The sequence below is a fragment of the Salminus brasiliensis genome, chromosome 1 (assembly GCF_030463535.1).
Source record: "Salminus brasiliensis chromosome 1, fSalBra1.hap2, whole genome shotgun sequence".
NCBI lineage: Eukaryota > Metazoa > Chordata > Actinopteri > Characiformes > Bryconidae > Salminus > Salminus brasiliensis.
Window position 1 is genome coordinate 61,574,346 of NC_132878.1, and position 72,089 is coordinate 61,646,434.

Consider the following 72,089-nt stretch of genomic DNA (forward strand, 5'->3'; position numbering starts at 1 on the left):
GGTATCAATTCAATTCACACAATTTTCCTCTTACCTCAAATGTACTTTATCAGCTAAGACATGTTTAATGTCCAGAATTTGTTTCTTAAGTTTTACATTGAACCTCTGTTAACAACTTGGACTTGGGCACATTTTTATTTGGATTTTGGACATCACTTCAGGGGAAAAAATGTACTTAGACTTCTCCACTAATGCTTTGAGACTTAAAATGACTTGTTGATGTACAGTGCCCTACATAATTATTGGCACCCCTGGTTAAGATGTGTTCTTTTGAACATTTGATTAGTTCACAATTCACAACTTCCTGTTTCCCTGGGGTATAAATATGACGTGACACAGAGGCCATTTCTCTTTAACATGGGAAAGACAAAGGAACATACCATTCAAGTAAGGCAGATGTGTGTTGACCTCCACAAGTCAGGCAATGGCTACAAGAAAATAGCCACTCACCTACACCTGTCCATATCTACTGTCAGAGGAATTATTAAGAAGTTTAAAACAACTGGAACAGTGGTAAACAAGCCTGGACGAGGACGCAAGTTTATTTTGCCACCACGCACAGTGAGGAGGATTATAAGAGAAATAAAAAGGTCTCCAAAGCTCACTGTTACAGAATTGCAACAAATGGTAGCTTCCAAAACAAGTCTCCAAAACAAGCATCAGGTGCTATCTGCATGCCAACAAGCTGTTTGGGAGGCATGCATGGAAAAAAAACTTTTCTCACTCACAATCATAAACGCAAACGTTTGGAGTTTGCTAAGCAGTACTGGAACTTCCACTGGGACCGTGTGCTTTGGTCAGATGAAACTAAGATAGAGCTTTTTGGCAACAAATGCTCTAAGTGGGTCTGGCGTAACACAAGAGCTGAGTATGCAGAAAAGCACCTCATGCCCACTGTGAAATATGGGGGAGGATCAGTGATGCTGTGGGCCTGTTTCTCTTTCAAAGGCCCTGGAAACCTTGTTAGGGTGCATGGCATCATGAATGCTTTGATATACCAGGACATTTTAAAACAAAATCTGGTGGCTTCTGCCCAAAAGCTGAAGATGGGTCGTCACTGGGTCTTTCAGCAAGATAATGACCCAAAACATATGGCCAAATCTACACAGAGATGGTTCACCACACACAGAATTAAGCTCCTCCCATGGCCATCTCAGTCCCCAGACCTCAACCCCATTGAAAACCTGTGGGGTGAGCTGAAGAGGAGAGTGCAGAGGAGAGGACCCAGGTCGCTGGATGATTTAGAGAGATTGTGCAAAGAGAAATGGTCAAAGATCCCTCTATCTGTATTCTACCATCTTGTGAAACATTATAAGAGAAGATTAGGTGCTGTTTTGTTGGCAAAAGGGGGTTGTACAAAGTATTAACATCAGGGGTGCCAATAATTGTGGCACACATGATTTGATGTTAAACAATTATTTCTTAATGTGGGATTTTTTTCCTACTGAATAAATTCACTTGAGTTAAAGGTTGGATTTTACCCTTTTTTCCATCATGGTCCTATATTGTTTAGAAAAAAACTCTTAGATTGGAAAAAAACTTATTAGAGGCTAAAGAACACATCTTAACCAGGGGTGCCAATAATTATGGAGGACACTGGATGTCTTGGGGGCTATTATCCTTACCACAGAGAGGAATACTGTGTTGTAAAAAAAGAAGGAAAACTGCTATAGGCTACCTTCTGTTTATTTCGGGCTAATCTCAGCTCTTATGCTGGCTTTTCTGCCGGCCGAGGAAACATTGAAATCCTCTGTGAGCTCGCAAAGCCAGCCATTTATAGCTACTATTGTTACAGGTTATCATATGTAGTAAGGTTCCAAATAGGGCTACATGATAAACTGTATTTTTATCATTACAATAGCAGTATAAGTAGCATTTACTCCATGTTTCTTCATAATCATTACTTTTCTTGGTATTCTTTTGAAGTATTGCCAGTATTCTTATCTCTGTATTACTGTTCGGTAACTTCTTATAACTTATAGCTGCTAGTTTTTGTAACAGTCTTACAGAGCAGTAAAATGAGCTTGCAGTTGTAAATAGCTATTGGTTTGCACAATTGTGAATAGTGTTTTTGTCAATTTTGTACTGAATTGTTTATTATTGTAGTAAGTCTACATACAGTTTTGCTTCTTAATTTAAGTGAATTTGTGAATGTTTGTCCTGATCAGTGAAGGGTTTGCTTCTACTGTGCATTAAAAATGTATTCTCTTCCATTTTTGTTTTTTTATTTGTTAAATGGGAATGTATTTTTCCTGTAAGTGCAATACCATAATGGTCTATGGACTTACATTTGATAAATTGTATTTGGGATCTTACTATCTATACTATTGTTGTTTCACTCACAAGCATACACACACACATATACATATACATGTACATAAATGTAACACAAAGGAAAAGGTCAACAATGTAATACAGAGAATAGCATTTGAGCAGTTATGTAATGTAGCTACTTTAGCATTAGAATATCTGGCTTCAAAATGAGTCAGTCTAAATAATAGTAATACCGATGGGAATGACTGAATTTGACTGAACACTGAGTAATCGCCTAATAAAAGTAGTCAATCAAAGAAATCAGACAGTACTTTTTTAATTTAATTCCAGAATGGCATAATAAAAGACTTTGCAAGAAATGTCAACACAGTTACCAACATTGATAGTCTTAATTGTATGTAATACATTTTGTTATCGTTGGACAGTTTCATCAAGTAACTATGGCATAGTGTTATACAAACGCTATGAGCTAATTTGAAGTTAATTAATTATTATGACTTCCTTATTTCTTCTTACTGTTTTTACTGCAACAAAGATTTGATAGTAAATGAATCCACATTTCCTTCTGTTTGGTATCCATAATAATAATGATAATAATAATAACCCATATATCCATACAGAGTCTGGCTCCAAACAAGGACAATTTGGCATCTGAAGCTGCTTCCAGGTCTACCCAGACAACCACCGCTTCTTCCGTCTCATCAGCAGGTCGTAGGCATACCAGCCAGCTACAGCCAATATCTACTCCTGCATCTCAAGGCAGCTCAGCAGCCTCCTTCTTCCTCAGGTAAGCTCAGCTTTGCTTTAGCTTTGTCTTTGAGGTGCGGGCGCATGTGTTTGGAGAGCACATATCCAGAAGGCAGTCACTGATTCTGCTTGGACCATGCGGTATGGCTCCTGACGCCATGTCAGGGTCCCTTAGCCTCTTCCCTAGCCTCTCTCTCTCCCAGGAAACCTGGCGTGGCGTTCTCGCCAGCCTCTGGCGATCCTGTCAGCACATAGCGTTCTCACTGCCCATTGAGTTTGCAGAGGCGTGTATAGCAGCACAGCATAATGTGGTGAAATGTCATCGATCAATGCCCGGGGTTAACTGTCTTACGGTGTGCAAAATCCAAATGGGTGAAGACTGTGCTCAGCTGGGGCATTGTGGATGCAGCAAATAGATGCCCTCAAGGAGAACACTTCGTAGTAACACATCATATAGTATATGACTAAGGCGAGGTATCAGATGGCTATAATCTGCTTTGGAGAAAATGAGGATTTGCTTTGATGTATAAATGTTAATCCTTATGTTTAAGCTGTTTGCCTAAAAAACATTAAATAGGAAGCCAAGGTATTAAAATTATTATTTTCATGGTTTTTCTGTTGCAGTTGCTTAATGATCAAAATCTATTCTGAGTTTTAGCTACGTGGCTCTGATCATCTTAATAAGAGATAGGAGATAACACAGCCATGGTTTAGTATTCTTTTAGATCCAATATAGTATTCTTTAATTCTTTAATCATCAGATAGCATCATCAGAGAGTTTTGAAGTATTCAGGAGAAAATGCATGGTGCTAAGAGGCTTTGTTCATTTCAGTTTTAAAAGCTTTGTTCCATCAAGTTTTTGATGGATAGTGTTTTACCCACTATACACTAAATTCAGAGAAAACATCAATACGCTTAGAGCAGCTTCCAGTGAAAAATGTGCTTAGCATTTGAAAAAACCTCTAGTATGTGATTAAAAGTTGGAAAAGTGCTGTAGCCAGAACTGAAATTCAAATTCACTGGTTGATGGATTAGTAGAGAGACATGTTGTGCTCGTTGTTTTAATATGGATGTTCAGTTTCCTTGGGATTCTGCTTCTTCAGCCAACAAAATGCCCAGTAAACTGTATTTTCTTCATGATCACAATTAGCATTTTAGCATTAAATGCACAACTGTAAGATGCAATAAAAGTGTGCGCCTGCACAGAGCACTAGCGATTGCACTGCATCCCATAAATGTAAAGTAGAGTGAAATTGTTCATGCTTAGCACTGAAATAATGGCACTTTCAATGTGTATAATGCACATGTAGCAAGCAGCTGCAAATTAATAACATGTGTAAATTCAATTTTGTCAAAACTTATAAATGTGAAATTGTGTTGATATTAAATACTTTATTCATGGTTGGCTGTTAAGTAACAATTGAAACTTTGTTTTTTCTGAGGATCTGTACACCTTCACATTTGTTTAATTATCTAATGTTCCAAATATGTGGCAGCAGTGCAATACATAAATCCATGCAAATATGAGCCAGCAGCTTCATCAACCATCAGAATAGTGGGGAAAATGTGATCCCAGTGATTTTGATTGGCCTGATTATTGGTGTCTGATGGGCCAGATCTCCTCAGATCTTTTGAGTGTATTCAGAATGGTGCAGGGTCCAGATTAGTTTGAGCTGACAGAAAGGCTGCAGTGACTTCCGTCAGCCAAGAACAGAAAGCTGAGGCTGCAGTGACACAGATGGTAGTGTGGGAATAAAGTGCTAAACTAACTTGCTAAACTAAACTAACTACATACATTAAAAGTGTATGATAAACAGTATGTAGGCTATACATTTTTATCTATCTATTTTTACTATTTGCCTGTTTCCCATCAGAATTTTTGCTATACACTGTTGTCCATTTTCTGACTTTAAGTATCTCCATATGATCTGTCAAAAATCTGTTTCCTAAAATAACAGTCCTGTCAAACTAGATCTGTTTGTACATTTTCTGATGTAGTTCTCACCCCAAAAAAGTGCAGTTTTACAAGCAAGAGTGATTAGCATTAAACCAACATGATATGTCAGTTTGCCAGTGTCCTCATTTGTGACCAAAGCAGTTAAAGAACTGAACAATTGCACATACAAACACAGATTGGAATTTGTGTGTGTAGAAGGATGAGCCTGTGTGGCCATGAATAGAATGAGTTGCTTAGCGGTGTTAGACTCTAATTGCTGTGTGACCATGCATACAATTAGCCTATTGATGACAGGTGCCTTTCCCACCAGCATACGGGGGTTCACCATCTTCACTGCCACAGCCCGCTGTAAATCACCGTAGCCATAAAGATGGCAGGAAGTGCAATGGGTGAATGCAGGCATCTGTTAGCTAGACTGCAAATAGTGAGCAAACCTGCAAGCAAACCTGTTGTATTTTGGTTGTATCTTGCTTGAATAATAAATGTCATATATTGTCATATTAGATGTCATGTTAATATATATATATATATATATATATATATATATATATATATATATATATATATATATATATATAGACACACAAAGTACAGGTGGAGTTTTTAACAATATAAACAATTTCGATTTCTGTTGTTAAATCGGGAATAACTACTAGTTTTTGCCGTCTTGAAAACCCTGGACTAAGAGTGAATATTAATATGTATCATAACACCCATAGTTAATTTGTATCTGTATAAAAAACACTATTTTGGGGTTGACAGACATGTTAGGGCATGTCCTGTGGTCCGTTCTCATTTGTTACTTCCTGAAACGGATATTTCTTTGTACATGCACTCATTCAGTAATCCTTTGAAGTAAAGCGTGCGCCATTATGCAAATGAGACGCAGGCGACAAACACGCTCAGCTTTAAATATTGCTCAACAGATCGCCCGTGGCCAGTATACATATTCACTGAGAAATGTTTTTCAGACCGCTCAGACAGGGCGGGGAACGGGAGCAGCTCTATTGTCTGATAATGCCTATGCCCTCACTTTGGCCTTGACTTCCAGCAAGCTCATGCGCACCTTGTCCAAGGTCTCCAAAAGCAAGTTGCCATGGTTGCACAGTTGTGAGTATGAGACACAAATGGGGGAGAATTGGAGAAAGGTGGCAGGGAGAGAGAGTCAACAATAGAATGCCATTTTGGACATGCTGCCTTGCTTTTTGAGGAGCAAGCTTTCCATCCCACATAAAGCAGTTATTCAGCTAAACATCAAATTCACACCCTCTTCCTCCAGATGTAGTCAGTCAACTCCAACATGTTTAATGTTTGAATTATTTTTTCTTTAGTTTTGCACTGAAGCTAAAAATAAATAAATTCCTTAAGAGCCTTTCAGTGGATGGTGCTTAAAGAACAGACTTTGGAAATTAGATGTGCAAGTATTAAGAACCGATAATGCCTTATAAATGGTAAAATGTTTGTTAATGATTGTTGATGTTAATGATAAATCATGTTAATAAACCAACTACTTCGCAATATACAACTAAATAAATGCCCTTAACATGTTTTATATAAGTAATATGATATAATATTACATATAGTGTTTGGTATGTGATATAGAATTAGGTAGTATAGTATAGTATTAAGTACATATAGGTACATATGTTTATTGGTACATTGTAAAGTCACTTTATAACAGGATCTAAGTTATGAATAATAGAGTAAAATAGAGAAAATAGTGTAAACAAAGCAAAAAAGTGTTTATATTAATGCCAAAGTATATAATGTATTAATTGAAAACATTATCAAATAACCAAATCATAATTGAACTATAAATAATTATTTACTATTTTAAAATAATTAATGTCACAAAATAAATGGCTATTAACTCATTTTAATGGTAACTTGTTTAAGGCACATTTAACAATCAATCATTAAAGAATTAAAGTCTAAAGATTAAAGAACCTCCATTTAATGGTTCATATACGACTATATACCAATTAACCTGCATGTAAGGGTCTGCCAATTAAAGTTTACCTTACAGAACCATCCTAGAACCATGCATCCCAATATTAATTTATCAGTTCATTATAGTACTCATTAATCCATTCCGTAAGACCTCCTGCCCTGTGGATGGTGGCACTGCCATCCTGAAAGAGACCACCACCATCAGTGAAACAATACTTCTACATGGGATGATCAGTTGGTTTGCTGTCAGCCTTTCTAGTAAGTAGATCCAAACTATTTCAGCAAAATGTACTGTCACATAACATAACATAACAGAGCCCCTAGATCTCTTCACTATATGGATCAAACTCTCAGGCCTTTAATGTTCTCATGGTGGCTTACATTTAAAGTAGGGGGGGATTGTGTAAATTGACTTGTCCCCCAGATTATCACTTTAAAATAAGTGAAATTCATTCTTTGGCATTCATAAAGAGAGAGAAGGGGTCATGTCTTGTTATATCCAAGATTAAAAAAAAAAAAAATCCAGCCACACTGCTTATCTCTGCTGTTTGCTTCATGTCTCCTATGCCTAATGCCCTCTCACTGGGCTGCCAGAGCCTGTCAGGGCGAATCATGGTGCCATTAGCATACATGCTGCCTCCTCAAGTGGCATACTGCAGCTTCACTGACCTTTGATCCTAATGTTTGACCAAACAGTGTTTGGGTATGGACGGGCTGTTGTGACAGTTTCCCTTTCACTCTCTTAAGGCTTGACAGTCTAGTAAACAAACCCGAGGGAATGAGAAGATGCACACAAAACAAACAAACACACACATCAACACACACACTGCCGACACACAAACAGTGACACGCACACCATGGTGTATTTGTTTTAGAGATTTTTTTTTACTACTACTGCTACTACTATTACAATTACTACTGCTACCAGCACCTCTATCATCACTACTACTACTACTACCACCACTACTACTACTATTACTGCTACTACTTTCATTACTACTACTACTACTGCTACTGCTATTACAATTACTACTGTTACCACCACCTCTATCATCACTACTACCACCACCACCAATACTACTACTGCTAATACAGCAAAACACATACTTCTACTAGTAAATCAGTTCAATTCAAATGTATTTGTATAGTGCTTTTCGCAATGAATGTTGTCACAAAGCAGCTTTACAGAGATCCAGGTCCAAGCCTCTTTTAAGCAGGTTTGTGGCAACAGTGGATCGAGAACAAGAAACCTTCAGAGGAACCAAGACTCAAAAGGGGAACCCATCCTACTCTGGATAATAACGATAATGACTATTACTATCACTACTATTACAACAACTACTACCACCACCACCACAACCACAATCGCTACTGCTGCTACTATAACTACCTCTACTACTTCCACTACTGTCATTAATACTACTACCCCCACCACTACTACTACTACTGTTACTACTATTATAATCACTACTACTGCTATTATCACTACTACTACTACAACCACCAACGGCACTAGTACTGATACTCCTACTACTATTACTATCACTGCTAATACCACCACTACTACTCCTGTCACTACTATCGTTACTGCTGCTGGTACTTATTAGACATGGGACAAGTCCAGCCTATATGTGGGAAACACTGATGTAATCCCTTTAGAACTAATGTGTGCTGTAAATGGCATGCTTGACATCCTCTATATAGTCAGTGCAGTGTAAAATGCCAGTCATAAAGACCTGCTGTGGGTCCAGTCAGTGGTTCCTACGTGCCACTCCATATAATCAGTTGTTCAACATGGGATGAAGCTCAACCTCTGCTTTATTACCAATCTAAATCAACTTCTTATCGTCAGGAGATATCTATAGAAGCCCCACCCCTTACCACCTCCACCATGACCACCATCATGACCATAGAGGTCATGACCAGAGCACTGCAGTAGTGAGGTATATAGCATGCGGTTATACATGCTTCATATCTGGCATTTATATGTGAGATACAGCACATAACACGCCTTGTAGTGCATTCCCTGGTGTGGCCCAAAAATCTGCGGGTGTGTGCAGAAATCAGGTGCTGGGAGCAAGTGGGTTTTTACGACGGAGGGTCGGCCATAATCTCTCCTTCAAAGATTTACAGATAAAAGCAGAGTGGCTTCTCTCTGTCTGCAGATAGGGCCCGGCTGCAGGGGCTTTGATGTTATTCTCTGGCTGAAGAGCCTCTCATGTGCTTGGTACTTTCTCTCTACACGTTCAGTTCTGTTGTCTGTATGTACAGGAATGATTGTGGTGTTTGAACGGTTCTCCCTCACAGTGAGCTGCAATGAATTATTCATATGGATGCAGAGTCACTCTACCTGTTGTTTTACAGCGAAATGACATGTAATTGCAGTTGATGCGAGAAAGGATGTAGAGCTGTACGTCTTTTGTATAATGAATGTCACTGACCATCCAGTTTGGCTATATGCTTTTAGCAAGTGCTTGTGAGGTTTGCTTAGCTTAGCTGGATATATAAAGACTGGACAGTCCTGCACATAAAGACAGGTAATTATGCACTGCCTTTACATTTCGTGAAGGCATAGATAAGGAGAATGTTGTGTGTTGTGTGTTGAGAGAGTGTTGTCTCTGCCATTGTGCAAATGGCACTGCATTGCATTCTTTTCAAAAATATGAATCTGTGAAGGTTAGGGTTCACCTCTAATGAAGGCCGAACAGCATACTGTGTTGCTCTGACCTTTCTGGACTGATAGATCTGACTTTTTGCACACACTCAACTGACACTTTAACTTCTGCTTTAATTTAATCCTCACGATTGCTCTTCTGTTGTTCAGAAAATAGTTCTAATGGGAGCTCCGTGTTGCAGTATTATATAACGTATTATCTATGCTAGGGTGCCCTGCTAAAGAGCCGTACTTGCTGAATTCCTTTCGGAATTGCAGTGTTTACGTAAAGAGCCGCTACAGAACACAGTTCCCCTGTAGTAGTAAGCCAATTAAGTCTTCTCTACAAGAAGCACAAGACAGTTAAAGCCTCAAGAAGTTTTTATAACCATGAATTGAGCGTTTCCAGCCTTTTTTTTTTACAAACCAAAGTAATCTGAGAAAGTACCAGTTCTACTGTTTTAAAGTATTTTTAACCCAGAAGTCATTTATTTTGGCAACATGGGCATCATCACTGTTATGTAAAAAGTTGGAGTACTGATTGTATATGCCAGTTATTATGATTATGATCTGCATAATATGCTACTGGCTCTCTGCGTGCCACCAAAACAGCCCCAATCCGCCATGGACATGGAGGCATGGACTCTACAAGACCTGTGAAAATGTCCTGTAGTATCTGGCACCGAGATGTTAGCAGCAGCAGTCATGTAAGTTGCGAGGTAGAGCCCTCTTCTTACCACTATCAGTAGATGCTGCTTACCAGGACTTGCCATTTTGGAGATGCTGTGACCTAGTTTTCTGACCATAACAATTGGCTCTTGTCAAAGTCGCTCAGGCCTCCACACTGGCCATTTCTTTCACATCCAATGTGCTGGCTTCAGTTTAATATATCTCACTATAGTTGTGAGATAACCAATGTTATTTTCTCTGATTATGAGTGCCCATAATGTTTTGGCTCGTTAGTGCATATAATCTGTGTTCATTATGTGTTTTCTATCTTGCTTTAATGATTTATTAGACTACTTGAGACTTGATGTAACACGTTTGAACCCGATTAAATAATATAAATGTTTAGTAGGTCATGTGACTGCATCTCCCTTTTCACCTGTTAAAACAAAGGCTCTCTTTCTTTGATATGTTTTAGTTATATTTAGTATGTCGTAGTACCACCTGTGTCATCTCTATAGAGAGCACAGCTTTTACTGTGGCACCATACTGTCTGTTCAGTGGCCTTTGGGATTAAGCAATGTTGTAATGGTCTACTGTCTACACAGTAGACACACACCCACGCACACACACACATTTAGCTTTGTATGCAACAGATCTCGTATATGCATTTTGGCACTCATAACATTTAAACAAAACATATCACTTATTTACATTATTATTTAATGAAACAAGTTATGCAATGGATTTAAGTTACAATCGATTTGCATTCTGTATTGACAGGCCTGAGCCTGCATTTCTGACATTTGCTGTTTGTTTTATTATTGCAAAATGACCATGTAAAATATATATTTTTTAATTTTCACAAACAGGACTGTAAACACTTTTCTTCTGATTAATATCATAAAAATAATGTCAATCCTATTCAGAGTCAGTGATGTTTTGGGTCTTCGCTACAAGCCAGGAAGACCCTTATAATTCCCCGTAGTTATTGTGATGATAGTGTTCTTGTGTGTTGTTGTGATGATTATTTTGAGTTATTGCAAATATACATGCATGTGTTATAACCTAAATGTAAATTGAGAGTTTAGAATCTGTGTGTCTGACAGCATTTCTCGACTTGTTTCATTGCAGGAGAAATAATCAGGTTTTTTTTCAGTGGCTCTAAGCTACTGTGACTCGTAAGGGTTAACTCAGAGTGGCACTGTGTGCAGGGCATCAGACTAGCCTTTGTTCCTCACACTGTGTAAGTGTTGCTGGCTGATAAAAAGCCATTTCCCAGCCGAAGCTTAATCTCCATTTCTCCCTTAGAAGCGGTGCAATCTGCTCTCTTAGTGATACTCTCTGCAAGGGCTGGCTGTGTTCGTCCTGCAGCATGTGCAGCAGTCACGGAAACAGGCACTGAAGAAATACATAACCACAGACTGACCTTATGCATTGTCCTTTCACATGTTCTATCTGTCTGCACACTCTCATACCCCTTCACCTCTGTCTCTATACCACTCTCAAATTTTCTCTTATTGTCTCTCTAAAAAGTGTCTATTTGATGATCTTGTTCAGTCTCACTTTCCCCCTCACCCTCTCTCCCTTTCTCTCTCTGTCTCTTTTTCTGTCCCTTACTCTTTCACTTCGGGCTGTGAAGTAGCTCATGATGGAAAGTGTGTTGAACAAGCTGTCCAGTAAAATAGAGCATACCCAGGTGTATGTGTGTGTGTGTGTATTAGCTCTGGCCACCTCCCACAGCAATTACATGTCAGCGTCACTTTCTCTATTCTGTGTGTGTTCAACGTATGTGTGTGTTTATTTATACACCTCTGTGACTTGATGAAGCCTGAACCATAATTGCATCCCAATCCATCTTCTGAAATAAAGAGAGAGAGAGAGAGAGAGAGAGAGAGAGAGAGAGAGAGAGAGAGAGAGAGAGAGAAAATGACTCTCTTCCTCATTTATTTTGAGTGAAATAGCAATAAAGACAGAGGGGTACTTATCTATTTTCTTGGGAAGGATAAAGAGAGAGAGAGTGAAGGCAAAAGGAGACAGAGTGAAAAAGCAAGAGTGGGAAATAGGAAGAGAAAGAGAGGAAGAGGAAGAGGAAGAATCATTGAAAGTGAGACCTGTAGAGAAAGCAAGAGAGAGAGCGAGAGATCTCTTTTTTTTCTTTTTTTTTTTGAGGGAGAGGGTGAAGGCACAGTGTGAGATGAAAAGAGTGAGAGAGTGAGAGTAAGACATTTTCAGAGAGAGAAAGGGTAAATTCACAGAAAGAAAAAAGCCATAGAGAAAGCAGGGCGGGTTAGAGAGAGAGGGAGAGAGCGGGAAAATGAGGGAACTGAAGAAATCTAGTGAGAGATAGCAAGAGAGAGGGAGATTCACAGAAATTGAGAGCTGTAGAGAGAGACAGAGAGGGAGGAACCATGGGAGAATGAGAGAAAGAAAGAGTAAGTGAGATACAGTGAGAAAGCAAAAGAGAGCATAAGATTCATAGTAAGTGAGATCTGTTGATAGAGCAAGGCAGCGAGTGTGAGAGAGAGAGAGACAGACAGAGGGAACAATGAAAGAAACTGAAGGACAGAGAGAGCGAGAAAGAGTGAAACAGCAAAAAAGAGAGTGAGGAGAAGCACAGAGAGAGAAATGAAGAACTGGGGAGAGAGAGAAATAGACAGTGTGAGAGAACAAGAGGGAGACATGGTGAGAGAGAGAGAGAGAGAGAGAGAGAGAGAGAGAGAGAGAGAGAGAGAGAGATACGCATCATCAGGTGAAGGATGCAGTGGCAGCACTTGAGCTTATCAGTGGCAGGGAGATGTGAGTCACAGAGACACACGGCAGAATGAAGAGAGTAAAGGATGTAAGCAGTTTCTACCTAGTCACCTGTCAAAAAGCATCAGAGATGGGTTAGGAGAGGTGTGAGACTACGTCATTATTTTTAGCCTCTCTGCATACAGCCCTGTTCTCATCAGCATGAATATGACAGTCACGTTCCAGGAGAGACAGTTCTGAACCCAGAAGAATCAGAATTAAACCAGTGCAGGAAATGATTTCCAATTTATGCGTGTGTTTATCTTTATTATTGCTGTATTTTTGCCACTACACTGGAAACAACAGGTGCTTTGAATTTACACGAATACATCAGCAGCATTCTTGCAGATCTAAACAGACAACAATTCACCATTTGGTCTAAGTGCTTTTTATCTCAGGTCGTTTTCCAGTATAGTGCCTAACCCAGGTGAGCGATAGTGGTGTTTACTATTGTTCCAATAACCCTTTTAGCCAATGTCACCATCAATGAGCAAGGTTTCACAAGGCTGATGATTCCGGGTCACTGTTTATTTACATAAGGATTGATTTTGAAGCTGCTCCTCAGGCTTTTGGAGTGACTTTCATCAAGTGGTGATGCATGGCTGCCTAATGGCTCGGTTGTAGCTCTTTAGTGTCTCAGCCTCCCTTTGTGCACGTTTATGCTTCAGACTGTTATTATCATTCAAATGTGAATACTTCTCATTTAGTGTTTAACAGTTTCATTTATTTTACGCCAACAGAGAGTCCTCACCCGGGGAATTGAAGGCTTCCCGAAACAAGTCCAGTGTGGCTTCTGCAATCATTTCACTCTGAAATTTATTCACTGTAATTTATCGGGTTTCAAGCTGGCTATCTGCCAGAAATATTCTGTGTACACCCTCCATTCATCTCCCTCTAGCCCCCTCCTCTCGCCGCACCACACACTCTCTCCCTCCTTTCAATGATACCCTACATCCCTCCCCCAGCCTCTCCTCTCATGAGGTACTTGCCTAATCCTGCCTCTCTCATTTCACACCCCGCGCTGTCACAGATGAATGCTAATAAGATCACTGGAGATTACCTGCTTTTCATTTTTAAAAAGCCCCCCTCCCTCTTCACCCACCCTTGCATTTTAACCTTTTATTGGGCAGGCTAGCCACATGAAAAAAACATGGGTACAGTAGATTCTCCTTCTGGAAAGGGTAGGGAGAAAAAGAGATGAAGAACAATAAAGGAACACTTCTCATCCAGATATTGACAGAGTCGATGGGTGGCAGCCCCGGAGACTCTGAGCTGGAGTGTTTGATGTTTTCAAGTCTGGCATTATTCCTATGAAAATGATTTGGAGGTTGGGCCACTAAGGGGTCTGATGGGGGTCTGACAATCCACCCCTCAATGGTGTGGCTGAAGAGAAAGATGAAAAAATGGAGGTTAGCTTAATAATAGAAGCGCCTTGCTCTTCTACCAGCTGAGCCCCTGCAGCTCACCACCATCAACAACTGCTCAACCTGTGGGCGGCCACATTAGTGTTTGATTAGCGCTAGCTCAATGGTTGGCCTCTAGCTGAAGTCCCTCAAGACCAGCTCGATCTGTAGCACCACGGGGTGGCTTTGCTCAAATAAAGCGAGGAAGCCCGAGTACTGCCAAGGTGCACCACAATGAGGTCAGACAGACCTACTGAGTGTTGATTGTCACTTGCAAAACCAGACATGTTAGCATGCTGGGAGAAGCTGTGCACAGACATGGTGCTGCTGCCCCCTGACATCGCACAACAAAGGTGCTCCGTGTCCCTCCGGGCAGGGCCTCACACATGAAGCGGCATCCAATAAGTCATGCAGCAGTGGCCCTATAATGTGACCCACGAGCAGCTGTCGGCAAGAATAAAGACAAAGACCTTAGAAGTACAGAAAATGGCCACCCAGCAGGTTACAGGCATTTAGACAGGTGAGGCAAGGAGGTGCTGTTTAGGGCATGTCACTAGGAATTAAGTCACAGTTATCTAGACCCCATGCTGTTTGTTTGAGTATTTTGAGCCTAAGGCTCCTTTGCCTACGGCTGCTCTGCTAACTCATAGATGCGTTATCTGGTTCGTTAGTAAAAGGAGACACTCAGGGCAAATAAAGATCATGGATTGATCGACTGAGCAAGAAAATTCATAATTTAAACGCCTTCATAATTTAAGACCCCTGCGATAACATGGATCTTTACAAAAGGTTTGATAGCAGGAGGAAGCAAGAAAGACAATCCAACAAGTACAGATTTTTTGTGTGTACAGCTTGATCCTTGTTAGACCAATATTGTCTAAAAAGTGCTTAGCATGACATCTGATAAACTCTGAAACATAGTCTACAAAAACTCTCATGTTGTCCTGTTCTGAAAGAGAGCTCTGTTCTCGGCTATACCATACCATAATACTATATGGGCAAAAGTATTAGCACACTTGTTCATTCAATGTTTTTTCCAAATATATGGGTATTAAAAGTAGTTAATCCTGCTTTGTCGGAGTTTCTACTGTTTCTGCTGTCCATTGAAGTCTTTCTACCAGATTTTGGAGCATTGCTGTGAGGATTTGATTGCATTGAATGACAAGAGTGTTAGTGAGGTCAGGATGTTGGATGATCACCATCTAACCTCATCCCGAACTCCCTGAATCATCCTAAAAGTATTGGATGGAGCGTCATCAATGCAGAGAACACAGATCAGCTCTGTGCTGGGGGCCTTCAGCCATTGTATAGTCCTATTCTATTGGGAGTGCGTCTGTACAGAAACTAGACAAGCTGCGTGTGTGCATTTGCACATCTGTGTTAGCAATGGGTGGAACTTAAAGTTGCTGAATGCATTCATTGGTAGGACTGTCCACAAACATTTAGCCATATAGTGTATGTGTCAAAGGGATTGATGGAAAATAAGAAGCTTCTCATGTCATGTTGCACTACAGCTGAAGCTTTTCTATTCAAACCTTCCACCCTATATCCCAAACATCATCAGGATTCTTCTCGATCATCGTCCATCTTTTTTCCTATGTTGATTGAGAGATTTTACCCATCTTCCATAAAGCTGGAAACCCATGCCTTATATATTCTACACGGCCTTGTCCTCTATCTTGTTATCCCGCTCACTTAACCAACATTCTCCTTCTCAAGAAATGCAATCATACCCCCTCCCCTACAGCTCTACCGAAACACCCTCGTAAACCAGTGCTGAAATGGACGCAGATATCCCCATACTTCATATGATAGGTAAACAGAGGGGCTTAGAACACACAAGAAAGAGAATATCCAAAGCCTTAATCAAAGAGCAGGACTTAACCGTCGTTCCATTCTCTTGCCGTCAAGTCCACCATCTCTCACAATGACAGATATTATTGCACCTGAACACTTCATCTCACTCTCATTCACGGACCCGGATTGGATCCATTTTCTATTTAGGTCTCCCTTTTAGAAAGCTGATGTATGACCTCTTATCTGACAGTCAGTCCTCCTGTTGCTTTCAGCGTCTGTTTTAAACCACAGTTCCCTGATTAAATTCTGCTTTTGAAATAGCTCCCTCCGTCCAGTTAAGGACTTAAAGCTGCATTAAGCCCCTTCTGCTGCTGGCCTTTCTGGGGGAGTAGCTGGAGGGTGAGCCCTGTGTAGTTAGTTATGTTTCTGGGTATGTCCTTCCACTCAGATAAATCACAATCGCTGAATGATTCTTTGGAGCAATACCATAGATCCACCTTTGGTTCCCTAAAGAACCTGTCAATTGATGTTTTTTTAAGGGTGTGCATCAAATAACTCCTCCCTGAGTTGTCCATTGCAAGGTTCTCTTGGGAATCAGGAACCAAAATCACTTCTTTTGTGGCATCGCTCCCATTAATCCCTTTGACAGGGTCATTTTATAGAGTTTCTGCAGTTTGTTTGTTTGTTACCAAATTAGCAGTTGTCTTCTTGAATTTTGATCTGATCCAAATCAATGGTGGACAAAAGCAATGGAAAAACTGAAGAAGTCAGGATGTCACACTTGGTTGATGATTAGACATAACCTAGTAATTAGCCTGAGGGCTGTGGTGGAAGCATGCTTGGAGACTAAAACTAATGGCACCTCAATGACCGGCCCAACTAATGACCATCAGGATGAAAGAATGACCCTCAGTAATTTGACTAACCTTGAAAAGACAATTGAGCATGAAGCCTGTTGTTTGAGCCTTGGTCATGCTATTTAACTTTAACTGTCATCCTTTGTCTTTGTCTTTGTCTTTATCTTCTCTTTCCTGTTCCAGTCTTTATCAGTGGATTTGTGTGATTGGTCAGTATATATGGGAAGCCTTAATGAGGCCCAGTGAGTTGCTAGAGAAGTTGAAAAAGGACTATACTGGATACCTCTGAGGTCGGACAAATTACAGATAATACCTTGTTCATTAGTATGTCAGAATATGCACACTTAATGATGGTGTGTGTGTGAGGTAAATGTATACTGTTTTATTTTTAAGTTGGCACAAAACCACATTTCTTGGCCAAGATCTTTTCTGAACAGGATGTATAGAAATGGCATACTAATTATAAAATCCAGCTATTGTGTTTTGCCAAGAGCTTGTAATCATGTCCAAGGCTGAAAGTATTGAGAGTTTGTAAAAGTGAAATTGTGATACTGAGTCACAAAAACTGGTAAATGGTGAGTGTGACTCACATAGTCTTTCCCTCAAATTTCTTTCCTTTAGAGTTAACTAAACAATCTAAGGTCTCAGCTTCAAGCACTGTCAAGTTGACCAATAGGCTCATTAGAAAGCGCTAGGGAGTAGTGACAGTAACTGGACCGAGATTGGTTCCAGGGTGCACACAGGGTGAACAAGAGTCCACAGACTCTTAGTCATTCTTTTGTGCTAGATGACATCAAATCTATTGATAATATCTTTTAAATTGATAGAGGTTTTTAGGTGCTTAAGACGTCAGTGTTCTGACAGCTCATTTAGATGAATTGTGATTTTGAAAACATTGTCTACAGGTGATTGCTTTCAATTATAAGAATCGCATACCTCATAAACCCTCAGCATTTACTTTTTTAATGCACATAATAATACGCAGGTGTTTTGGGGTTGTGGGTTCAGTCCTGGTGGAGGTTTGGTGAAGTTTGGTTCTTCCTGTGGTTTCTCTTTATGTGGATTTCTTCTGGGTACTCTGGATTTCCCCCAACTCCCAAAAACACAAATTGTAGGTGTATTGACCATGCTAAAGTGCCCCTAGGTGTAGCTGTTTGGGTCTGTGTTGTACCCTGTGATGGACTAGTGTTTTGTCCAGGAAGTATTTCTGCCTTTTGGCCAATGTTTCCAGAAAGTCTTGGGACCCACTATCTACAGCGTAGATTCTGAACTTTTAATCAAAATCACAGCTGTATTTGTAAGTACAAGAGTAGATATTTTATTATGATCCGAATATAAGCCTAATTGTTGTATAGCCTGATTTTGTTGAAAGAAGAATTTTTCCTGTATCAAATGAAAAATATGGGAATGTTTGATATGGGAAACTGTTGACACAGAATGAAAATTCATTGAATCAGTGAACTAGGGCTGTGTATTGGCAAGAACCTGGCAATACAATATGTCTCATGATACAGGGCTTACGATTCAATATACTATACTTTTTTTTGTTTGTTTGTTAGTGGCAATTAACCCACCTGTTTGTATCTCTCCCTAGCACTAGCAGTGCTCCACTAACACATATGTCCTCCAATACATGCAAAGCCTCATCTTTTCGAACAGCCATCGATACGGCATCGCCAGGCAGTAAAAGCACTTGGAGAAAAGTATCAGGTCCACAGCTCTGCCTCACCAGCTAACAGACACCTGTGCCAGCCATGATCGCTTTATAAGAGAGGAGGGCAACGAGCGCCATCTACCGACCTGGAAAGAGCACGGCCAATTGTGCTCTCTCACACTCTGGCCACTGATGGCAAAGCAGCATAGCTCGGGATTCTAATCCGTGGCCCCCTGGACCTTAGTGATATTGCATTATATTTTTTTATTATCAGAATATTTGGATGACTTTTAAGCAGTAAGAACAGTGGGATCTGAAGAAAGACTATATCACTGCGTTCTAGTGGGTGGGGGTTTAAACACAACATAAAACTATTCATTTAAAACCAATACCGTGTTTAAGAATTGATACAGTATTGCAAAACAAAATACTATGGGTTTCTAAGGGTCAACAGAGAATTTAACCTAAGATCCCTGTTAAAAACACTAACCAGACTGGTATTATAATTACTATTAGAGCTATTGAGTGTCTTAGCTTGATGACTAGTGCCTTGATTAACATGTCATAACTCACCTATCCCTCTAATCCGTGCACACTCTTTGTCTACTGTGTCCGCACATTGATTTATCCATTAGAACTGCCATCCATCCTGCTGTAATCATCCTCCCATCAATCTCAGCAGCTGTAATGTGTGGACTGCTCTGACTTTCTTTGTTTTCTCTGGGCACCCTTTCATTCCTCAAACCGCTGTCCGTTATCGAGGATAGCCAGTGCTCTTTTGTCTCCAACTGTAGTAACTAAGTGTTGGGAGTAGATTTACATGCTGGCGTAAGCATACACTCACACTCACACACTAACCTAATCTCTTTGAAGTCCAGCAGAATAAGTAGAGGGGGCTCCTCTGTGCTCATGAAGTATTCATGTCATACGACGTGAGGGCGTGCGCGGGTGTACGTGCCGTATATGTGAGTGAAGAGTGGGTAGGTGTATGTGCATATGCTGGTGCGAGACGGAAAGCACATGCAAAAGTGTGTGTGTCAGTGTGCGCGAAGAGCGCGCTGCCTATCAGAGTGGCTTTGCGCAGCAGTTGTGCACTGCTGCTGCGGCTGAGAAGTGAGTGGGAAGGAAGGGGGCTGGGCTGGGAGAGAAGGAGCGTGTGAGATGGGGAGGAAAGAACGTGAGAGAGCAAGAAGGTGAGAGCGACGCGCAGATTGAAGAAGACGTGGAGCGGAGTGGGAGCGCAGAGGAGAGGGAGAGGAGGGACCATTGGACCTCTGCCAGGGTTTCCCAGCAACAGCGGCAGCAGGAATCGCCTCCTTTTCCCACCTCCTGGTGGACCTGCTGTTCCGCTGTGGGCTTTTCCGCCCTCCTGGACTCCTGTCATCCTTCAGCGAGTGGAAAGAGAGAGAAGCGAGAGAAAGAGAGAGAGAGAGAGAGAGAGAGAGCACACCCTAACAGAGCGGAGAAGGAGAAGGGAGGCGCTCGCTAGCCTGAACTGAACCTAGGGGTGAGTTGAGGGTTCAGGGAAAAAAAGGAGCGAGAGAGGGAGAGAAAGTGGACCAAGTAGTATGGAATAGTTTAACATTATAGGATATAGGATATAATAATATGGTTTGATATGGCAGTGTAGTAGGTGTAGCATACTGTGGTCTAGAATGGTAGAGCATAGAAAAGTATGATTTAATAATACAGTATGGTGCAGTATAGTATATTATAGTGCACTAGTAAAGGATTGGGATTGTGTGCTCATGAAGAGGCTGCACTGAAGGAAGTGGGGTTATAGAGAGCGCAAGTGAGCGAGACGAGAGTGATAAAGTAATTGACTTCAGCGGAGATGGATAAGGTTATGTGTCACAAATGGAGCCTCTAGTGAGAACCGATTCAGAAAGGTGGACAAAGGTAAAGGTGAAGCACCTTCGGAAGTCTTTGGAAAATTCTCCATCTCAATCACCTGTAACCATTTCCCGGACCTAACTGGTGCCAATGCAGCAGATTCCACCTGTTTGAGATCCAAAATGCTCTTCTTCAGGATTTGCGCTTCCAGCTGGGAAACTTTTCCAGGTTCATTATGAGCTCTTCCGACAAGCCGCTGCGCCGCGTTTTTTCCCACACTGCCGTACGGTTTTCCCATCTGCTTCCTGCTCGACTTACCTGAGTCTCTGATGAAAGCCTCATCCTCCGGCACACACCTTTTACCCCCACCCCTGACACCCCTGACTCAGCCGCCTCCTTCCCTCAGCTTGACTCCGCCTTGGATGGGTTGGAAACCATGGAACGCTCCGGCAAAGATGTGGAACAGATGAGGAAAAAGGCATCTCCAGCACTTTTTGGCTGTAATGAACTCTAAAAAGAGACAATGGACTGGAGAGAACTGTAAGTACACTTTGTTTGTTGGATAATAGGCGGCGGTCTTGTGTATGAGCCTCCTGTTTGCTTGTTTCTCTTTCGTGTTTTGCCAAGAGCTTTATCCTATATTGGTAAAGTTAACCCCTTAAGCTCATCAGGCCTGTTTCTCAGCCCTGAATGAAGCATAGGGCTGGACTAAATGGGATTCATAGTAGTGAGACAACATTTGCCTTATACGGAAGTTAAAACAGTTAAAACAGCCCACGGCTTATTATTCTTATTAGTGCTATTCAGCGACTATGAATCGAATATGTGCAATATCTAGTCTGAACCCTACATAGGCTTTTACACTTTAAAAGGCCAACTTTATAATGGAGTTGTGTAGATGTTGCTCCTGATACTTTCCAAAACTGACTGGTCCCCCTGCACAGGAGGGGGATTTAACAGGTGGCTGCGTCTCGGCAGAGCCTAGTCTAGCGTGTCTGAACTCAGTCTAGCATGGTGTTTGCTTTTTTTATCCCACACGGGTCAGCGAACACCTTTGAATCCTGACAGATATCTCAATTTGGTGTGTTTGTGTGCAGCGGGTGTCAGGGCTGCTTATTTTATGTGGTGCAGTAGATGCTGCTCTACTTGGAGAGAGTATAGAGCTCTTCAGAAGCTTGCTGTGCTGCCTTGCTCAGTCCCATGAGTGGGCGTGGGTACTTCTCTTTATGCTGGAGTACTCTGTGTGTATGTGTGTGTTTGTGTGTGCTTGCACAAGCTAGGTGAGCTTTCACACACGGAAGGCTTTGTCTCCAGAGGTGGGTCTGGGGCAAGAAAACCCGCCTCCTCTCTTCTCTGTCATTCTCCGCTTTTCATTCTGCCCTTGTTTTCATCTGATTGCCCTCCCTCCTCCTCAGTCTGCCGCCCTCATTCACACCTCTGATGGAAATTCAATATTTCTGCCACAGAGAATAGAGCCTAGCGATGGAGACAGCCCTGCTGGGTTGATTTCAGCTTCTATCTGTTTCATTTTTGCGTTTTTATTGTGACCGTATGACACCACAAATATTTATGTCATACCAAATGCTGCAGGTTTGCATCTTAAAGCAGGTGATTTCATTTGCTGCTTCTCTTTCTGACTTTCTCTCTGACTCACCTCACGCTCTCTCTATTACTCTCTCTCTCTCTCTCTGTCTTTCTTTCTGTCTCTCACCACGCTTTCTCCAGTGCAGACTTTCCAGGAGGGCAAAATCACATTATACTGCGCTATACTGTACTAGACTATCCTGTATAAAACTATAATGTACTATACTCCCCTTCCAAATATTACAGTATATGATACTATACTACACTACCCTATATTAAACTAAAGTGCATTATACCACACCACATCCTGCTGTACTATATATGCTAGACTACAATGTACTAGACTATACTACATTAGCCTATACTACTAGACTATAGTGTAGTGCACTACACTGTACTAGATTATGATATACTATGGTTTACTGCACTACCATATACTAAACTATAGTAGACTATACCACACCACATCATACTATAGTATACCATACTACATTACTACACACTAAACTGTAGTATACTATACTATACTTTACTAACCTTTACTGAACTATAGTACACTACACCACATCTTACTGTACTACAGAATACTATACTGCATTACAGTGTACATAGTACACTATACTACACTACCCTATACTATGATATTTTATCCTATACTGAACTATAGTACACTACACCATACCACATCATGCTGTACTATACTATACTTTACTAGTCTGTATTGGACTATATTATACTACACCACACCACATTTTACTGTACTAAAGTGTTCTATACTGCATTACCATGTACTAGACTATGGTACACGATACTACGCTACCATATACTATATTGCACTACCCAATACAATACTATAGCATGCCTCGCCGACGTCTCTTCTTGGATGGCGGCTCACCACCTCAAACTCAACCCCAGCAAGACAGAGCTGCTGTACATCCCAGTAACTGCTGGACCAAAAAACAATCTTGCCATCACCTTTAAGAACTCTATAATATACTTGAGAATCCTGCAGATTTCTCCTGTACAACATCCAGAGAATTCGACCCTTCCTCTCTAGAGAGGCCACCCAGGTGCTTGTTCAGTCTCTCATAATTTCAAGACTTGACTACTGCAACTCTCTTCTGGCTGGTCTTCCTCTGCGACCATCAGGCCCCTGCAACTCATCCAGAATGCAGCGGCATGGGTCGTCTTCAATGTCCCTAAATTCAGCCATGTCACTCCACTGCTGCGTTCTCTTCACTTGCTTCCTGTAGCTGCCTGCATCAGATTCAAAACCCTGACACTGGCCTACAAAGCCAAGAACGGACCAGCCCCTCCATACTTGATGGCAATGGTCAAAAGCCGATCCGCACCTAGAGCCCTTTGAGCTTCAAGTACGGCGGAAGACAAGCGTCCAGGCTTTTTTCTGTCCTGGCACCAAAGTGACGGAACGAGCCTCCCCTGGGTGTCCGAACGACCGAGTCGCTCGGTGTCTTCAAACACAGACTGAAGACCCACCTCTTCCGAGAATACTTGGACGATTAGAGTACTATAGTCACCTTATTGTCTTGTGTTTAGTAATGTCTAAAGCTTAGAGGTATCCTTTGAATTATTGGTCTATTCTAACTAGCTAAGGTTTTTCTTGGGTAAATAGCAAAGCACTTTGTAAGTCGCTCTGGATAAGAGCATCTGCTAAATGGCATAAATGTAAATGTAAATGTCTATAGTACACTAGACCACACCACATCCTATTGTACTATCCTATGCTGTACTATACTACACCAGTTTGTACTGGACTATATTATACATTACTACACTAAGCTGCTCTAACCTATAGTGTGTTATATCACACAATACATGTACTGCCATATTGGTATTCCATACCAGTTTGCTAAAGCTTGGTTGACTTACTCTTCTTCTCTCTCGCTCTCTCTCCTTCACTCTCTTTCTGCCTCTCTCACTCTTGCTCCCTCAGTTGATCCCTGCATTCAGGGCACACCTCCCTTCCCTTTTTCTGCTCTGCTAGGATGCGCTCACTTGCCTGCCTCTCTTTTTTTCTCTGTCTCATATGAGTTCAGTTTTATTTGTACCATAACAACAGCAACATATACATGTATGTGTATGAGTGTGTGTTTTAACATCTTCTCTCTATTTCCCGTTCTCATTTTCTCTCTCCATCTGCCTCTCTCTCTCTCTTTCTCTCTCTCTCTCTCCACTCCCTTTCTGCCTCTCCCTCCTTTACTCTCTCATTCTGCCTCTCCTCTTCATCTCTAGGTCTTAGTTTCTGTCTCGCTCACTCTCTCCTCTCTCATTCTCTGTCTGTTCAGAACACACATGCATAAACACTGTTCCACACACAGACACCCACACCCACACAGACACACGCACACACAGTCCCTCGCTCTCTTTCTTAAACACACACACACATGCACAAATCCCGTGGGGGGCTCCCTCTGTGTCCTTCACGGAGGCTGTAATTACACAGTGTATTCTGTGATTTTGTACCCCTGAAGAAACTGCACTGAAGGAAGTGGGCTCATAAAAGAGAGAGAGAGAGAGAGAGAGAGAGAGAGAGAGAGAGAGAGAGAGAGAGAGAGAAACAAGAGAGAGAGAAAGAAAGAGAGAGAGCCTGTTCAACTTTCAGTGGACGTCAGTCCTGAAAGTAGAAGTACCCTCACCGTGGTGAATTACATCTTAACCTAACCCTAACCTTATCCTCAGTAACCTACACATAAACTTAACCCTAATCATGGTCAACTACACCTAAAACTAACCCTAACCTTATCCTCAGTAACTTACACATAAACTTAACCCTAATCATGGTCAACTACACCTAAAACTAACCCTAACCTTATCCTCAGTAACCTACACATAAACTTAACCCTAATCATGGTCAACTACACCTAAAACTAACCCTAACCTTATCCTCAGTAACCTACACCTAAACTTAACCCTAACCATGGTCAACTACACCTAAAACTAACCCTAATCTTATCCTCAGTAACCTACACATAAACTTAACGCTAATCTTGGTCAACTACACCTAAAACTAACCCTAACCTTATCCTCAGTAACCTACACATAAACTTAACGCTAACCATGGTCAACTACACCTAAAACTAACCCTAACCTTATCCTCAGTAACCTACACATAAACTTAACGCTAATCTTGGTCAACTACACCTAAAACTAACCATGGTAAACTACACCGAAACCTAACCTTATCCTCAGTAACCTACACCTAAACATAACCTCAACCTTATCCTCAGTAACCTACACATAAACTTAACGCTAATCATGGTCAACTACACCTAAAACTAACCCTAACCTTATCCTCAGTAACCTACACATAAACTTAACGCTAACCATAGTCAACTACACCTAAAACTAACCCTAACCTTATCCTCAGTAACCTACACATAAACTTAACGCTAATCATGGTCAATTACACCTAAAACTAACCCTAACCTTATCCTCAGTAACCTACACCTAAACTTAACCCTAACCATGGTCAACTACACCTAAAACTAACCCTAATCTTATCCTCAGTAACCTACACCTAAACTTAACCCTAACCATGGTAAACTACACCGAAACCTAACCTTATCCTCAGTAACCTACACCTAAACATAACCCTAACCTTATCCTCACTAACCTACACCTAAACTTAACCCTAACCATGGTCAACTATACCTAAACCTAACCATGGTAAACTACACCTAAACCTTACCATGGTAAACTACACCTAAACCTAACCTTTTCCTCAGTAACCTACACCTAAACACAACCCCAACCATGGTAAACTACACCTAAACATAACCCTAACCGTGATAAACTACACCTTAATCTAACCCTAACCCTATCACCAGTAACATACACCTAAGTCTGACCCTAAACCTTTTTAGTTTTATCCCTTAATGAAACTTAATAAGTGAAGACCAGGAGAATGTCCTTAAGTTTGCTAATTTTACATATTGCCCTAGCATTGTCCTATTACAGAGATAACAGTACCAGAACACACACTGTCCTGACCATCCTAATTTGTGTCCCATACAGTGTACAGTGCTTTCCAAAGGTACATAGTGCCCCCTCTGCCCTGGTGTAAAATTACACCACTCCAAGTCAGGTTTGTGTTTAGAATTTACAAGAGCAGTCATTAGAGCTATAGGAGTATATCTAATGCTGAATGCTTAGCAACCATTGCACTATATTCCATTAAGTAACTAAACTTTCCTCATCTTGCAGATTTCATATGATGTGATATAAACAATAGGACAGTATAAATGTATATATTTCTGTCCTGTGTATTGAAGGTGATGGCTATGAGTAACAGCATGTTCTTGCTAAAAGAACCATTTGCATGTCTTGGAAATATGTAGCTTAATGCACACAAGTCATTCCTAATGGAAGACCCTAATCTAACTAATTTAGTTCATGTTGTGAAAGATGTGCAGTCATGAGTTATTCCTGAGGCCAGTTACTATTGTTGTGTTTCTTTTTGCAGGGCTGCTCAGAAGCTGAACCTCTCCAAGCGAAAGAAGCCTCACCCCCCTCCGCCCCCCTCCCCACCTGACACGGACGAGCCATTCTTCTACACTGAGGGTTTCAGTGCCACCCTGCAGGTCTCGCCACCACCTGTCCCACCATGCCTGCTAAGGGCCGGCGCAAAGGTCAAAGACAGCCCTGGGATGGGAAAGGTATGGTCATATTCCAGCGCTAATGGTTTAGGCTGTGTGGTTCTGCAATGACATTTAGGACACAATAATTGACTGTAGAATGAAGATTACATCAACATTTTCTTTGGGCGACAACAACAGCGTATTGCTTTGTCTTGTTATTGCAGCTTAAGAATGCCCAGTAAGAACATTGAATTTGGCCAGTTGTCAAGTCAGCATGAAAGCAGACTGTGTTTGCCAGCTCGGGACAGACCCCATTCCCAGGCTGCTGGAATTCCAAGAAGCTTCTTTGGAATACCAGACACATTTTTCTCTGAGTGTCTGACAGCAAGTGGGAGTGAGATAAAAACTGTCCGGTCAAAAGGTCAAATCAGAAGGCCCATGGATGAAAGAGGAAGTTCTCTCTCGGAATGGGCATGCGAATGAGTGCTAGAACATATGGAGGCAGTTTTGGGAGTTGCTGAGTTTTCGGGAGTGTTGTCTTGATCAATGACAAATCTGTTCATGATAAAGCACATTGTCCGATGAGAGTTGCCTATAGACATAGATATGCCAAAGCATAATTCACATGACATTTGTGTGATATATCAGAGTATTTTTCATTAAGATTCTTCTGAAATACATATGAATTACTTATCAATTCTAATAATTATTATATTTCTTATTCAAACATACTTACTATTCACTTGTATATAAATATAATATAAAATATTTAAAAGACTATATCTAGGTAGCAAGTCTTTAAGCATTTACAGAGTGGCTCCTTCAAAATGTAGGTAATGTGGATACACATAACATTTGAAATTTGTGTAACAATCTAAAAAATACAAGACGTTCTCAAAAGTACAGGCCCAACAACCATCTCATAACCTTCCACACTGTGTGCCAAGCCTTGATGGTGAAGTGGTGTTGTGTGCCACACATTAAATGAGTGCACAGAGATTACACTGAAGTGGATTAGACGCGGTCCTAATATAGCACTGCCAGCCACCTCCCTCACTTCACACCGGTCTCACTGCCAGTGGCAGGATGTGTGCTACAAGACATCTTCTTGTTTACCTATAATAGTAACATCACAATGAATGCCTTGTGATACAGTTGTTACCCATGCATATACCCTGCATAGTTACCTATTAGGGCTACGCAATTTAGACAAAGTTAATAACAGATTGTGATTATTGGATTTATTAAATCACTTGCAGTTTGAAAACAAACTGGGCAACCCTTGTTTTCCATGCTTCATGGTTTAACTGGTCTTTCTCTTTTATTTTGACCAGTTACATTTGTCAGAAAATGTGAAAGTCTCAGTTGATCCAAATACCTACACAAACCCATGTTTAGCATCAGAAATATGGCTGGGGTGGTTCCAAAAATGCAATAAAAGCTGATTTTTAAATTGACTCATTTGCATTTTTATATTGAATAGCTCATATTGCGATACTGTCACAAAATTGGCATCAACATTTCTCATTTACAGCTTGAATTATAAAAAATCTTAACTCATCTTGGTACCTCTATGTTGGGTTTCTCCAGACCCCCTGGAGGTTTAAGAGGTCATTCATGGTGCATAGCAACCCTAGAATGACTGTAATTGTACCCCAGAAATGTCCCATGTAAACTGATAGGGACTCATCTTCAAGACCAGTCATTCTCTGTGAGCAGATTAAGATGCAGTTTGTGTTCTTGCCATCAGCCACCCTGAAGACTGTGGAGTAACAGACCTGTTGACTCATAAACACTACCAGATGGCGCTGGTTTATTATGCACTGAAACCTATTGGGAGATGGTTTCCCATAACCGTTGCACAAAAGGCAATGACATCAGCCACCTTGGACTAACTCCACTAAGGAGACCTTTGAGGACCCCCTAAATCTCTAGATAAGGTGCCATGTGTGTCCTCACTTCACCTTTAAAGCCAGGTCTATACAGCTAGGGCAGCTTACATTCATAATCACGCTTGAGTATCTGCCAGTTTAGAAGCTTCACATTAGAAGACTAGCTCAAACATTGCTTTAAAATGCACAATAAACATTACAAGTGTGCATCTGCAGATTTTTAATGAGGTTTACATCAAGGAGGCAGGGTGCAGTGAGTCCTAATGAGGTTTGCGGAGTTGCAGTACATTAGTAGGAGTCACTAAGGCACAATGAACTGCAGAGCATGCTGAAATGCAGAAGAGTGAATGTGTGGTAGGTAGGCAGACACTTATTTATAGGCATAAGAGACTGATTCCAGTTGGAGGATTTGCAGACATATTGTCAGGAGCGGATGGGCTATAAATGCTGGAAAAAGATGTAAGAGGTTTGTAAGGCTTGCCGTTGCAGTATCACGATGCTTAATTTAAAATAACATTATGAAAATGTATTTATTGTTACCCTGAACATTGATTTGTCATTGCAGAGGCATCATTAGTTAGGTTATAAAACATGTTTGTCAGCTCTGATGTCTTAGTTTTTTAACATAACCAGATAGTGTCATGAGAGGTTCATTGGATGCTGATTTTACTAATTTGGCTTAGTTAAAAAAGAGTTGACTTTTCTGCTCTTTGTTAAGAATGATTGGCCATTTTGGTCTTGTGCCTTTGCCAGAGTAATGTTTACCACCATTTGTCTGTTTTTTTTTTGGTATGTTGTGAAACACTTCATAGAACCTAAGTAGCCTGAGTACTGAGACGACCTCACGGTCAGATTAACTTGTAACTGTGTTGGTTCACCCAATAAATACATGCTGAGCTGAACTCCCTAAAGCCATTTTTGAACATGGTTGTTCACTTTATAATGTATCAGCTAGAGAGGCATCAGCATTGAGTGGAGAACTTTCCTGGAGGACTGTCCAGTAAATGTGTTGAAGCAGAAAGTTGAGGTGAAAATGTACATTCACACTGGAGGAAGTGTGAAGTCTGTGCTGGCATTCATCTGGGCTTAGTAACTCTTTCTTGCAAAATGGAAAGAGATTGCAATGTGTTATGCTGCAAATAACTAATCTTTGTGTAAGTAAGGGAAGAGGGTTTTTTATAATAGTGTTTGCATTATGTGCAAAGGGGAGCATGGGTTGGTATTGTATTGACCATAGAAGTTCCACTTGCACAGTAGGAGGCACTTACTGTTGAATTCTACATCCATGGAGCTGTTTATAGGTGTAATGTTACCTATAAACATAGGTGTAATGTTACCACCAGGGTTGTGGGGTTACCATAAATGCATTACCTCCATTACACACATTTCTCTCTATGGGCCAAACTGCAAACTGTTACTTCTACTGTTGTAAAAATCAAAGATATTTATGAGCTTTGCTGGAAAGGAATGCATGACTTGCTGCAGTTAGCTGTGTTACTGTCGCTTAAATGTTAATATAATGAGCTTTTCCATAAGCTGACACCTGGTTTTCTGCAACTTCCCATGAAGTCTGATTGCAAAATTTAAAATTTAAGTAGCACTCTGAAATCTTTGAGTTTTCTTGTCTGAGAAGAGATATTTGATATAAAGAGAAGACGTAAAGGGTCTGATTAGGCCAGTGTTGCTTGTTCTTTTAAAAAGCTCATCATTACTTGCTCATGGTTGAGTCATGTAGGGACTCTACTGAGCTTTGCGTGACAAAGAGATGTGGACGGATGTGTGGACAAATTGACACCTGAGCCTAGCAAAGAGTGGCCACAGATGGATAGGCCATTTTTGGGTAAGGACAGACCTGAGTTGCTCTCTCTGGACATAACGTGCTCCAGGAACTGTTCTCCAGGCCTGGCCGCAGCTGGACCCTCTGTTCTGTTGGGATTCAACTACACAGTGTTCCCTTACTGCGTCTTCTGCTGACTTTCAAATCAGTGTTTGTCGAAGTTACCTAACAGTTACATATACAATTTTAGTTCAGAGTATTTCTGGCAATGTAGTGCACATGGTGCCATACTGGAATTGGCAGATTTCTGAGAACTTTGTTTGATTGTTGCTCTGCATGAGTAAGAGCGTTTTGGAGGTAATTTATCACTTTATGATAATAGTCACTCCATGTAATAGTGTGAATTCAACTTTAGACCTGTCACAAGTATGTTAAGCCATTTCTAAAGAGATGAGTTAGCTTTCCTTAAGGGCAAAAACAGCAGTTACTGGAATGCGTTGGGGACATTTATAGCACCTTCACCTCTGGCGGAGGGAAATGCTGAATCTGCTGCTGTTTGATTGTTAGTTATACTTTATTGATCCATTTGCAAGAGAAATAAATTGGTCATTCTTCTGCCTAACTATGCCCAGCCTGGGAGAAGCACAGCGTCGTCAGCAGAGCAGTGCTGCCTGGGGCAGTGGGGCCGTTGAGTACCTTGCCCAAGAGCACAACCAGGAGTACCCAATCAGTGGGGGGATTTGATCCTACAACCTTTTGGTTGCTGACTCACCTCATTTACCACTAGGCTACCAGTCACTTGTATTTGTGTCTACGAAGCAAAAATGTACCGGAAGACACAGCTGCACAAACAGCCTTATTATCTTCTTGTCTTTTATTTGTATGTCACAAGGTAGCATTCTACATATCCTAAAGCACACAGCTAACAAGGTAGTGTGCTGAAATTACGCTTGCATGCTAAAACATAATATTTCTCCAAGTTTAACTTTTGTGATTAAATATAGTATAGGGTATAATATAGTGTAGAGTATAATATAGTATAGAGTATAAGGTTGTTTAATTATGGTGCAGCCTATTAAACCTGCTGGTGAGTTCAGGTGTGTTGGAGCAGGGAAATCACTAAACTGTGCTGGCCATCAACCTTTTGGGACTGAAACTGAAGAACCCTTTCGTAGAAATAAAGTTAGCAAAAAAGATTCTTTGCTCATAGACATAGGAGACCCATTTTTAGTTCCCTAAAACCTTTAAATGAATGGCTCTTTAGTGAATTATTTTCTTTATAAATGAGATCTGTGAGTATGAAGAACATTTTAAAGGTTTTAGGCAGAACCTTTTTATTGGTACAGAAACTTTACATAATGTAATTGTTCTTTAAACCTTTAACAGGTTCTTCACACTCTTTATGTTAGTGGTTCTTAAACTACTCCTCAGGGACCCTAGACGCTCCATATTTGTGCTCCAAATCTCACAAGACGTAGGGTTTGGGTAAAAATCTGGACCAGGGGTCCCTGAGGAGTAGTTTGAGTACCTCTGCTTTAGGAAGGACAAAGCAGTGCCTTCACTTTGCATTGCTTAAAGAATCCTTTATAGCACTTTTGAAAGAGAGTATTCTATGCAGCAATGTGACTCCATTGAATACATATGGAATTTGTATAGGATCTCTTCAGATTCGAGTGGTGAACTATGTTTCACCCACATAAAGAATCTGTTTTATGATGCTGAAGAGGAGTGTTCTGCTTTTGGAGAAATTCTTCAAGAAAAGGAAACTCCAGTGTCAGCCAAAGTCTAGCCCGAGCATGGGGTGACTGTGAAGAATCCTGTTGCTCACATATTTTACAGCATGATATCCTGGAACTATGAATAGTCTAGATGCCAAGTTACAGCCTTTCCAAGTGCTGGTAATGTGAGGGTAATCCCTGGCAAAGCGGCTGAAGCACATTAGTGTGGCGTGCAGTGTGCAGAACTGCTGCTTCACGTTATGATGAGCGTCACAAGAATAAACGTGGCACTGCAATGGGAGCAATATGATTGTATCGTTATTATTGAGATACTGTTTTGCTGATTTCACAGTTGTGTTTATGTTGCTTGAAACCAGTTTATCTGATGTTGTTTTGCATTCTTACTGACTTATTGTTTATTTGTGTACTCCACAGGTTAAAGTAATGGTGCGTATTTGTCCTGCCAAAGGGGCACAGGGCACTTCTGAATCCATGTCCTTTCTGAAGGTAGATGCCCATAAAAAGCAGCTGACCTTTTGCGAACCGTCTGCAAGCACTAACTCCAATGGAGGTCAGAAGCGCTTCTCTGCCACCAGTGCCCCAAAGACATTCAACTTTGATGCAGTTTTCACCCAGGATTCCTCACAAGTAAGTATTTTTTTTTTTTGCTTTTAATTCATGTGAAGCTTTCTGAGGTCTTGCTTCAGTCTTAAGAATGAAAGGGTTCTGTGGAGTGATGCCACAGAAGAACTACATTTGGTTAACTAAGGAAGCTTCCAAAGCTTGGATCTTTAACTGATAAGTAAAGGTCTAGTGAACATTGTAAATGACATGATGGTTAAATCCCAGTTTAAAGGATTTCCTAGAACCATTTGCCAGGAACCTTTTTTTACAATATAATGTAGGCACGCAGTAAGTTAACATTTTTTACTCTGAGAAAGTTCTATGCTATATGTTCCAACATCCTTAAATAAGATTTAATTATTATTTACTAATAAATCCATATAGAATCCTGACAACTTTGAAGGCTTAAATGTTCTGGCTGGTTAAACGGTTCTTCTCCATGATGGAAGACCTCTTGTTTAATGTTCTTTAAAAGGCTTGCTCTACATAGCACCAAAAAAGGGATCTACTGTTGTTACATCTGTAACAATATAGAAATCTTTTTTTATAAAGAGTGTAGATGGTTCTTAGCTTGCTTGTGGGAAAATTGTATATATAATTTACATTACACACTTGTACATGTAATTGACTATATTTCTAGCATGCTAGAAATATATTTTAGCAAACCAAAGGTGTTTCTTCTGTGACCGCCCTTCAAAAAATTCACGGCTGTGTTTCTTATGTGAGGAGGATACCCAACAAAAGATCAAAGCACAGTCTTAAAGGAGACCGTCAGAAAGCTTTGCCAATGTGAGGGGGAACTAGTGAGTTCCCACGCTTGTGAGGAGGTTATCACTTCAAGCTGTAGGGTTATTCCTGTGCACTGTTGGAGGAAGACATGGCCTGTGTCCTACAACGGCTTCTTCTCTCTGCATCCTCCTGCATGCTTTAGGAGTATTGCAAAGAGTTTCAGGGCTTCCTGTCTCAGCTGCATCAGTTCTGAAGATCAATGTCCATCCCACATCGTTCAAAGGAAAGAAGGCTTTGAAGAAGCCAAGATCAGAGGCAGTTTGTACTAGCACACTGTCAAAGCTTTACTCAGACAGACACTTGCGCACACATGCTTCCATAATTTGAAAACTTCATCGTTGAGCCTTCATATCTCTTATCTCTTCATCTCTTGCGCCCTGAAGGTGAGGCTGATTATTGCATGGTTGAAAAACCTGTTATGTAACAAAAGCATTGCTGTATCTGCTGTGAGGTAATGCAGGGTGATCACTGGAAATAGAAACAGCATAGGTAGCTTGCTAGACTAGAGGTTGCTTTTTAAGAATGAAGCAAGCTGTTAATAGAAGTCCAGTACCCAGAGGACATGATGCAATACATGGAAAAAGACTTTGAACTTGTGATCTTGGTGGTACTTCTCCATAAATCCTCTACTTATTTCTCTCTCTTTGAATTACAGCTTTTGATAAGTTTATAATGGAATTAGGTCATTGTGTTGTAGAATGCAGTGTAAGCTCTATAATAACTGTCTTTATACCCAGTCATGATGTCATCTTATTATGAGTTGTACGGCATGAGGTATGAAGGTTCCTCAAATGGTCTCAAATGAGGCTGAAGTCTTGGAAAGCTGTGGTCATTTATTAAATTATCTATTGTCGAGTGTTTAATGACCTGCCCTTTACATACCTTATTGTTTCCATTTGTTTTTCCAGGCAGAGGTGTGCTCAGGGACTGTGGCAGAGGTCATTCAGTCCGTAGTCAATGGGGCAGACGGCTGCATCTTCTGTTTCGGACATGCCAACCTCGGTCAGCACCCACTTCTCCTTGCTTCTCTTGTATACTGACTTACTTGCATTTTATTCACTTTACTCTTTTAAAACAGGACAAAACATATATTCATTAACTACATTACATATGGGTTTCCTAGTTATTCATAGGGTGGGCATTTAAAACATTGTGAAAGATTCAAATATATGTAGTTTTGGAATAAAAATGTAAATGAATAATAGTAGTAATAATATTATTAATATTTCATAAACAACTCAGATGGTTTAATCTTCTTAACATCCTATCTGTGAAATTTAAGGGGCTTTCAGGAGTTTTGGATGAGCTATTGACATATATGATTTAACACTACACAATTTTATCTGCAGAACAATAAGTAAAAGTCACACATTGCCAAGATTATATTCAATTTAAGGCATCAGAGGGCTCCAGCAGACTAAGGCGCTGCCACTATTGTCCAAGTAATTCTGGTTCAAAACCTTGGTCATCGGCAGCCGAAGCCTGAGAGACCACAACTGGACTTGCTTTCTCCTGGTGGGTAGCTAGCTCACTCTCTGTCCTCACATCACTTCAGAGTGATGCTGGCCGATGCATCAGAGCTCAGTACCTGATGCTTTTCTCTGAGTGAGTTGGTGGGCTGGTGACGTTGCCTCAGCGGCAGTTTGAATAGAGGCAGATTGTGTATATGTCAGAGAAAGCTTGTATTAGTCCTCAGCCCTCACTGGGAGCATTACTGGTAGGGAGAGAATACTAACGAGTGGGTTGGGTAGTTGGCCATCCAAAATTGGGAAGAAAATTGGGTTTTGTAATTTTTTTTGTTAAAGATTATATTCCATATATTTCATTTTTTATCGAATAAAAAATGCATATTTAAATGACCACATTCATTTTTAATAATTACAGCATAGTTCATAACAGTTTCTAGATAATAAGTGAGTAGTAAGACTGAATAATTCATTTTAGATTCACACTTACTAAACTTCCCCTTTTTAAAAGAGCATATTATTTTGTCTTTTTTTGTGCTGAGATGAGTCATGTTCAAATGAGGAGAGCTGGAAGTGTTTAATGATGGGCTTAATTAGTGAGGCTGACTTGTGCACAAAGTTTCCTGCTTGTTGTTTGGAAATTGCAGCAGTCTCTCTTTGGTTCTTTTCACTTCTGTTCACTCCCTGACTGTGAGGCTGTCTGCCTCCTGCTGTGTAGCTCCAATTCTCCACAGTCAGTTTGGCTGCTTACATACCCTCAGCTTCGTTACAGGCTTCTGTCATTTTATATCCTTTTAATTATCAGAAATCCAATTACATCACTATTACATTTACAGTTTCATTAACGACAATTAGTGCTTTCCCATGTGCATTACTATTCTATTTCGATCCAGCGTGATTTCTAAGTGATTAGATTAGGGGGTGCCTAATTCTGGTCACCAGAGAGTTTAGATGTAGGACTTCAGGTGCATCTGAATATTAGGGTCAGGTATGTTGGATCTATACAGTTAGAGACTTAACTTTTACGTCATTAATATCTGCATTAAAGAAGTTACTACACATGCTTGTCAGTGTTGGAGAGTAAAATTAATCAGTGTTTGGATGCAGAGATTTTTGTGTGCTACCATGTTTTATATGTCGCCTTTATTGTTGTATTCACCTTGATAGTTTCTGAGTGTGCATTAGGCTCCTATTAATGTGTGTGTTTTTTTTAATAGCTCACAGAAACAAAATAAAGGTCCATGAATATTTGATTTTACAAGATTCTATTCTTCACAAAATACAAACTGGTTCAGTGTACATGAGTGTTTCTTTTGCCTTTTGACCCTGAACAGTATTGCTGACAATCTGTTATAAGGTGTTTGGCACAATGCACAGCCTCTCTCTAGAGCTGTATTGATTTCCACAAGCAGACTAGGCCGGTTTTTGAGTTCATGTCCCAGCTTCATTACTGCCCCATTCTCCACAGGCAAAAGCTACACCATGATTGGCAGAGACAGCTCAACCCAGAATTTGGGCGTGGCCCCCTGTGCAATCTCTTGGCTCTTCAAGCTGATTGAGGAGCGGAAGGAGAAGGCTGGTGTGCGGTTCTCTGTGCGTGTTTCGGCTGTGGAGATCAGTGGCAGGGAGGAGGTGCTAACAGATCTTCTAGCTGACTTCTCTCCAAGTACCTCCCAGGACAGCCAGGGGGCGGGGGTGCACCTGAGGGAGGACCCTGTCTCTGGATCACAGGTAGGCTACTTCTGGGCATATTTTCTTGCCTTCTTGCAAAACAAAAGTGATGCATTGAATTAGCTTGATTCAAATGTGTACATCAGTTCCATATTGATCAACTATTATTCTATTAAATGAAGTAACCTGAAAGACACACTGTTTACAGATAATATATCTTATTTGAGATGTATTATGTTTTGATTGTTCTCTGTGTCTAGCTGCAGAATCAGAGTGAGCTGCGGGCGTGTTCTGCAGAGAGGGCAGCTTTTTTTCTGGACTCAGCTTTAGCAGCACGGAGCACCAGCAAACCTGAGAGCGAAGACGAGCAGCGATGTAACTCCCACATGCTCTTCACCCTGCACATCACCCAGTACCGCATGGAGAAGAGTGCCAAGGGAGGAAGTACGGCTTCATGTGATTTTGTGTGTTTGTGTGAGACTGAGGCAAATGATTGATAGAGAGATTGATCTGAGGTCCAAATGTTAAAAGGAAATGGGCTTTCCTTCAGCAAATAGTTAAAACTGTACAACACACATTCAGCTTCAATCCATAGCTCAGTAAGATGCTTGTTGAAGAGAAAATTCCATCCATTTATAAAAAATACCTTCTCAGTTTAGTCATTTGCCAATTCATACCCACTATGTAGGACTCCACCTTTCAGACAATGCTACCAGCACTTAGAGGGTGAAGTAAGCATTTGCTTTCTCTCAGTCGCATGAAAACAACCAGTCACTACTTTTCCAACTTTCTGTTGGAAAGCAGAACGTGCTTGGAGCTAACAGACGCCTACGCTGGCTAGCATCAAGTGATAGGGGAGTAGCGAAAAGCTCTCAGATTGTGCTCTTATGGCCTTCAATATAGGGCAGAGAGGTACATCAAAGGCAAGATAATACACATTTTTCAGGTTTACGAGTATTTTACGATTGTCAACATTACTCATACAGAATGCATGTGTAGATTCATTGCTGTTTTAGATTGTAAATAAAACGACCATATTGTGTCGTAGACTGTGATTACGGGTTCCTATCAACAATACATCATTTCACATCTAAACACTCTGACTGACTGTTTAGAGTACATCTCAATGTTTTAATAATGCAGAAACAAATGTGCAATTTCCTTTTGAAGAACACAAACAAAGTCACATACAGTTTTAAGAATAATTTAAAAAAGAATGTCAATCATAAGGGAAAGGCAAACATATACTACAGTATGTGATACATTTACAGTATTGAAATCATAAGAAAAGGCCTATTCTGAATATCAGCCCTATTATATTAACATATTTACCCGAAAAATGTTTATCGCTAACAGAACAGAAATTCACTTTACTTGAATGGTCCATTGTAGATGCCTTGTAGATAAGAGAGTCCTTTTTGTCATTATACATGAGTATAATCAAATTTAGTTCACAGTCTTCCAGGCAGAACATATATTTACAGATACAAATTTACTTGGACACCAGAATAGTCAGCAATGGAATTATAAGCAGTTTTGAGAAATGTGAGTAGTGACCCCAAGATTGTTTTGTATAAATAAAGTGCAATCTGTATGTGCATCAGAACAATGGAATACAAATCCAGTAGTAGTAAATACATTGGTTTTAAAGTCACAGTGCACTTGCTGTGCAATAGGTATTACAGAAAGAACAGGACATGGGGTTGTGCTCTGCTTATGTACAGAGATGCTCACCTGACTATGTATTCAACTGAATATGTAATAACTGCAACTGAACTCTAAGTTGAATGTAAATGACTGTCTATTAAATGTAACCCTACACCTTATCTTACCCATAACCTTGTAGGGTTAGATTTAGGGTTGATTTAAGGGTGTGGTTAAGGTAAGGGTTAGGGTTAGGTGTAGTGTTACATGCAATGGACAGGCATTTACATTCAGCTTAGAGTTCAGTGGCATTTAATACTTATCAAGTTTAGTTGAATGTCAGGTGAGCATCTACAAGGCATCTATAAATAAAGTAAGTAAGTAAAGTAATATCTTAAAATTCTCATTAGAATTCCACAATTCCTAATATCTTTTCTTCCATTCGCCTAGGCACGGCCTATGTATCATGCTAGTCTATCAATGTTCGGCTTATCATTAGAATTTTACTCCCGTCGCTGGGGTGCAAGCTGGGCGCTGGCCGCTGCCAGAATAAATTTCAATATGTAATGAGGTTAAAGTCTCTTCTTCTGGGATGTTTATAGAACTTGACATGAGTGAAAGGCTAGTTTGCATTCTTCCCTCAGCAGAGGCTTGTTGGTGTGGGTGCCTGACTATCTAACTCTTGCTGACGCAAGGTTAATGGCCTCCTCCTCCTCCATGCAAAATAAGTGCATCATTTTTGTCCCTTAATGACAGTGGGCTTAAAACTAGAGGCCTACATGGGAATATAATCTGACTTTACAGTTCATGGTAATGAGAGCAAAGTTAAACGAGTAACTGCTCTACAGTGTACATTCGAGGCTGCTGGTTAGCTATAGTCTTAAGGTGTTCATTGCATTTAACACAGGTTATTGTACACCCACTGTACATTGTTTTTTTATTGGAGTGGTTTAAATATTACAGTATTGCATCTTCATTAAAAAGGGTGCCATATAAAATCTGAGGTATAGCAGATGAAAAACGATGATAAATGTAATACAGAAATGTTGTTCACCTCAAAAAGTCATTACTGATATGATTACATATTTACATTTATATGGTATATCAGAATTACCATAATTAATGACTCTATACTTCTAAACACTAAAGCCTTTTTGAACAGGACTCCTGGAGCACAGTAAGCTGCAGCAGAATGTGTGTGGCTTTTGTAAATACATGTTATATCTGTCCCCTGTAGTGTCTGGTGGTCGGAGTCGCCTACACCTCCTGGACCTAGGCAGCTGTGAATCTGACCTCAGCAAGACAAGAGATGGAGGAGGGGGCCAGTGTCTTTCACTGTCTGCCCTGGGGAACGTCATTCTTGCTTTGGCAAATGGTGCCAAGCACGTCCCATACAGGTATGCCCAGAGCGCATACAGTAATTATTCATCACAAAGCCAGTGGTGTATGACAGTTGAGCTCAATAAGGTAAGCTGAGGTATCGGAGGGCCACTATAGAGCTACACTGATCTGCATACACAGAATCTCACTTCAATTTTGCTCAGATCAATGAAGCCAATTAGCCTACTTGGAAGAGTAAGAGGGGTAACCCATAGGGAGAGAAGAGGTGGGATATTATTGATAGAAATGTGCTTCAAGGAATTGCTGAAGATGTATTGAATATAGAAGATGAGAGATTATAGAAGAGTAACGAGCTGGGATTATGAGAAAGGGGTGCATTTTCTCTCAGTAGAAAAGTGTGGGTGCTAAGAGTTAAAACAAATGTAAATGGAGAATGCTCATTTTCTGCAGTGTCCTATTTGATCTTTTGGAAAGGAGTATTGAGTTCCACTTGATCCAGTATCTTTTTTGGCTAATGAAAGGATTTTTGTATGTATAATTCAGGGACAGCAAGCTCACCATGTTACTGAGGGAGTCACTGGGCAACATCAACTGCAGAACCACCTTGATTGCCCACATCTCTGATTCGCCAGCCAATTATGCAGAGTCACTCTCCACTGTTCAACTAGCTTCCCGCATTCACCGCATGAGGAAGAAGAAATCCAAGGTATGATCTTCATTATGTTTCATATGTATCTTATCTGGTTTCCATATGTAGTAGTGTTTGTTTCTCTATACAAACATACTTTCTTTATATATTGTAGGAACTAAAAAGCACAACACAAAATTCTTTAGTAAAATAAAATAATTTTGTTTAGTAAGGTATTAATCCAGATCATCATCCACAAAACAAGCGAATTATCAATCGATTTGTAATTAGCTATATGTTCTGATTTCTGTTAGGCAGCAGGTCTATGTCTACTATATATACATCTATTTTCCTCTTAGTCCCCCTATCGACCTATAGTGGTAATCAGTGTTGCTGCTCCAGAGGGAGACTATAATTCAGACATTCAGATTACAGATACATATTTCCAACATATTTAAGCAGCCTTTGACATCTACTTATTAGTATTTGATTGCGTCATTTGGGATTGTAACATTAAAGCCAATATATTGTGTTGACATTATCACTTGTCATCCCTTTGGAGTGCACTTTTCACCTTTCCTCATATCGACAAGATATTATGGAGGAACTAAATTGATAGTAAAGTGCATAGTGAAAGAGCTACTTAACCCCTTTAATGTCCTGATCTCAGTGTATCTTGTTTGTGTCCTGCAGTACACCTCCAGTTCCTCAGGAGGGGAGAGCTCTTGTGAGGAGGGACAAATCCGACGGCCGACTCATTTAAGACCCTTCCACCCCAGGACGGTCGCTCTAGACCCAGACCACCCTACCCTGCTGTCCAGCGACCCAGATTACTCCTCTAGCAGCGAGCATTCCTGCGATACTGTTATCTATGTGGGGCCCGGAGGAGCCCCAATTTCTGACCGTGAACTCAGCGACAATGAGGGCCCTCCTGCTTTTGTTCCCATCATTCCCTCTCTGAACAAAAAACGTGCGAAAGAGGCTCCCAAATCAGACGGTGATCATTTAAAATGTAACACTTTTGCAGAATTGCAGGAGCGACTTGAGTGTATTGATGGAAGTGAAAGCACCTCTGCTTTTACTGGCGAAGGAAAAGCACCCCAGACAGCCCCCAAAGCACAGCAGAGTGGAGCTGGAAAAGTACTAGAGGGGACTGCTGGATCTTCCAAGACAGTTAAATCCTCCCTCCAAAAGCCGGCTCACATGGAACATTCCACATTGCCCTCAGATGAAGCTTTATCTGAGCCTAGTAGAACTTCAGCTCAAGACTCTGAGCCAGTTGTACGAGAGAAGGTCTACCTCAGCAAAGGGCCTTTACAAAAACCCCATGCTTCCCTCTCACTGCACAGAACCTCAAATATGGCCACTGATAGTGGCTTAGCTGCAAGAACACCTCCAGTGGGTATGAGCCAGCAAGCCCTCAGGCAAGGGGAGCATGCTTGTTCACCAGTCCTTGACCGACCTCATCATCTGAGTAGGAGCCCCATGGAGGTAAGCCACCTCCGAGCAGCCCTGAGGAGCAGATGTCTAGACAGAGATGTTTTAAGGACAACTGTCACTCTTCAGCAGCCTGTGGAGCTGAATGGGGAGGATGAACTGGTATTCACTGTGGTTGAGGAGCTTCCAGCTGGTCTTGTTCCAGACAATGGCCGACCATCTAGCATCATCAGCTTCAATAGCGACTGTTCCTTGCAGGCTCTAGCTTCTGGCTCACGCCCAGTCAGTATAATCAGCAGCATCAATGATGAATTTGATGCTTATACATCCCAAATTGACAGTGCACGGATACATCATGCAAGGTCAAAAGAAGAGCTGTCTGCTGGACACGGTATAGTTCAATCTTCCAAAGGTTCTTGGGGAAGCAGAACAAATGTTGGTGTCATGCATACTGATGGCACACATTCAGCAAGATGCCTTTCGTCAAAGGAAATAGGCATGAGACCTGAAAACACATCAACAGCGGATTTATCTGGTGTTTTACATATGGAGTCTTTCTCCCAGCAAGGCACGAAAAGTTCATTCAGTGACAGTGCTATATGTTTTTCAGAACTAGACTATGAATCAATACCTTCTGAGAAAATGTCCATGACTAAGTGCCCTCCACCTATTGACACTGCCAAAATATCACTCAGAGGTCAAAAGCCTGTAAAATCGAATACCCTCAGCTCCACACAGTCGATCCAGATTTCCGCCATTGCCCACTCTACTCTCCCTAGAAAAAACAAACCTACCTCATCTGTTGCCTCAACAAGTAGCTACAGTCGTGAGTTACAACAACAAGGAAGCAGGACAGATGAACATTGGACGCATGCTGGTGGCCAGTTAGACTCAAGAAATACAGAGTTCATTTGTGCTGGCAAGCCACCTAAAAGCAACTTGAGTGGAATTCCATCCAGAAAAATGGGTGGGAATAGCAACAGTATACCACGGTCTCCCAAAATACCCATATCCTCATCCACACAGAGGGTGGTGGATGGTTGTGAAAAATCTAGCGTTAAGAAAGGTGATACCCTTAGCAGAATGCCTCAGCTAAGAAGAGGTGCCACAACACTCGGCATGGTCTCTGTGCCTCAAAGCTCTACAGAAAGCAAGTGGGGTCATGATACCATGCAATTAAGCGCCAGTTTGAAATTCTCATCTTTAGGAAAGAGAGCAAATGGCCAGAAGGGCAGCATGCTCCCAAAATCTGGCAGCATGTCACCCCCTGCCCCACCACTCAGAAAATCCAGCCTGGACCAGAGGACACGGATTTTGGTGTCCCCTAGTGCCTTAAGGTCGGTGGGCAATGATGCAACCAGATCCTCCTCATCCAAAGCATCAGTCTCTGAGGAGGATTTTGATGTTCGAGTCAGAGGGGAATCTTTTAGCTTCAAATCATCCAGCTTAAAGGCAGCATCTACTCTTCAGGCACGAGGAACAAAGGGAGATGCTGGAAGATACTTTGGTAGTCTTTTGTCCCTTGAAAGATGTGACAGCTTAACATCAGTTGGATCTAAACAAGGAACACTGAGAGAGAGCAGTAGTGCCAACTTGGGCAGCAGTGGCAAGTCTAGTCGGACTGTGCCCAGACTTGGGGTAACTAGTTCTACATCTTTGCCCATTTCTCCTCCATCAACTACTTCTCCTGGGGTCAGCAAATTGGGGCAGATCAAAGCCAGCATAACCCCTAGAGTCGTTGCTGGCAATGGTAACAAAAAGTCCACTAGTGGCTCCAAACCTCTGAGTTCCACCAAATCAATTTCCACCTCAACTACACGGAACACCAGTCTACCTCCAACTGGAAAACCCCCGACTCGTTCTGTTATTGGTTCAAATGGCAAACCAGGCAAGGGCACCATTATGGGCACAAAACACGCTGTTCGTGCAGCTAACAGCCGGGTTAGTGAGTTAGCGTCAGGCAGCTCCAAGAAACACATCAAGGGATCTGGTGATCAGGCAGGCAGCTGCATGGAATTTGGCTCAGCTCAGCACAGTGAACCTTCACTGCCTGCTGCATTGCCCTCACCTTACAGCAAGATCACGGCTCCTCGGCGACCTCAGCGTTACAGCAGTGGCCACGGCAGCGACAACAGCAGTGTTCTTAGTGGGGAGCTGCCGCCGGCCATGGGCCGCACCGCACTGTTCTACCATAGCGGAGGGAGCAGTGGGTACGAAAGCATGATTAGGGATAGTGAAACTACAGGCAGTGCATCGTCAGCTCATGACTCCATGAGCGAGAGTGGAGTCTCTACTTCCAGTCGTGCCAAGATCTCGAAGTCTCCCAAAAAGAGAGCCAATGGTAGGTTTCACTTCCAAGGCACCCAGGAGTTAATGCATATTAAACTGAACTTTCCAAAGAAATGATGTCTGTCATAGATACCAGAAATATCCAACCGTAGCTCAAAAATGTACATGCTTTCCTTTACTGGGTTATTTCATTAAAGAGATTAGAAGCCTGGCACTTTTCTTAGTGCTTTCAAGGACATATCCATCCAAGCCTAGATTGCTTCATCTAACAATGTGTGCATCGCTGACAGCACTGCTGATATCCCATCACACTTAATACCGACACGTTTCTGTGCAGAATTGCTTATTTGAAATGTAATATTAACCAAATATTACATGCCTCACCATCTCCTTGGTCATCAAGCAGCTCGCAATATACCGATGCATGCCTGAACTGTAATCACAGAAAATCACATTCGTATGAAAGACTGCACGGTTTGCATGTGGACCTTCCCTGCTCTTCATATTCTTATCACTAACGCTGTATAACACAGGCTGTATGACATTGTGAAGTTAAATGGTGTATCTTTGTGTAGCCTACCTGAAGGTCTTTCCACCTCTGTGAGATTTGTGCACAGCTCTGTAATTAATTTTTGAAGTAAAGGCGGAAGATACAGACTTGCCCTTAATGCATATATTACCAGCCTCGTACTGGAGTCGACTGCTATTTTGAAATCACTTCTACTTTTAAATGCCGTAACTGTATTCAAGCCTCATACATATTTAAAAGCATGCCTACAAACCCATGGATATTCCGGGTGTGCATCAACGGCCCAGATGTAGAGCATTGCCCTGTCTGACCCCTCCAGGCCTGCAGCGGCGGCGGCTGATCCCTGCTCCCCTGCCGGACACTTCTTCACTAGGCAGGAAGGCTGGTGCTGCAGGCCAGTGGGTTGATCTGCCTCCACTGGGAGGTACCCTGAAGGAGGCCTTTGAGATAAAGGTGTACGAGATCGACGATGTGGAGCGACTGCAGAGGCGCAAGGAGGGCATGGCCACCGAGGTAAGAGCGCTCTGGACTTAATCTGCATGCATGATGAATGTGTACCAGCAGAAGAGTCATTACAGGCAGTGAGAGGCTGGAGCGTATGCCACTGGAGTGTTTTGTTTGCACAGTTGTTGAAACTTGGGTGTTCTCACTGAATTCGCTCTCTTTTATGTTTGTGTGTAAAAGGTGGAATCACTCACTCATTATGTTGTGGTTGTGTATGTCTGAAGCGTGTTATTTACCAAGAATCCTTTGAAAAATAGTTATTTTAATTTTGTTTGACGATTACGCAGATACATGAGTGGGATTATGACAATTTATTAGCCTCCAAAGTGGGTTTCTGTGTCCTGCACAGAGCATGGTCACAGTGTGAGGGTTTAAAGAGGACAGCCCATCTCATTGTTCCTAATTGAGCATGGCATTAATTAAAAATCACAAGCATCAGTGACAGTATCCAATATTTCTTTCTCCTCCCTCATTTGGAAGAGTGCGTGGCATTTGCATTTGTCAGGAATGGAGGTTATCTCAGACGCAATTACTGATGGCTCCTAATTGATTTGAATATGACTAATAGCTAAAGCTTGGGTGGGCTGGTACCGCAGCTCAGAGTGAGGGTGGAGTCCCGTGATGAATGAGGTGTGGTTGCTCAATCTGCGGCCTGCCTGATGGCTCTTTATGGGCCGCTCTGTGCGGCATAGCCACGGGTCATTAACCATTCCCACAAGCCCGACCCTCCATGCCCTGCCAATAGTGTGGAGAAGACATTAACTCCACCGAAAGGTGATATGATTTATTTTCAATTAAGAACAGACGACCTCAAATAGATCTTTGGGAGCTCGGCAGCTCACACTCAAAGAAAGTGCTTTTCACTCTGGTATGGTGCATACTGTATGTGTTTGAGCGTGTGCGTGTGTGTGTGTGTGAAGAAGGAAGGAGTGGTTTTATGACTGCCAGAATATTCTCATTTATGTTATTTGAGTTTCTGAGACAGAACGATAGAGCCTTCATCTCTGTGTGTCTGTTATATTTGCATACTCAAACATCTCTCTCTTTCCTCCCTCCCATTTCCTGTCAGCCATTTCAGGATGTTGAAAAGGTATGTTCATTAGAGTGGATGGCTATAGCCGGACTTGTGAAAATGCACAAAGCCGGTGTGCGATGTTTATGTGGCTGTTAATGTTAGAAAACATTAATGTATATGTCTAATGCCCTGTTTCAGTGGTAGAACACAAAGAGCAGGGTTTAGGATAATCTGTGTTGTCATTCTACTTTTCACTAACCTGTTCCTCATCGTCATGGTCTCTCCTTTTAATCCCAAACATTTCTCCAGGAGATTAAGGGCTAGCGAGAGCTTAGGCTAATTTTATTTCCAGCTCAACCGTAATTAATCCGGCCGATGGACCGGCACCTTGCGCAGGTTATTCGTGACTCAATTTGGCTTAAGCTCCAGTGTTGTAAATGTGCACCTACAGCAGAGCCCTCGGTAGTGAACAGGTGCCTGGCGCAGGTCCCCAGGCTTTGCTTGGCTGTTCATCACCAGCACACATGCTGAGCTCTACAGTTTGCTAAGCACAGCTCAGTCATCACTCAGCTGCTCCTGTCATTGTCTGTCTCTTCGCAGGGCTTGCAGTACTTCAACGCTCGCCTTAGGATGCTGGAGAAGCGGCAGCAGCAGATCAGGGAGCTGCGGGTCAAGCACGAAAGGCTGAAGAGGGAACTGGAGGACGCTAAGACTCGTCTAATGCTGGACCCCACCAAATGGATGGGAGAGTGTGAGTTATCTTACTTTTCTGCAATAAAGCACTGGGTGGTTTTGTAACTGCTGTACAGAGTGACTGAAAAAGTAATGGATTGACTTGATTTACATGTGTACATCATTTCCAAATCTCAGTTTATTTGTTAATAACTGTGTTGCGGTTATGCGCTATTACTGCTGGAACAACACTGTAAGTTAATGTAGTGAGATAATATTCTAGCTTATGTTTGACCTTTTACAAACATTACAGCTAAAAAAGGTGATTTTGAATTCCTAAAAATATTTGGATCAAGTGTATTTCCTGCATTAAATTTTTTTTTTCGTGTGTATCATGTTATATATAAGCAAATATGAGGTATTGAGCTTCTTGGGGGAAAGTAATGTGAGACTCATTATCATGATAGCTCTTGGGAGGGCTCAGCTGTCACCAGGGGCATTTGTTTAGGCTCTGTGTATTAGTGTGCCACTTTCGCTCAAGCAAAAATGCTAACTAGAATCAAAGACAGAATAAATGGCTTTAAGCCTGTGTAACTGACAGTGTGCCATTATCCTTAGTGCTGTGTGGGCTAATGATCCCCTTTAAGACCCTAAATTTAGTTATTGAACTTAGCGTTGGTATATTTAGTAAAAGGTCCTGAGGTCATGAGAAGAGCAAGCTAGCAAGAATAGCATTTAACCAAAAACTGTCTTCTAAAGTGAGTTTCATTTGGACAACTATTACTAGTATATATAAATATATGTTTGAGAGACACCCCCTTAGCATTTAAGCTAGTGCTAGCCTTTAACAACCTAATGGACATTAGCTAGTCTAAAAGACAAGCAATTTTAAGGGCTTCTCAGCTTAAAAGTCACAGTAAATCGTTAATTATTAGTCATCATTGATCTTCCGTACTGTGGAGTATGTTTGGTGGGAACATCCCTCTGTTTTCACAGGATCAGATGTGATTGGACAAAGTGACATTATTTTTAAACTTATTTTTAATCGGAATCCATTTGTGAACGATAATGTTAATCATCTGGTGTTAAACTAAAGCAAGACCTAAGTGAACTGCCCATGTTATAGTATCTTTCAGTGCTTAATAACAAATTCATAGCCCCTAGGTTATTTTCAGGCCGTGGAGAGAAATACTTTAGGAAAATGGAGGTGAATAATGTGATTAGTGTTGCGTACTTTGTGGTGAGATAACCAACAGCCTACAGGGCTGAGGATCTGCAGGTTCAGTTTCTGTTTTCTTTTATGCCCTTTTCAGAAGCATTACTTTTGCTTAGAGGAATAGAGAAAGAAGCAGCACATCAGCAGCAAACACAAAGAAAGCTAGAATGTTATTTAATAAAGAAGCATTGAAATTGTGCTTGGAAAGTAGATGGAGAAAGCCAGCGTGAGAATGAGAATGAAAGATAGTGTGTTTGCGCGTGTGTATGTGTGTGAGTGTTCGGCCTGTAAGAACTCTGTGTGTCCTTGAATCAATAAGGCATTATTTTCCCCTCCTGCAATCAGCCCTATCCCTCTGGCCAGGAGGTGTTTACCATTCATCTGTGACTGCTGTCTTGGGTAAAGTCATGATTGGGCCAGTCATGCTTTATAAATCAAGCCCCTCTTGAGTAGTGGGTGAATTTCAGGGTGGTTTGTGTGTGTGTGAGCCTTGTTCCACTCCTGGCCTTCACCTCTTCACATTCCACTCTGTATCAGTGTCTCTTAACTATCAATCTCTCCATCAGGGCTATGACTTTCACTTTAAGGTGGGGGAGGGGGTGTTCTGTTTATTGACAGCATACACCATGTTTCTGTGTAAATGCCTACATAGAATGACTTCAGAATTTTGATTTATTAAGTACAACAGGCTGTATTTAATGATGTGTGCATTTATTGACATCTGCATTACATATTAGGACCAGCTTAAAGGCATGGATGGAAAGGCCTGCTATTATTGTGTCTGATCCCTTTTACACAATAGCCATAAACAGGACCACAAATACTGTTTAAAATTGGACACCCTGGACCCTAGACTTATTATTTTCTGTTTTAAGATTTGGTGGTGGTTAATTCTGCCTACTATAGAGGGTAACATCACTGCTCTCCAATGAAAGACTAGAGTTTGAGCCACTGTCTGGTCTAGCACACCAGGCAATATGAGTAAATTCACTGGGCAGACTCCTAACCCTGCCTCCTACCATAACATGATTCAATTATAAGTTGACCTAGATCATCTGCCAACTGCAGTGAATGTGGAGACAGGTCCCTAAATCCTCGGACATTGACAATGTTATTATTGACCTATAGTAGACCTTTCATCTTCTTACTTTATAGGTGAAATTATTAGGGAACAACACACCGGGCCATTGAACGCCTAAGCCACCAATTGTCCAATTACTTTTAAACATTACTTTTATGTTTAAACTTTTAAACTTATTATAAACGAGGCATTTCCTACATAGTTCACCTGTTTTATATGAACTTAAGCTGAAAGTCTGCACTTTAAGCTCATTTAAACTTTTATTTGAATTCCATGTTGTGGTAAACAGCTAAAATGACAGTAGATGTGTCGCCAATTCAATATGTATTGGTCTGTTAAATTAATAAGTAACTTCTGCTAGTATGGGGGTATCATAGGTAGCTTACCTGATTTCATTTATGAGGGACTGATTTATGAAGGACTGTAAACATTGAGCTTCCTCGAGGAGAGGGTTGGAAATGGTTAGCACACTCACAGACTACTGCACAGTACTGAGTTCACATTCTCACATTCTTCTTTCTTCTTCTCTCCACCCCACAGTCGATGTGGATCCAGACCTGGACCAGGACTCGCAAGACTACTTGGAGGCTCTGGTTCAGGCCACAGGCGAGCTGGAGTTTTGTGTAAACCTCTGCAAATCTCGTGTCATGCTGGAGACCTGCTTCGACATTATGGCCCCAACGTCCCCAGGACAGGAGATGGAGGTGTGAGAAGAGTCGGACAGAGAAAATATCAATAGAACACCATATCTGTTCCTTTCTGACTACCTTCTGAGCTCTTTCTGCTGATGTAGAGGTCAAAACTGAGGACTGGACAATGTCTTTCTGTGGCAAGCGTAGTTCTTTAGTGAATCTGGACTTGCTCCCACTCCGATCAAGACAGAGGAAGCTTACAACAAAAAACAAAGTTTACTCACTCTGTAGAGTGCTGAGACGTAGAGATAAGGGGGGAAAAAACAAAGGAGAGAGAAAATTATGAGATTTGTTTATGTTACCAAAAAGTGCCTTGACCTAAGCAAACCCAAGGAGTATCTGTCTTTTCTGATTGGTGCTAGTATTAAGCCCACTGAACCTGAGCAAACTCCTTATCATATTCCTTTTGGGAAACAATATACACATACAGTATTTTGCATTGTAAAATAGTGTATACAGTATTTATATGATCTCACAGTATGTAAAAAAGAACAATTTAGAAAATAAACTTCAAAATGTATAGAAAAAAGCAATAAGGTAATTTATTGCCATTCTCAAAACCTTTGCCTTTTTAAAATTATTTTTAACAACCTCCTGTGGAGCTTCTCACTTTTGTTACCCTTTCTTATTTTTTTAAACATCATGCAAGAACCTCCTGTATTATTGGCTGGGCGTATTTTATTGCCTTCGCCAAAGCTTGTATTTGATGAGCTAACACTAAACCACCAAACCATCTATAAGTGGTATATCTGTGTTTTGGCAAGCTGCCTGTATATATTGTAGGAACGATTGACCAGATTTAACCCTGTTCATGTATGATTTGCTGTTTGGATGTATTTGTGTTTTTTATGCAATCTCAAGAAATGAATGCCTGATACTGATACCTGATGCTTGTTCTTGCTACTCACTTACTAGTATATCATCGCTGTCCAGGGGGAAAAAAAACATAAATCTAATTTTTATTTTTCTGTTTAGTTTTTTTTTATTTTTCACTTGAACACACCAGCTGTTCCTTAAATCATGTCAACAATTCATAATCAGTGGACCAATGGAAATGCTTCAAAATGACCTAGAATCAAATTTCATTACACATTAAAAGTTAAGCTTTAGCTTTCTCTTGTAAAATTCTCATTTTGGGGTTACATGTGTTTTTCTTGTGTTTTTTTTCGCTTGTGTTTTTTGGACAGCGAAGATATGCTGGAAGATCAAACAAGCACACCCTTGGGCTCTTAAAGGAATTCTTCAGCGATTTTCAATCTAATCAGCTGTGTCTGTAGCATATGATTGGTTACCACAGATAAAACCTTTTATACTTTTCCCTGTGCTCACACTCTAAGCATAAATAATACTTATATACTGCTACTGGTGCATAACAGTAGCCATTTTACCAGGCAAAGAACTTTTAATGTGTTCAGATGGTTCTTTGAGTTGTGATGATTGCATACAGAACCCCATTTCTAAGAGTGAAGAAATAGAAAAGCTGACTCAAATCACACTTATTAAAGCTTTTGGGCAATATAAACATTAATGCACAACAAAGCTGATCTGTATTTGTCTTTGCTTTAAGAGCTCCTTAGTAAAAAAAAAAAGAATGAAGCTGTAAATGTGTATAATTCATTTAGAGGTGGGACTACTCCTGAAAACCTTACAGAAAGCAAAAGTAACTAGAACTGGTATTATATTGTGTTATAATACTGTATTACACTTTATAAGACCAGCTATGGTAAGAGCCCATCTCATCCTAACCCTTGTATTGTTAGACCAGGGGTGGTAATTCAAGGGCTAGAATCTGGCAGTTTCCTGATTTCCCTGCTCTAAAAAAACTAGGAATGAATTGCCGAGAATCAGGTGTGCCTGAGCAAGAGAACTACAAAACTGTGCAGGAATCCAGACCCTCCAGGAATTAAGCAGCTGTCAACTGTCAATGCTTCTATTATCAGCAAATTGTGAGTCAACTGGTGTTTAGTTTCTTTTCTAAATAGAGGGAAACACACTGGTAGTGGTAGCCAGTGGTATGATGGAGATGCTGCATTTACAAATTAGGATGAAAAGTGCTGCAGTACTCCTTTAACCATGCAAACTGTGCAGTCCTGGGCGAACTTTTAGCAGTACAACAAAAATAAATCATAGCCTCTCAAATCAGAGCCTCTCTCAGACACTTCTCAGGACACCTGATGTGTGTAAGTGTGTGTGTGTGTGTTTCCTTCTCTAAATCATGCAACTGAGTTTTATCACAGATAAGCGCTGAATATTTTTTCTACGCCCCCTCTGGCGATGTAAAAATGATAAACCTGAGACATCACCACCGCATAAAGATGTACCTCACTGCATCCATCACTCCAGGTTGTATTGCAGAGAACCCGGCGAAACGCGCACTGCTTCAAATGTAGATCGGTGCCTGTATTCCCAAACAGTAGATGTGTTTCACACAAACAAATTCATCTATTCAAAACAGATTGTTTTTTGGCACTGGGGGTAGTGTAGCAGAGCAGAACTTGTCTGTATAAGACATCAGTCTTACCGCTCTGATCTTTAAAATGGTTGAGCTCAAAGAATGGCAATTATTTTTGACAAAAACAGAATCAGTTGACACACTGAAATGACTGGGTCTAGTGGTTTATCTTTGTGATTTATGTCCTGGAAAAAAAATGTAATGTATTTGCCATTGTTTAGAGGAAGGACATTGAAGGAGGACATACTTCAAAGACTTTGCAATGGTTACAATTAGAATTTGCCATTTTTTAAAATGAATCAATCCTTTATTTCTGTAAAGAAGAGACTCAGGCTTTTTGACATTGATGCATGAGCTCATTGTCCAAGCAAACTTATTGTCTATTATTTTATTATGGATTTTATGAATGATTTACATTTTGCCAGTCATTTAAATAATTTTTTACAAGTTCAGATATGGAACATTTTCTGTCAGCTTTATATTGTACAGTTTTCTAATGCTTTGTAAGACCATGTACAGACTCTTCAGTTTGCATTAGCACATGCTTATGAATAAAATGATTATCCTCTTTATAGCTCACTGTAAGAATGGGATTTATTACACGCTTCCTCTTGTCTGCTGTTTATGGTCATTTCTTAGCCAAACAGAACACTCACACTCCCACAGCCCATATTTTTTTTGTTTGACAACTTATTGGCTGTAAATCAACCCTCAACAAAACCGTTATTCTTACTCTTAATGATGTAGCTGTGTCCTCCTTTCTCTCTGGCTCAAAATCTAGGCACATCCTCTGCTTTTTAATCAGTGCCCATTCATATTCCCTGCTGCTCAAAACTGCCAAGATCAGACTATCCCAACTCTTAGTCAAACTTTAATCTCCAGCATTTGGACTATTGTAACTCTCTTCTTGCAGGCATTAGCTTCTTCTTCATTAACAAACTTTAGATGGTCCAGACATGAGCTGCTTGTCGTTTCACATTACACCAGTTCTCTAAAATTCCTCTACTTTTTTGTAAGCTCTTCAAAATCTTACACCTTCCCACCTTTCTGATCTTCTGCTTCCTTATAAACCCTCTCATACTCTCAGATCCTCTTCAGCTGGGTTACTTACCAGTTCTCCAACCAACCTTCAAGGTTTTCTAATTCTGGAACTCTCTTCCTCCCCTGGTCCAACAGCCTAATTTCCTTCCTGTATTCAAATCAAATCTTATAACATATCTCTTCTTTCTCACTTATGATTGTCCTGAAGCATAAACTACTTCTCCATTAGGTCTTGCCCCAGTCTAGTGCTGTCAGTTTGTATTATTGTATTTTATTTTGCATTATTTGTATAATGTCTGTAATGCTTTATGTACTGACTACTGTGAGTGTATGGTTTGAGTATGCTAGTGGTTGTCATACTAGTGTTACCAAGTATAAAGTATAAATGCCAGGGGCAGTTTAAGATATCCTAAAAAAGTCATGATCATTTCATTCAGTTGAACAGCACATCTCATTTCCTCCTCATTTGTTATGGTGAATGCTGTTCTTAGGAGCCTGCTACTGGTAATCCAGCTCATCGCTCTGTGCAGTTCTCATTAAACATTATCCCGTCAATGCGTTTGCTGTCTGTAGCACAGTGGTCCTTTTAGAATAACCTAGCTCTCAGTAGCACAGTGTTGTTTTAGGATAGCCTAGCATGCAACACATTTCCTGGCCACTTTTCAAAGACACTTCTTTGAAACTTGTTGATCCACCCGGTAAAGCATGCAGAATGTAGCTCATCTTTTTTATGTGTATTGTGTGTTAGCCAATTGCTAGCCCTTCATCAGTGGTTGGTTATCTGTTTTACAGTTTCTTCTGAGTGGGTGGACTGTTCTCAGCCCAGCAGGGACACAAAAGTATGTAGCAGCACCACCCACACTGCCATGCCACTGCTGTGTTGAGAACGTTCCAGCTCCCAAATTATATCTGGTCAGTGGAGGTCCTTTGATGATCCCTCTTGTTTCATGGAGTTGATGGAAGAGTGACTGATAGATTCTGAAGATAAAAAGTAAACAGAGGATATAAATAGAGGATGTTCAAATGGTCCAGCGATGCCATAGAAGAACCACTTTTGGTTCTATAAAAGAAGCAGACTGGTATTAGAGATGTGTGAAGTAATGTAAAGTAAACATTGTTCATCTGAACATGGTTCTCTATAGAACCAAAAGTGGTATTGCTCAAATAACCGGCGTCTCTGTAGCACCATTATTTTTAAGAGTGAATTACTTACTACAGTAAGAATTACATACTACAGTTGTAAACCTACAAAGTGACCCTGTATGGCTGGTGTTTCTAATGAATGAGCAACTCAGTTTAAGCTATATTCAAAGCATGCCTTGACTATAATCATAATGGTCCAATTAAGTTCAGTAGGGTCATGTACCTTGTGTACCTGATGTAAAGCCAACATGTTTATATATTCAAATCTGCTCCCACCAGACTCCCACATTACGATCAGATTCTGCACTAAGAGGAATAGGGTGTTGTGAAGATGGAAGAAGAAAAAACAAAAAACCAGGAACACTTGCCAAGCCTCTGACAGATGTGGACTTTAAGACCCAATAGCTCACTGATGATCTGAACTGCTCAGGGAACAAGATTGTGTAAACTAACGACTGAATAAAATCACACCAAGCGCCCATTGTGGGGTTGTTAATGTGTTAGCGCACACAGCGGACCAGTGAGGAGATACTACCGCAAAGGTTGCTGGAGCTGACGCAAAGCTGAAAATTTAATTACACTATGGATTCATCTCCTTCAAGCTTGTGGGTCAATAAAAGATAGCACTTGGATTAAGTTATTCAATTATACTCTTGAGTGCTGCGGCTATAAAAAAATATCATTAGCCACAAAGAAGAACGCAGAGAGGTTTATAGATCTACAGGGGAACCTCCGTTTACGAGTATATCGGCCAGCACCATGCTCCACCTGGTCTCCTTCTCCTCAGCAGATGGCTCCATGAAATAGAGAGAGCCATTTTAATTAGTCTTTAGTCAGAGGACAGTCATTCACTCATGTCAGATATGTGCTCAATTAATGAATTCAGATCATCCAGGTGGGGACCTGCTGGCCTTTAGTCGTACACCTGCATTCATCCATGCGTGGTTTCTCCACCACCTTCTTTAGGTGTGCCTTTCAGCATTTATCTAGCAACACCAGTATGGGAAGTGACAGAACGCTTTTGCTCAACTAAATTGTATGCAGTTCAAGTCATTATACCAGTACAGCAAGTAAAATAAATAAAACAAAGAAATGAAATAAAATAATTAAAATAAAAAAACACATGAAATTAAATATACATAAATAAATAAATAAATAAAAATAAAAAATGAAATAAAATGCATTTAAAAACAAATATATATATTATGATAGAGTTGTCAGGTCCAAGTTTGGTTAGGCTATGATTGAAATCTGAAAATATCTGCACAATGAAATATTATAACAATAAATAAATGAAATTGGATGAATGGAAAATAATTTACGTGAGCTTGACAGCTGTTTTTTGTTGTTTTGTTTGATTGTGGGGGTTTACTTTTGGAGGCTTAGTTCTAAACACTGTCTTACAACTAGCAATAATTTAACCTAGATATCTCTAGGTTAAACTAGCATGTATAAACAGTGTTATATCAATACCATATACCAGTTGTTCCTACACATACTGACCATTTTATCAGGTGTACTTGTGTAGATTACATTGATGGATTAGGTAGAGGGTGGCTGAAAAATAATGCATCCACGGGCTACAGTGAGTATATACACATATATAGTAGGTGTTTCAGGTAAAATGGCCATTGAGTGTAGATGCAAGGTACGCGATACACTCACCACTCTATCTGTATGTAAATATAATGGGTAAACTGTGTACAAAAGCAAATATGCATATTTTAGAGAAGCTTCAATACATTCTCAAATGCTAAAGTGTGGCCATTCATTGCTGATAAAACATATCTGCGAGAAAATCAGTAAACAAAGTAAGAACAAGCATAACTTGTCTAGACTATTGTGGAAATCCTAGTAAAACAGCTGGGATTACATTTTGTCACAGCAGCCCTGAAACAAACTACACTCCAGCCTGCAGTTAATGATGAACCCAAGGTACATGTTTCCTCCTCTCTCATTCACTCTTATTCATGGATGGGGGAGGGCAGGTTCAAAAGGAAACAGTCCACCCCTCAGGCTGCAATGTGATTGAATTCCCTCTCTGAATATGTGGCACAATGGGCCAAATGAAGGAGGGCACCACAGCGTTTCATTTCTGACCTCTGAAAGAATATGTGAATACTGTATGTAACACTGATGCGGAGAAGGACAGTAAACGCCGAAGATGTGTGAACTGCTCAGTAGAATGTCTTGCAAAATGAGCCAAGATGATATTCACGTACAATTGCAGCAACACTTTTTCTGCAGACTTCAGCACTTCAGTTGTGAAGAAAAGGACAATTCAATCACTGAGGTATGCTTTACTATGTGCAGTCACAGTTAATTTCCCCAAACCAGGCAGTAGTAAATCTTTATTGCCGCTTCCTAGGGCAATTTAGTGGCAGCATAATTAAACATACATAACATCACAACATATGAAGCGTCTCAATGCAAAGCCTGTATAGTCTATCCTACCACGGCCAATCTGATTATTGGTAATTCCACATAAATTGCAATAAAAAGCCATATTTCTTTTTCTAATAATGGGGAAATGAATCATTATACAGCACTGTAATCCACTTGCCACACCTTATTTCACTGGGAAAAGCCAACAGATGAAAATAACTTTTAATATATATTTCAGCTAAACCCTCTATGCATCCATAATGTAAAACATACAAATAGACAGTTATATTTAGCAGTGTTGTGGATGTGGTCTCTTCTTTGGTGGAGAACCACTAACAGTGAGTTCATCTCCCAACAAACCAAGGCAGAAGCTATTCTGGTGTTACAGCAGGTTGAGAAGTGCCAAATGTCAACAGTTTGACATGCCTAGGATTTCACTGTTAGTCACATTTCGATTCAATTAAAAGACTTTTTAAAGCATATCACACATCCAAAGCTTCCACATGAAATACAGCCTTTGTTGTACTTTACCTGCGGTAGCACTGCTGTTCTGTTCAACTCCTGCTCATCTCATTCTTTTGAAATCAAGGGTATTAATAGGGGGTTTGTTCACAGCCTCTACTTCTGCTGTAAAGGCTTTACACTAGGTGTTACAGTGCTGGAGGATTTGATTGCATTCACAGGAGAATCAGTGAGGTTAGGTTCTGATATTGGATGATTGGTTTTGGATCACAACCAACACTCCACCTCGTCCCAAAGATGCACATTAAGTTGCTTACACCAGCAAGCTTGTTTCTGTAGTGCTCATAATTTCAAGGTCGTATCTTGGGGGCTGTATTCATTACAGAATGGCAGCACATTTGAATTTAATGTATTGTGTGTTGTGAATCCTGAACAGACATATTCATAGGTGAATAATGCTTGTATTTACTGTGAGTGTATGAAGCTGTAATGAAACAACAGACAGGCTCAGTGACATTCAGCTTTTATACTCTGGTGGAGCTAAAATGACCAGAGGGTGGGTTTGGCAAGAAGCAGCATTGCAGAAGTCAGAATCACTTTGAACAGTCTCTCAAATAGTTAAATGGACATTATCACTATGATGCTTTAGGGAAAGTGACCTTGGTCTACAGTCGTAATGTGCCAGTAAAACAAAGACCATCTCAGTGCTGCGACATGCCTTAAGGTTATTCTGTTGTCCTTCAATGAGTGTTCAACTTTATGTGTGCATTAAAATGTTAGATGTTTAATGAAGTCACAAAATAGGAAGTAAAACAAGCTACAAATGATAGGCTTTATAATAAGGAACTGTTCACATTCAGTTGCCCATTGGTTTCCGTGTGGATTTACCATTTACCAGTTAAATTCATGTTTAATTATTACATTAGTGACACTGTAATTGAATATTTTGCTTTCCCTTTCTTGTTCACGTTCACTAATATCCTATTTAACAAGTGATAATGTCTATATTAGAAAGGAAAATGCAGAACGTTTTCTAAAATATACTATCTGAATGAATGTTTTTTATAAATCCTACATTTGCAAAAACAATTTAAAGCAAGTGTTCAAAAATATGGTTTCATAAATCAGTAAGAGCAGCAAGGTGGAGCTTAGAACGACTTGACTCGAACACCACCCAGAGCCTTTGCAAATTGTCATCTATTCTGTGAGTCTACTGATTTCTCCTCTTATTGTCCTCTCGAGTCTTTGATTAAGAATAGAAAGCAGGTGCCCAGACAATAGGAAGTCATTTGTGGTGAGCAAAGGTACATTTCCTCGCAGTGACAGTGCGAACGCTGTATGCAAGTCTTGTGAAGATTATGTCGTGATTGGCACAGAGCTGTGACAGGGCATTCAGCTTTTTTTTGGTGGTGTGTTGAAGTGGGGTGGGGGACAGACAGTGATGGGGTTAATTGGTTCTTGTTGAGGGGGGAGCCATGCGCCGCCTGTCACGCCTCACACATTAATCCCATCAGAGGCGGCAAGTGCCTGTCAAATGCAGCGTCATGGCAACCGTTGCTGTGGTTTCCTTTGGTTTGTTGGCAGAGTAGCCCTGACTTACATGTAGGCTTTTTTTTAAATGTATAATATAGTGTAATAGTATAGTATAGCATATCATATATTTTAAAATAGGAGGGCTTGTTGGGTTCTTGTTTCCATTTTTATTAATAACCTATACGCTTGTACTGAATGGATATTTTAATCATCACTTTTTCATAACAGAACAAAGCTTTGACAAGACTTTTCTTTCCAGCAGAGGAGAAATGTTATATGATTTTTATGGTCTGTGGCACCTCAGCAGCTCTTCTGAAATGTTTTTTATTGACTCATTTGAGAGCAAATTAGTGTGCGTTCAGGCAGCTAGAAAGGAAGCAAATTTATTCTCACTACCACAAAGATGGAGCATTGGCACAAATTCCCAGTCTTAATTAAACTTTGTCACCTGCACACCATGAGGAAAACGTCAATTAGTCATCATCTTATCTAGTGGCCAGCTTCATAAGGGTCTGGCAGGAAGGGTTGTTGAAAGGGAGGGTTATTGTGTTTTTCCTCATTTGTAACACCGGTCCACATGGAATAGACAGCAACAGGTAAAAGCTTCATTATTCTCTTTCTTTATTCTCTGGACTTGCCTGAAAATCATTAGTGTAGCACAAGAGTTCAAAGTTCAAATAAAATGAATTCATTTTACTGAAAGCAATTAAAAGTCATCCCACCATGGACTTAACAGAAAGCCTAAGAATGAAAAGGACAGCATAATCATACACGTGATCTAGCTGAATTGCATAGCCGACCATGCTGGTCACAGTGACAATCCACTATACAAAGGTTTTTACACACTTGCTCAAGCAACTGAAATTAGTGGTATTAATAGGGGGTTTGTCCCGCTTTGTTACAGTAAGACTTGACTCCCCTGGGAAAGCTTTACACTAGATGCTGGAACATTGCTGTGAATATCTGATTGAATTCAGTCATCAGGAACTAGTGAGTGGAATGTTAATGCTGGAATAGGAGCTCTATTACTCCAGAGAAAGAATATACAAGCTAGTTAGCCAATTTCTGGACACCTGTATCATCATTGCAAAGTAGCTTAATTCTACCAGAAGACTCTGAAAAAATGAGGACAGTAAATCGGAAATTTTATCTTGACAATTAATGAGATGGAACAAGTTACAACAGTTGTTGTCTTTGGTGTAGCTCAGGTTTTGCACCATCAGGCCTTTGAGGCAGGGGGTGGAGTCTACCACCAGGCATCAGTTGGGACCAAACTGGTGGCAGTGGGGAGAGAGGAGGGAGAAACGTGACATCACTTCTGAAAGCAGCAAAAAGTGTGCAATTAGTGTGTGATTTTTAACACAAGTGGTGGATGGTGATTGGCTGAAGGACAGTGCTGCTGCATTAGAGTCTCCTGGTAGAGCTTTTGCTAGAGCTTTCATTTCACTAATTAGAGGGGGTGTGTGGATACTTTTGGACATCTAATTAAAGACAGCACAGATGAGCCTTTAGAATTTGAAATGTAAGCCACTGCAGTGGCACATTTACATGGAGAAGGCCAGCAAATCATCACATACCAAGTCTTGTCTTGTTTGTTGTGAGGTTTAGTCATCTTCTGGCAAGTGCCCTTTGAGTCCCAGGTCAGGTCTAGGCTGTAGATCAGCCATTGGGAATGTTCTGGTACCAAAAAAAGTGGTTCCTTAACCTTCTCTCACCCTTTCATGTCCGAAAGCAGGAAACAACAATATGGCTGGTGCTTGAGTCTTGCCCACGTCATTAATGTGCCAGAGGTGTGTGTAAATCACACAGTCATAAAAAGCTCAGATAAGCACCGGGCACAGTGCCAGATTGATTAAAAAGCTCTGATGCTTTTTATGAAAAGAGGGGGTGAAAATTGTCAGAGAAACACAAAGAGGCACCATGTTGTGGTCATAAAGTAGCCTCACCTCATTTATGGTTCCTTTTTTGTGCAGCTGAGTGAGAATTTCCTTCTGATTACATTTGGCTGTAATTGTTACCGAGGCTCGCATGAAATGTTGACCAGTCAGGTTTTGTTTACTTAACGGGAAGTCCTTAAATGCCTTTGTGTTTAATGGATTTTGTTGTAATGTGGGGTATTAATTAGGCCATAACTGGGTCGTCAAACTAACTTGAGAATTTAGAATCAGCCAGTTTCTCAAGATATGTTATATAGACACTGAATTCAGGTGTTTCATTCTTCCCTAAAATCAAGCACCTAGCCATGCAGTCTGTCTTAGTGAAAGAATGGGTTGTTCTAAAGACCTTAATGAATTCCAACATGGTACAGCAAGAGGATGCTACCATTGCAACAAGTCAGTTCAACAACAACAACAACAACAAAAAGTAGATATTTCACAATCAACTGTGAGTGGTATTACTGAAAAGTGAAAGCATTTAGGAACCACAGCAACCACAGCCCACGTAAAGTTACAGAGCAGGGTCACCAAGTGCTGAGGAGAATAATGCATAAAGGTATAATAACTGCAGAATTCCAAACTGTTGCTGTTAGAGCCGCAAAGGGGGACCTGCTCCATATAAATGTCTGTGTAATGAGCTGTCACAAAAGCTCCGGTAGGTGTAATTAACATTATGTGCAAATGTTTTAGTGTTTGTGGGCTCCCTGTGCCGTCCCCTCGCCCCCTGGTGCCTGCCCATGTCGTCCGTACCTATTTCTGCCACTGAATTATACCTACAAATTGTTAATGCTAAAGCTAACACTGTTCACTATTGGTACAGTAGAGTCTGTGGACATTATTACATACATAGTAGCACTTTCTATATTACATAAAATTATGCATTACAAGGCTGGCTAGAATAATAGGTAGTTAGCTACTCTCTCATGTTTTTTTCAGAGAGTCAAAATATGCTTGAAAATGCAGCATGGTTTAACAGTTAACAGAATGAAGGTTTCTGGCTTGCAGGACTGAAATAAATACGGGCAACAATACAAGCTTGGTTAAAGAAAGAGCCGTCTGTGTGCCCCAGGTCACGGGGCCATGCCTCAGACATCAAGCAGAGCCGAGGATCTGAGCAAGTCAGCTGGGGATGCTATAGTGCCTGGCAATGGAGCATCACAGCTTCCAAAGGCAATGCATGAATTTGAAAGATATGGGCTTCTTATTGTGAGAAGCCCCTCCAACGTCTCGCCAGCAGCCAAGTTCAAATGGTCTGTCTCTGCAGGAGGTCTGCAGAGAAGTTCCCGAAGCTAACGCAAAATACCCTCACTTCACAGAGAAATCATTGTGTGGTTGCATAGCCTATAGACGCATGTTGAATGTATAAGGCATGTCAGATTGAAACAAGTATTAATCTGTGAGACAAAAAGGCTTAACCCTTTTTGGAGTCTTTGCACTGCTGGTTTCTGTGGCATTGTGTGTCTGTTGGACTAATTACAGTTCAGTTGCTAGTGTGTTCTCTTGAAGTCTGTTAATGAGTGTGTCATCCCACTTTGTAAGTTAATTGAAGAGTAGCCTTTTTCTGGCTCATATATCTGCTCGTCAGCATCTCTCTCTAGCTTTCTATGCTTACTTGGCACTCTCTATCTTTTTTTCTTTTTAGAAGTTAGTAGAGCTCATTATTTACAACAAATAAATACAACCATTTGAGCTTTCCTTTCTCTCTCTAGCAGCATGTTTTGGATGCCATGCCCAAATGTAATTCCTATAGCCAATAGATACACAGAAATCACAGAATCCAAGCACAACTAAAATATGTATCATTTGTTATGCTCAGTGGAGCTGTTCTGGTATAAGCTAAGTCTAAGAACTTAATGGCACCCCATACAGTATGCCCAACCAATGCCTTGCTGATGTGTCCCACTGAAATCACAGTGGTTCTATGCTGGATTGTTGAGTAGAACTACACGCCAGGACACGCCATGCAAATTCACCTTTAGGCACTACATTTCCCACTATGCCACAGCATGTTACCATAAGTGAGTAGCACTTCACTTTCATGACATTCGTAAATATTTAACGGAAAGTCAGCCATGCAACACATGTTTTGGTTATAGTCACTTTTAACAATATAGCCTACCAAAAATATACAGACCATATTAGACCACTGAAGCAAAGGCATCAGTTATGATAGCATAGGCATTATTTATGCTAGCGGGTAAAAGGGGCATTGATAACACAGTCTTGCAAAATAAGTGTATAGATATAGTGTATAAAATAAGTGTATAGATATAGTGTATAAAATAAGTGTATAGATATAGTGTATTAAAAAAGTGTAGCCAATATAACAGTAACATATATAACAGTAAACAACTCATGTTTAAAAAAATGTGTTACCTAGCTAGCTAACATGATATGATGATTATGCTGGAAAGGAAATATTTCATGCATGTGTGTGACAGTAATATTACTAATATAAATATAATAATAAGTTATTATTACTAACATTATTTTTACACAAATATTAACTAGTGTTATTAATAGGCAAGCAGAAGGGTACAGCGGTGCTAGTCAAAATTATGTGCGTGTACAATACAAATAGTCCAGAAATGCCCCTTAACTGCTTTATTATTAAAACAATATGCTTACAAGCTGGCAATATGAAAGGCAACAGTTTAAGATCTGTAAGCATTGTTGTGAATCCACCAGATATACTAAACACATTTACAAGGATGCTTATAAAGTAGCATAAGCTAAGGCTCCATTACTAAAGTGCAGCTGCTGTGATTGGACAATCGTTCTCAACCATGAATTATCTTTTTTGTGACGTGCTCATACTGACACTATGTCCTCTCACTTCAATGCCCAAATAATCTAAAATAAAATTACATCAACCACAACATGTTTGCTCCCCACTTGCTGTGCTGTCCTTTCTCTCTCAGTAGACACACAGGGAGAGAAAAGAGATGTGACTGAGAAGATAAGGCAGCCATTACCACCACATTTTACCGGCCAAGAGTCTTTGCATTCAAGACACAATCGTACATCCAATCGCCTTCTCTTGGGTCAAGTTGAAATAGATTCCCTCATCTCCACCTCCACTGCACCTTAATTACCAAAGGCAAAGAGAACAGCAGAAACAGCAGCAGGTCAGCTAAGAGTAGACTGTCTCCTTAAACATTTCCCTAAAAGATTCCATCACTGCCTTGATCCCAGATCAATCCTAGGCTTCATTATCCATGTGACCTGAACAGCTTGTTTTCAGAGTGAGTAAACCTGCCATCTATCTGACAGCCATGGTGTGTCTTGCATGTGTTACTCATCTGTACCATAAAAATACTGTTTGCATGGCACAAATGATTAATATAGTGGAACTCAATTAGTCATGAAAATGTCTGCTTCGGCTTAAGTAAACATGTCAAGCACATTTCACATCAAAACAACATTAGACGTGCCATGATGCGAGATGGGAGCTTCAACTTGTAAAACTCTACATTCATCTTAGGGAATAGCATTCATACAGAGTAGACAAGTCAGTCTAATGTGCTGTCAGCCTTCCAGCTTTGGAATTACACCCTGTATAAATGCATAAAATGTGAGTTACACTCATTCTTTAGAGTGACACAGTAGAAGAACCACTTTTGGTGACCCTGAGATAATTTTAATAGCTTTGGTAGTTCATTAAAGAAGTATTTTTGTACATGGGATGTGTGAGCCTCTTTAAAGTTCACAGAACCTCAGTGTAATATCAAGGTTCTGTGCCAATTAATAGGGTTGGTTACACTTCAGTATAGGGGGACCTTCTAAAGCCAGGTGCATCATAAACATAAAACAGTAGTTGGTAATTAACTGGCTGTTAATTACTATATTATTAGGATGCTATAACTAGGGTGAGTTAAGTATTTATTGGTGTATTTTACAGCATAATCTTTTGCACAGCAGTTTAAGTGTCCATTATTATGGCCTTCTTAAGCCGTATCAAGCCAAATATACACCATATAGACAAAAGGAACTGGGAAACCTACACATTACATGTACTGGAGCATGAATTTAGAATGGAAAGGCATAGCCCCTTTTGCAGCTCTAGCAGCATGTCTGGAACTCTACAGTTATTGAGTCAGCAGAGTGTTGGCAACTTTGATGCACCATGTCTCTCAGCATTTGGTGACTCTGCTCTGTATCTTTACATGGTCTGCCAATTTGTGGCTGAGTTGCTGTGTTTGCTAAAACTTTTCAACTTTTAAAACTTCAATAATGCCACTGTCAATGGTGACTATCTAGGAGGAAAGACATTTTCCACTACTACAGTACCACTCTGGAATTCAGAGAGCTCTTTAGAATCAAACATTCTTTCACTAATATTTGAGAAGGCAGACTGCATGGCTAGGTGCTTGATTTTATACACTCGTAGCAATGGGACTAAGTGGAACACCTGAAGTCTTTAATGAGTAAGAGCTGCATCCCAATACTTTTGCATAACACAGTTTTGCCCAATAATTTAGTAATATAAACTACTGGCCCAATAAAGCTTAATAAGTACTTCGCAAAGGCATTGGTGTTACCTGGGTTTTTACCAAAGTGTTATTCGAGAGTTTCCTATCATCATGGATCCAAGCCAAGAGTCATTCAGGGCCCTTATTTTGACAAGAGTCTACAATATAGACAATCATCCTCAGTGTTCAACTGCACTCAGTAAGGTAAGTAAAGTCAGAATGTTGGTCATTTAGTTTTTCAGTTGTTGTCAAATATATGTGCCATATTCAAACTCCTATGAATCTTATAAATTCTACACCGAGTGCATGTTTCCTAAGCCATGCCATGACACGACACTGATCAACCTTCCAGCATCTTCACATTTCTGACGTCAGCATACACCTTATATAGGACCTCTGACAGCTCATCCACCGGTTCAGTGTTGGCTGTTGCTCTGGTGTGTAACAGTGATTTCCCATTGCAGAAGGCAGTGGTAACAGCCTGCTCAGTTTCAATCCTCTCTCTTCATGCCTTGTCAGTTCATATGAAGCAATGGAGCTTTTGATGCAGAGGAAGTTTAGGAGCGCTTGTTGAATAATGTATGACTCATATATGCGCCACAGTGAGGCTATGGATGTGGGCTTTCTTGTTGTGTTTCAGGGCACATTTTTTGTGTGAATGTTTATAAGGCTTGGATGAAAACAGGTGAGAAATAGTTTGCATTTGCACTTGCTGGCACACTTGTAGCCTAATATATTCTCTATGTCAAGCCCAGAATGGAAAGAAGATATCCCAGAGCATAGAGTGACTTTTTAACACCACATTGTGCACATTACTCTACAAAACCTAGATCTCCAAAAACCTGTTTGTCAGTGACTGATGACAAGAAGAAGAAAACACATGACTGTAACCTTTTATTATCTTTCTGACCCATTTTCTTTTCCTGTTGGGAACATTCCTTTACTAATCCCCCAATGACATTAGGTGAAGGTTGAATATGTTGAATACTGATTGATTACAAGATAATAGTGCAGTATACTGCATGACATGACATATTAGATTATGTATGTTATTTTATGGCCACAACCTTAGCAATGCCCATAACTTGCCAGTTAACTACATAATACTAATTCCATTAGTGGCATTCATCCATTAGTAGGTTCACCTTCTCTAATTGACCTACTGGTCTATAATTAAATCTACTATCAATTCCTGCTATCTTAATGTGCATTTTCATTCTATTCAAGGCTGAATGACTTTCATTCAGTCTCTGGTTCCAATTGTGAATCACATTAGTGCTTTTAGAAATGAAACATGTCTGTGTCTTGGTCAATATGACACTGGCCATTTAGTTCATGCAATGGCAGTTAAATTGGAGTGACACATTGAATCTGTGGAAAGGAAGAGGTTAATGGAAAGTGATGGGTGGTCAAAGGTACTGGTATTCTCCTCTACCACACCAGGGGCTGTTTCATTAGGATTTTTAATTCCAGGTCACAAGCAGACACTGCTGATTCTGGTGAAAATCACTTGCTATTGTGTGCTAACAACACGTTGAGCCTAATAGATCTGAATTCATAGAAACGCAAAGATATCAGCTCCCAAATCTAGAAAGACTCATTGAACCAAATAAATAAAGTGGAGTTAAATTAGATTGTACATCATATAATTTTGTGACAAATAATTCTAAAGAAAGCATGCAAACTTAGGCACAAACTAGGGACAAATTTTCGAATAAGTGAATTGACATTAAAATGATTGCCTTATTATGCAACCATATAACCAAAGAGAAATACAGCTATGTAAACAATTTCCACGTAAACATGGAAAACAATGACGGAAATGCGGTTTTACATCCTGGACAGGCTGATGTAATGATAATAATGTGGGAAGTAATTAGATGGTAGAATCTAATCAAGTTCACAGTCATGCTCTACACTCTGACATATCTAAACTCTGGGTTAAACAGGAATGCCAATTTCTACTCCCACGAAGAATGCACAAGTATCCATTTGGAAGCAAATAATCAGAAATATAATCTGGCATAAATTTTCTCAGTACAATGATCATTTTGGATAACCAGTGTGATTAACATATGATGAAAGAGGACAGTGCAATGCAAAGTGTATAGCGGATAGCATTTCTCAATGGTCAGTATATGTGTAGTAACACCACATTCTGCAGTTGCGTAATCTAGTGCATCCAAATCCACTAATTAGCTAAAATCCATAATACATGCCTTTCTATTCCAGGCTAGGTTAATTGACTTAATTAATGTACCTGGCCGAGATACAGATCATATGGCAAGCAGGTCATAATGAGGTTAGGTTAGCTGATTGGAGGTGGCTGCAGGAGTATGCTAATCATGTTAGGTATCTGGCTGTGTCCCTGTCTCCTCTGCCAGCACGCTGAATGCATCACTGTAGATGCTGTAGATGCTTTTGGAATCTTTTTTTTAATCACATTATAGCTGCTATTAAGTCATCTTGATTCATATTGTAGTGATTTTTAGGGTTTCTCACAATTCCCTGCAACATGATAACCTGGGAAAACTAAGCTTAGCAAGCTAACTCTGAGTTAGCATCCAAAAGCTTGAAGGAAAACCCTATACCATGAAAATCATGTCAATTTGATGTAAATTGATTAGTGCATCACCTAAACTAAGAGACTAACTAGTACAATCTAGATGTCTAATTTGAGAATCAAATTTTTCTGCAATTATAGCCATTTTTCTACAATTGCTACTTGAAATGCTTTTAATGAAACCTTGGAGCCATTCAGTTGCCCGTGACCTCGTGAAATAGCTTGGCAGTACCATCGACCCATTCTGCAGCAGTCAGACCTATCACTGATGAAATGCAAACAGCATAAGTGGATAAGCCTTTTCAAGTGCAGCCATGCATACAGAAGCCTTCATATAGAGAATTGGTTCCTTTGTCTTGAAACCTACAGGACTTGTTCCCACTTGAATTACCGTGTGATGCCATGACCTGAAATTCATTAGATTATGGCTTCTGCTCAGATAATGATCACATATATTAACTATTTCAAATGCATGGCTAAAAATGTTCATTATTTAATTGATTTTAATGATATCATGCACTCTGTTTAATTGTTTAATTTACACCCATTAGCCAGGACTTCCCCATTTCATGCCAGTCCTGGGAGGGTGAAGACTAAAACATGCATCCCCTGAGACACATAATGCCAGCCAACCACATCTTTTTGAATTTCCACAGACACAACGTTAGTGGACAGCTGAACATGCTTGAAGGAGAACACTAACTGTCGGTTCTATCAGCTAACTGATGCTCACACTGACTAGCATCACACTGAGCAGTGGAAGAGAAAGGGAAGGGCACTGTTGCTCTATATGACTCCTGGCAACAAACAACAAACCCATCCCTGGGTATGAAACTTGTGTTCTCCTGGTATTCCCATCACATCATCATCTGTGAATGTTTACAGCAATTAGAGAGATACAAAAATCACAGATAAATACACATCTGTATTTCATTGATTAACCCATAGGAGGTTATAACATAGCACCAATGCAAAGCAAATGGGTACACTATCATATTTATTTGGAAGCAAAAGAATGAATCTACATATCCAGGCCTGTTAAAAGACTGTTTGCATCAAAAAACACTCAATTATAATGAATACATTTTGTTTACATAAAAAAATTCCCAAACGTCCTTATCTAACAGCTAGACCCTCTGTCTATTGCAGTTAACCCAGTTATGGGTTTTCACCATGCCTACTTTTGTGTCACTTGTGTGGGTTGCTTGAATAATGAAAATTCTCTCTTTCTCACTTTGTTGTAGAATTTACTCAAGGCATTGTTGCAGCAAAATTCATCAAGATCTTTGGTCCAGACTAGCACATAAATAGCACACTGATCAGTTTAGGTTCCTATCAGTCCATTCCTGTACCTATTCAGTGCAATGGAAAATACATAAACTGACCCCAGATAGGCATTTCTACTCTGAAAAGTTGAAGAAGCATAGACCGTCTTTAGGAGGAGTGTTTGTTCATTAAAAAAAAACAAAAAAAACATTCAGTCAATAATTCACTTTAATGCTAATTCCACATTATATCTGGAGATGTCACCTTAAAAAGCATTCACCTCGAACCTCACCCAGCCTCCCAAGCATGCGCTGTCAAGGCCTCCAGAGCACAGCAAGTTATTATTCTCACATTAAAATGCCTGATTACTGTTCGGTGTGTGACATTCTGGCAGCATTTATTTGTGCCTTTTCATGGCCATTTATCTTTTCAGCACACAAAGGCGGCAAACAATCACTACGCTACTTGGGGAGAATAAATACATAATTAGAGGAATTTGTGTGCTGAGGCAAACATTTGATTTTGGGTGGAGATGATTGGAATAGTGATGAAGTGCTTACAGAGAAAAAGAAAAGAGAAAACTGAGCTTTGCTTGTGGTTACTTTTCCCCACATGGTCATTTTTGAAAATAACACAAGTTGCAGTATGTAGCATAACAACACGTTATGGTCATATAAATGCAAGATTGATTGTAACTCTATCAAGAGATGTAGCAAGCTCCTCCTTTCCACCGCTGTTTTACGATACACACTGCAGCGCATCACGCAAGAGGCTGTTAATTCACCCAGCACTATTTCAGAATGCAATTAATTGATCTCCTTGCAGTAATTTCTATGAGGAAAACATGGCAGCTTTGGTTTAATTAGCCGCTGGAAGGTGTGAGATGGAGGAACAGGCATATGATCCTCATTTATTGAGGGCCAGTAATTAACAGTGTGCTCTTTAAATAGCTTGCAGCTTTTTCCTATGTATTCAGGGTGTCTTTGAATATTCATGAACTGTAATCTGAAGTAGAGTTCGTAGGATTTGTAGACTCTCGGCTGTTTGAGCTTATTGTGATTCAGGCTGCACATGGTCGTCCAGGCAAAACTTCCCTTTAAGGAGAAAATGTTAGTGTCAATGTAAACATTTACACAAGTGCATAAAAAACAGCACATTTTCTGTGTGTGCGGTACGTTGATGCAATAAGGCAGTCTGTCGTGCTTTCATTGCATTACCGGCCCTGGATAAAAAAAAAAAGCTCCACCAGTTGGAACGTGAAAGTTAACAGCAGTCATGTGCTATAAGACAGCTGCAAGCAACAATGTAAGTTCTGCGCTCAAACGTACATTTAGGCACCATATGGCTCATGTTTTGTTTGTAAGCAATGCAACGTAATGTCAGTTTAAGTTAGACCAAAGTCCCCTGGCAGTTTTACAGCAGTACTTCAAATGAAGGCTCAAAATAACTAATTGTACTGCTCGCAGTGGAGTGGATGTTTTTACCTTGTGTTTTACCTTGGCTAGGTAAAACTCACTTACTAGGGGCCTGGACCCAGAAAAGCTTCTTTGTGACAATGCTACCTATATCAAAATGTGCTATAGAAATAAACTTTCATTTAGCTTGGCTTTCGGCTTTAATATGTTTTATGTGTATTGCCTGGGTTGTAGGTTTGATGTGAGGAGCCCTGCGCCCAATGATTCAAGGCAGGCATTGGCTCCACTAGATAAGAAGATGGATGAATGAATGGACCAACTGTTTGGGCTGCTGCAATTCAGGTGATCTCATTGTTTGTTTGTTTATTTTTTTTTTACAGACGAGTGTTGTTAGAAGAAGAAGAAGATAAAAAAGAGAAGAAGAAGAAGAACCACTCAATCATCAGTTGTGGAATTTGACTTCCCTCTCTAACCCATCTGTGCAGTGAACACACACATACACACACTAGAGAGCACACACACTTGGAAGACAGTGAGCACACGTGCCTGGAGCTGTGAGCAGATCAAGCTGAGGCTCCCAAAGAGTGTGTTAGGTGCATAAATGTCCTGTCGGTTCAGGAGATCAAGCCAGCAATTTTCCAGTCACAAGGTTGCCTTTCTAACCTTTAGGTCATGGCTGCACCCAGTAGTTCTAGAGAAGGTTGTAGAGCATGTGAGCACATCAGTTTTATTTTGGGGGGGCGCCAACTGAATTTAGCATAGCTTTAGCATTAACTTTTAAACTCTGAAGAATCTTTGATTGTTCCAGACTCTAAACTCCTCAAAAATTAGAAATAACTTCACTGTTTTCTTTTGTTAAGACATAAAAGAAGTTTTATTAATAGAGATAATAAATAAATGGATATCTAAGGAACATTCCAGGTCCTTCCATAGCCAGGCCATTCCCATCACACAAAAAAAGGCATCTGCAACAGCTGCTAATGCAACGTCAGTGGACACCTCAATGCACTTGGAGGAGAACACTAACTAGACTAGACTGTGACACTGCTTCATGTTACAGACACATCCAGTGAACGAATGAGCTATTGTTCTTAGCTTATATGGCAAAACTCTCCAGAGAAACTTGTGTCTATCAAGGATAGAGAAAATATCTTGTGTAAATTTTCTGCCTGCAGATTTCAGGGACATGTTGTTCTCTTGCTTTGTGGTATAGTATGTTCCCACTGCATGAACTGAGCCGTCCTACAGTAAAGCCCATTAGAGAGAAGGGAAATGACGGAGAAGAAGACTGAGCAATGGAGCCCCAACAAGGCCAAACAGCATGCCACTGCGCTGGAACAATCTGTGTCTAATCAAATCCACCCTGGGATTCACACAAGCCTCCATCACAGTTGCTTTGCCTGTTTCACCCAGAGAGAAGAACAGTGTGAGAGCCTGCGGGAACATGAACTTGGTGAATGAGAGAAGAAAAATGAGAATGAAAAAACAGTTCATGCCGCCCTGAGTTTAGAGATGGATGAATGCTGCCACACTCAAAACTACAGCCTGTGGCAAGACGTCCTGTTCTGAATGGCAAAATAGTCTTAAAGTGCAAGAGAAGCCCACTGATTGCAACATTTTCTTTCTAGGAGATGTGAGCTGATGTCCCTGTCTTGTGTAAGTGGTACCA

General features: G+C 40.5%; 1 protein-coding gene across 2 annotated transcripts; it reads left to right on the plus strand.

Moving 5' to 3' along the window:
• Positions 1-19,964: 19,964 nt before the first annotated feature.
• Positions 19,965-52,715, plus strand: kif26aa (kinesin family member 26Aa). 2 transcript variants are annotated; one of them, XM_072685010.1, is made up of 13 exons: positions 19,965-21,124; positions 26,652-26,844; positions 32,589-32,801; positions 34,475-34,568; positions 36,501-36,763; positions 36,964-37,147; positions 39,585-39,744; positions 40,232-40,394; positions 41,010-44,094; positions 44,891-45,084; positions 46,145-46,165; positions 46,691-46,841; positions 49,600-52,715. In XM_072685010.1, the coding sequence occupies exons 1-13, from the start codon at positions 21,108-21,110 to the stop codon at positions 49,767-49,769; spliced, it is 4,908 nt and encodes a 1,635-aa protein (XP_072541111.1). In that variant the 5' UTR covers positions 19,965-21,107; the 3' UTR covers positions 49,770-52,715. The 2 variants fall into 2 exon arrangements, with proteins under 2 accessions (XP_072541111.1, XP_072541117.1); XM_072685016.1 differs by lacking the exon at positions 46,145-46,165.
• The last annotated feature ends 19,374 nt before the right edge of the window (positions 52,716-72,089 follow it).

Excerpts from the sequence above, each read along its gene's own strand:
- kif26aa (XM_072685010.1), top strand. Across the intron at positions 34,569-36,500 it reads TTTCGGACATGCCAACCTCG|GCAAAAGCTACACCATGATT; the intron begins GTCAGCACCCAC and ends CATTCTCCACAG. Across the intron at positions 40,395-41,009 it reads TGAGGAAGAAGAAATCCAAG|TACACCTCCAGTTCCTCAGG; the intron begins GTATGATCTTCA and ends TGTGTCCTGCAG.